The sequence below is a fragment of the Mus musculus genome, chromosome 10 (assembly GCF_000001635.26).
Source record: "Mus musculus strain C57BL/6J chromosome 10, GRCm38.p6 C57BL/6J".
NCBI lineage: Eukaryota > Metazoa > Chordata > Mammalia > Rodentia > Muridae > Mus > Mus musculus.
The window spans coordinates 115,809,622-115,881,710 of record NC_000076.6 but is presented as its reverse complement, the minus strand read 5'-3'; the positions used below and the strand labels follow the sequence as shown (position 1 = coordinate 115,881,710).

The following is a 72,089-nucleotide window of genomic DNA, read 5'->3' as shown; positions in this document are numbered from 1 at the left end:
TAGTGATTGCCATATGCAGGGATCCATCCCATAATCAGCTTCCAAACGCTGACACCATTGCATACACTAGCAAGATTTTGCTGAAAGGACCCAGATATAGCTGTCTCTTGTGAGACTATGCCAGGGCATAGCAAACACAGAAGTGGATGATCACAGTCAGCTATTGGATGGATCACACGGCCCCCAATGGAGGAGCTAGAGAAATTACCCAAGGAGCTAAAGGGAACTGCAACCCTATAGGTGGAACAACAATATGAACTAAGCAGTACCCCGGAGCTCTTGTCTCTAGCTGCATATGTATCAAAAGATGGCCTAGTCAGCCATCAATGCAAAGAGAGGCCCATTGGACTTGCAAACTTTATATGCCCCAGTACAGGGGAACCCCAGGGCCAAAAAGGGAGAGTGGGTGGGTAGGGGATTGGGGGGATGGGTATGGGGGACTTTTGGGATAGCATTGAAAATGTAAACGAGGAAAATACCTAATAAAAAATAAATTAAAAAAATGCTAATGAAAAGTTACTACACTGAACCTCCAGGGACAGTAATAAAAACCACACAAACCACTGCTGGTTTATCTGGATTCCTAACTCCACTGTAACCACACCTGCTCAGGAAGACCAGGTCAGGTGAAAACGATCTCTCCTCAAGGTTACGGTTGTACACAAAGAATTACCGGGAACAAGATGGAATGTCCACCTGATCCCAGACCTAGGCAGGCTATAAAAGCTGCTGTTTCTGTATTTTGTCTTCAAATGCACATGCAAGTATATTTTTGATGGGACAGGTCTTGAAGATGGAATGGTGCAGGTTCTGCTGAAGCAGACTGACTCCTTTGTCACTTTTACTAAGTAAATTAGTCATTAGTAATTAACTGAAATCAGTTTCCAATCATTTTATTTCCCTCATAAAGAATCGCTTCTGAGTGTCTTCTTTAATAAATTATTAAACTTTATCTATTAATATACTATATTTGAAGTAATTGTCGTATGTTGAAGTTTCTAAAATGGACTTATATGGATGGAGACAAGGGCTAAGATTATCCACACAGAGATAGATAGATAGATAGTTAGATAGATAGATAGATAGACAGACAGACAGACATGGGTTGATATTCATCCATCACTGTGATATATATATACACACATACACATATATATATATGCATAATATTTTGTTACACATATACTCTCATATTGTGTTACTTATACACTATATAAACATATACACATACAATATATATCTGTATATATGTATACATACACACACACATATATATATATATGCATTTCCACTATATGTGTATATATATCCTCCCAAGGCTCAGAGATAATTGATCATTGTGGAAGAGAGGTAGGGAGAATGTAAGAACTAGAAGCTGTGGATGCCCACAAGGAAACAATATTCTCTGGCTAGCATAGAGCATTCAAACATATGAACTCACAGAGGTTCCAACAGCATGCACAAAACTGCAAATTCAAGCAGACTCGATCCCAGCATGAGTGAGCGAGAGTCATGAAGTCCCACACCTAGCCAAGGAGCTACTGATAATTATTGGCGCGCGCGCGCGCGCGCGCGCGAGAGAGAGAGAGAGAGAGAGAGAGAGAGAGAGAGAAACAGTTAATGTTATAACGAGTGTCTGGCCCTTGGTAGGTCTGTCATGTGACAGTGCATAGACACACACTTCAGAGTCTACAGGCAACATTAATGGGGTATGGTAGAATTTTTAAAAAAATATAAGGGCCCAAAGATTAATGGAAGTGAATGGGGGACAGATATGGAAAGGGTTGAGGGAAGGAGGTTGAAGATACAACGTGTGAAGTTCTCAATAAATTAATTTAAAGCACTTTAAAGAATACATGATTTGCCTTCTAAGCAAAGGATGGAAAATGGGAAATCAACTGAAATTCCCAACTTGCCACTCACTCTACGTAAAGAGTTCTCTCCAGTAAATCTGGAAGATGTTAACTATATTTTCCTGAAGCTAAAATGAGAAAATGGACAGACATAGTGGTGCCTGGCAGTTCTAAATAGAGTTGTTATGCAAAGTCTAACTATAAAGAGAAAAGTGAAGACAGGGCGAATCAGGGATTTACACCTATATCAGAGTCAACAGAAGACTTAACGGATGTTCGCAAGACTCCTACAGGATTCATTTTATGTCCTTAGCCAATTTCCAGTGCCAGTGTGTTGAAATGCATCAGAAAAAAATATCTTTATTCAGTCACACGTTGCTACTAAAAACCCTTCCTTTAAGACCAGAATCTGAGTTAACAAACAAACAAACAAACAAAGACAAAGAGAAAAACAAGACAATCTCCAAAATATCTAAAGCAAAGGTGTAATTTCACACATTTTTCTCAGGTGAGATTCTTTTAGAGCCTCCTCCATGGATTTACCTAAAACTAACAACTACCTTCAGTTTACTGACCCACAATAAATTTGGGAAAGAGAAATGCCCTGTTAGTTACAGAGGACTAACAGGAGAGTATTATTGTTGGTTAGAGGCAGTCTGTTGCATTTAATTTTGATAAAATCCACACTATCATGCTCTCAGCTCAGCTCTGAGAACAGGGCTGCTGGTCTCACTCCTGACATAGCTCTGCCAATGGCCAGCTGATTCCCTAACCGGGAACTGCGATCGCTACCTCAACCTCTCCCGCGTAGCTCAGCCAAGCCACCAATGACAACCCTGGCTGCCTGCTTTGCCTCCTGCCCACCTTAGGGCCTCAGATGGAAAACACTAGACACTGAAGGCCATAGGTGAGAGTTACACTTATCTGTGGGTATAAGGACACATATTTAAAATGTAGTTAAGGAATATACTAGTTTAGTTTAAAAAAAAAAAAGTTGTGGTTGTAGATTTACTCAAGATCCATGACTTGACTGGCCCTGGAGAGTTGGCTAGGTTTCCAGTACGAGGCTTTCTTGCTAGCAGGTCTTAAGGATGTTAAAAGCTCTTGGTTACGGCCAAGGTCTGAGTGCCATGCTGCACCGTTAGGGTTATTACACCATGCTGGTTGTTGTGGCTCACAGACATCATGCCCAGATAGAACAGCCGCTTGTTTCTGTACCATGCAAGTTAGACCCCAGGCAGGAGCTTTTAGGTCATTTCCAGTTCAGGGGCCTCTGGGCCCAGGAGGGGTGGTAAGTTTTGAATAATAGCTAACTAAGCTCACAGTTCCAGATATTGAGAATTCACAAGGCTGGTATCTGGTGAGGGGCTTTTTGCCACACTGTAGCAAATCAGAGGGCATCACAAACCGTCTTTCATCTTCATTTATTTAAAAAATATTTTATTATTTCTTCAAGAATTTCCTATTTTTTGTCATATTCATACCTTCCTCCAGCTCTTCTCAGATCTGTTTGCCCTTCTCACCCACCCAAACTTGCATCCTGTGTGCTTATCCTCTGATCCTTCCGAGAGTCACTAATGCTTATGTTAGATCCCCTCCTCATTACTTCATTTAATTCTTAGTACCTGCCTAAACACTATTAACATATGGATTTGAGGATTATGTTTTGAGCATGTGGATTTTGGAAGATCATATTTTGAAAACAATATTGTCCTATTCTAGTCTTGACAAAGTAACAGGTATGACTAAATTGACATACATTTTTACAGAATGATCTTCCAAAGTGTCAATGCCATCAAAAGCAGGAAAGGACTAAGGGAATTATCTCAGGTAAGAGGAAATTGACACATAAACACTGTGATGGGGAATCCTCACTGGATCCTGAACAACACAGATTACATTGCTGTCGTGGGAAGACTGATGAAATTCAAAACCTGTGAAGTTTAGTTAATAACTTCACTTGCACCACGTATTATCCTGTATAGTGTTGATAAATATATCATGATTGGAGTTGATAACATTGGATAAAGTTGGTAAAATATTCATGTGAACTTTCTTTGTTAACTATAGCTTTTAAATAAATATATTACTTCAATATATTCCATTTATATATTGTATGTATGTATGTATGTACGTACATATGTACGTACGTACGCATGTATGTATGTATGTATGTATATTTGAATGGATGTATGCATGTATACTTCAGTTCTCCATGCATGTGTTCAACCAACTATGACAATGTCAGTAGGAGAGCCATAAATACTGTCTCCTGGACACAGCATGAACTCATTCCTGCATATGGCTGGACCAGCAGCCCACCTTTGAGTTATAGATGAGGAAAGAGCTCACAGGTCTGGTTCCTTGTTATTGGCAGTTGATGGTTTCTGGAGGAGAAACATGTATTGCCTTTAGTGGATCACTGAGGAGTTACTCATGATCCAGTGCATAGCTTCATCACCAAGACCACATGTACAGTCCTGGTTCAACTCAGGGAGTCTCAAGAGAGAAATAAACAGGAAAAACATGATAGTTGAAGGGGTCTTGTTGGAGTAGGGGAGATAGTAGAAGGGATATAAGGCGGGACTGAGTGTGTCCAGAATATGCTGAAGATATATATGACATTGTTAAAAGGATAAACTAAAAGACAGAAGAACATGTTAGAGGAAAAATATTCCCCCGTAGAAATATGCAAAGATGTTCTCTTTCCCTAGCGTTATCATTTAAACACTATCGCATAATGCCTATTTATACAGTGCTAGGTTTATGAATAATCTAGAGACGAGTTAAAGTGTTTAGGAAAGTTATACATGAGTTGTGTGGAAATATTTCTCATTATATGTTCAAGACAGGATCATGTGAAGATTTTGGAATCCGGACAAAGAGAAAGAAATCCTCAACGAATCCCCATGGATACGGAGGGATCGCTGTGTGTTTAAAATGCATTTTAAAAAATGTATACAAGTACAAAAATGTATAAAAGTTTATAATATTTATATAAAATTTTGATATTACATATACATATATGATTAAATAAATTAAAAGTAAATGCCAGGATAAAAATACTTCACATAGGAGAAAAATCATATTTGCCTTCCCAAAGAATTCAAAATTGAAATGGGAGATCGCAAAGGGCAGACATGGTCCAAGTACACAGATATGCTTGAATTATAATACCTTTATGAAATGCATAGCCATATATGATGGATATCTACATTGAAATAAAATGATGGGGAAACATAGAGAGCGTGTGGCTGAGAAATGGGACAACTGATTTTTAAGCCCTGGCTCTCAGCTGTTGCTTCGTCAGTTAGCCTTACAGAACCACCTTCTCTTATGTAGCAAAAATGCCTAACAGCACCTCACTTACTGGCCTCTAAAAATTTGAAGGAGTTTGTTAAACATCCTTCAAATCAAAGCTTTGACAAGAGACACTGAACACTGTCCTACAAGGATGTCTTTCTATAGAAAAAAAGATAAAAGTATAAACTGCAATCTTTGAAAAACTGAAGTGTTCTAGAGCCTGGTGTGGTTATAGAAGTTTTCCGCACTTGGGAGGCAGAGGCAGGCAGATTTCTGAATTTGAGGCCAGCCTGGTCTACAGAGTGAGTTCCAGGACAGCCAGGGCTATACAGAGAAACCCTGTCTTGTACACCCCCCCCCAAAAAAAACCACAAGTTTTCAGGTAACAGGAATAGTTACTGAATGTCAAAGGCTTTTTCCTCCATTACTCCTTTAAAGATGAACTTTATTTCGTTCAAGTAGACTGGAGGAATTTATAGTTAACAGCACATTTCTTTTCCGGGGACATTATCCTCCTTGTACATAATGGATGGTAACAAGCACTCTCGACTTTCTCTCCTGTAGGATGAAAGTGCTGGTAAGTATCCCTGGAAAGTCTTTCTAACTCTGAAGTATTTAAGATAAACTAAACTCAACACCACAGACTCTAGAAAACAATTCAAGTGATTAGTTAGCTTGGAGCTGTAAAATCTTCAGACTCCTTCATCTAAGACTGGAAGTCAGGTTTTCAAGTTCATAGACTGTTCACACTGAATAAAAGAGAAATGCTCCTCCACAAAAAAAAAAAAAAAAAAAAAAAAGATAAACTAAACTCGGGTAAGAACTGGTAATTCAAGACAATGCTTTGCAAGGCTACCCAAAGAAACCATGTCTGTGTTGCTTGTAAGATCACTGCAGTTTTAACGCATGCCACATGACAACTAAAACCCCGCACAGCCTTTATAGAGCGTCCTTAGTATCACAGAAACATTCCATCTCCTGTGAAGAACCTTGGGAAATTTTAACCACAGTGATCAACGCCAAGAATGCAAAGAAGCAATAAGCCACAGTTAGAAAATATCCAAGATGCTTCTTGTCTCAGAGATGATAGCTGAAATCAACACAATCAAATCCTCCACTCAGCTTCTAACGACTGTGACCAACGCAACAATAGACACAGATGTGCAAGTGTCTCTTCTTCATGTGTATAACCCGGAGTGCCACAGCTGGATCAGATGTTTTGGGGAGCATCCACCTTGATTTCCACTGTGGTTGCGCCCATTTGTACTCCCGCAAGCAGTGGATACAGCTCCTCCTTTCCTCCCCTACATCGTCAGCTACATCTGTGTTTGCTTCCTTTTCTGCAGCCATTCTGAATGCTATGAGGTTGGAGCTCAAAACACGTTCCCATTTACATGTCCCTGAAAGTTAAAACTGTCAAGCACACTTCAAGTACTTCCTGGTCATTTTTGCTTCTTCTTGTGCAAACTGTGTGATTCACTTTGTGATGGGGATGGGTTGGTTGCACATAGATCTTGAAATCAGAGAGGAGACCTTGAGAGGGGAAGATGTGACCTTAAGGAGACCTGTAGGGAAAGAGGGCAATAGATTGCTTGCTCAGAAAGGCAGATGGAAGCCCTTGTGGGGAAGAAAGGAGAGGACAGGAGTCAGAGAAGGGCGCTGAGGCAGGAGGATGAGTTAGAACAAAAGCTGTACCAAAATGTCATCATGATGTCCATGACTTGGTATGCTAAATTAAAAAAAAAATAATAATTTGAAAAACAAATACCCTCTGCTTGTGGAATTGTGTGTTTGTGTGGCTTTAGTTTTTGTTTTTCCTCACAGGCCTGCATGGTGCTGAAAATAACCCTCACTGTTTTCAGGTATATAAAATTTCCTAACTATCATCAAATGGGCAAAATCGAAGTAATCAACTTCTCTTTTCTTCAACTTGACCACTTCAGAGGGAAAGAACTTAAAAATCTACTTCAGATAAATCTGGTACGTATCAGTCCAGAATAATTACCCAATTCCAGCTCAAACCCCATCCAACTGACCCCGATTGGCCAATCCTTTTTATCTCTGTGATGTTTACATAAATCTTATCTTAATCATCCCTCAGAGTTTGGCTTGGGGGTGCAAAAAGAACAACAACAATTTTAAAAGAACAAAATTATGTTAGACTCACTTTTACTAGTAGTTTTTAAAAAAGACCCCTTGACCACAGCAACACGGTGATATTTTCTGTTTGTGAGTTAGGGGTCAAATCATATGGGAAAGCCTTCCTACTTTCCTTCGTCAGAGTTAGTTTCCTGAAGACAGTCAGAGCTACTACCATACCTTGGATCTAATTGAAAGAGTTGCTATTGCACCTCCAAGCAGCCACCATCTGTTTGGGAGGGTTTAAACGTGTTTATTATTTGTACATGTCTGTATATAGTATGCATATATACACATGTGTGTTTACTTGTGTATGCATGCACATATGGATACGCATGTAGAGTCTCAAAGTTAATGTCAGATTACAGTTCCAGGGAAATACGAATGTTCACATGTAGAGGATACACATAAATCTTATTAATACCTTCAATTAACCCAGGACGAGTTTTCCCTTCCAATAAATCATAGGCAAAAACAAACAAACAAAACCTCTAAAAGCCTCTGGGTCTTTGGAGTCGCGGTTGAGACGTGGCAGTCCTGAAGAGGACCAGCTCTTGGATCTGAGATGCCAAATCTTTTAAACTCAGACTCCATTTTAGAGAACCTGAGCTAAGTTTGAACTCAGGTAAACTTACAGCCTGGTACCAAGAAATTGTTTCTAAGTTGCCCCCCAACAAAACCTGAGCCTAGCTCCAGTCTCTAGGATAATCCCTAATAAGACCAGAGTTTCCAGGTTACACCCTCCACAAGACCACTGTCTCCAGGTTATTACCCCAACAAACCTACACCCCAGGTTACAAGCCCACCCCTCGCCTAATGACCACCAATGCTGAGGGGAGCAGAAATGAAGTTTAAGATATGACTCCCACTCCCACTTCTTGACCCTGGTGTTCCCCTGTACTGGGGCATATATAGTTTGCAGGGCCAAGAAGTGGGAGTGGGTGGGTAGGGGAGCAGGGTGTGGGGGAGGGTATAGCGGACTTTCAGGATAGCATTTGAAATGTAAATGAAGAAAATATCTAATAAAAAATTGAAAAAACAACAACAAACAAACAAAACAAAACAAAACAAAACAAAACAAAAGATAGGACTCCCAGCATCAGCCAATTATGTTAAAGGCCACAGTAGCTTTCCAATTAGATGCTTGCTGCTTACTGTAAAGCTTTGACCAGATAGACATTCTGGACTCCTCCACCACCAAAACTGTGTGTGATGGCAGTGTGTTGGGGGCGGGGTGGGGTGGGATAGGGTAGTACGGTGGGGGAGAGGCTTTCTTGAATAGAATAAAGACCCTGCTGTGAGTTGCATCAGATTGGCTCCTGAGTGGGTTTTGGGGGATCACTAACATTTCCCTGGCACAACGAATCTATAAGGGCAGGAGAGAGGTCCCCTTCGTTGAACACTCCCCCCATAGAAGAGAAGCTGTTTCCCCATTTCCAAGAGTTAAAAGACTCCTCTGAGCCTTGATCTCCCTAACTGAGACAATAGCATCCCACCTTCAAAAGGACTCCCATACGTCTGCCAGCACATGGGTGTGCTTCCACTGTAGGCTGTGTGGTAATTTAACCATCCTCCTTTTAATGTTCACAGATTTAGATGACAATCCTACTCACCGTGGAAATAACAGCCCACCTGGCTGCATTTAACCACTTCTATGTTAAGGACAATGTGACCCCCAAAACCTTCATCTTCCAGCCTTAAACATCTCACACAGGCCCGCTAGAAAATTTATTGTCATCTTAAAAAAGACTTGTCATTTTCATTTAGTGTACCCCACTATAAAAACCAGCTCTGTACCTGGTGGCCATCTGGTCTCTGCATACACATAGCAGGCCAACATTTCCAGATTTTCTTCTCCGGTATTTCCTCTGTAAGAATGAATCCGATTAGGTGAAAAATAGCTCTGGAAGATTTACAAGTTATTATTCTGAACACAAATGACATTTTCTTTAATAAGTGTTCCCAGACTAAATAAGCTTTGAACTCCGGAGCTGCCTGGGTGCCCGGCTTTGTTTGCAGTGGTCACACAGCCAGGATGTTGCTACCTTTGACTGTTTCCTGGGTCTTTTTAATCAGCAAAGCACGGTCAACACAACAGACTCAAAAGGCCCTTCCGCACCATGATTGAAATGTCCAGGAATCGCCGTGGTGTTTATCAACGCAAAGGGAACAAAATTCAACCAGGCTTTCATGTTGTCCTAACTGCCAGTACCAGTCACGATCTTACATCACGGGGCTGGAGAGATGGCTCAGCGGTTAAGAGAACTGACTGCTCTTCCAAAGGTCCTGAGTTCAATTCCCAGCAACCACGTGGTGGCTCACAATCATCAGTAATGAGATCTGATGCCCTCTTCTGGTGCATCTAAAGACAGCTACAGGTGAAACAACAATATGAACTAACCAGTAACCCCAGAGCTCCTGTCTCTAGCTGCATATGTAGCAGATCACTGGGAAGAGGCCCCTTGGTCTTGCAAACTTTATATGCCCCAGTACAGGGGAACGCCAGGGCCAAGAACTGGGAGTAGGGCAGGGGCGGGGGGGGGGGGTATAGGGAACTTTCGGGATAGCATTTGAAGTGTAAATAAAGAAAATATAATAAAATATAATGAAATAAATGATTTTGAATTTAAAAAAAGGATCGTATATCACTAACGGGAGAGTGACTTCTTGAGAAGCCATCTGTGGTATGCTGGTGACAGCCCATGATGCTGAGGACCTAGAAGGGTGGACCTTGCCTCTTCCATAGCTTGTTAACAATTGTTTTTTCCTCCAAGTCAATCCGCATATTAGATGCAACTGAAAGCGGGATGAGAACAATGTCACTGTAGCAGAAGCTAAATCAGCAACTCCACAGAGGTGCCTCTGATGCTTACACCCTGGTGCCTCCATCGCCTCATGATTCAGATGCGCAAGCAAGTTTGATAGCAGCTGTTCCAAGCCATTCACTCAATCATTTAACACACAGAGTGCAAACTACATCCTGGGATGTTTCTACCAGGGATCCAGGAAAAAAACAAAAAACAAAACAAAGCAAAAAACAGAGCAGCTGGAAAATAGTCATTAAGGTCATACTGACAATGTTGTATAGAGTGAAGGTGTCACATCACACATGCAGAAATGTAACGAGTTCAAATTATTTATTTACTTACTTTTTGGTCTACGAGGATCAAACACAGGGCCTCACATATATGAAGAAAGCAGGTACTGTACTGTTGAGGAGTCTCTTCAGCCCCACCTTAAATTTTATTATAAATAAAATGGAAAGTCATGGCGTACGGGGTCAAGTAAGAATATTATGTAATGAGACATACTCTCATTTTACAAGGATTTTTTTTCTCCTGCTCTTTGGGGTATTAGATCAATGCAATGGCTATCATCACAAACCAAGTTTGGGATGAGACAGTGGGGGCTACTGAGAACTTGCTCTCTCATTACCTTCGTCTGGGATCAGAGGGATGGTGTACTTGCCGATTTACAAAGTCAGGATTTCTTAAGGCCTTGTAGCAGACAATTGACTGACCCCTAATGTTTGGAGATGTGTGTAACTTCCTCCATTTAATCAAGCATGAACTGACTGCTTCCTACCTTTGACATTCCTTTAAAAATAGAATAAAAAGAATCTAATTTGTCTTCCCAGATGAAATATATGTGTATTGTTTAGTAATGCTTCCTCTACTATGGGCTGACAAAAGGGTGGTAACAACCATAACTTGCAGAAAAAATCCTTGGTCTCTGATGTAAGTCCTATTCAAGTGATAATTAAAAAAAGCATCCCTGCTTCCATCGTAAGTTGCAAAGCAAGCATTTCTCCTCGAGTCTAGATTTATGTATGAGTCATAAAGCCACATAGGATGATCTATGAAAAATGAACTGAAGACCTCAGTTGATGTTATATTGGTAGCCGGACCACAACTGAGAGTCAGCAGTAGCAGACATACAGCTGGTTAGAAGCAAAAACTACAAAATATAACAGCACACACCCTGCTTTGATAGGTCCCTCTATTCTCTATTGCTCCATTTCTATTGTTTTTCCTGCCATACATGCTATTCGGAAATGTGGTACAAGAAAACATGGTGCAATCATAGTCAGAAGTGTAAGAGAAGAATCTCCAGGCAGAAGTATGTGCAATGCATTATTTACATTGAGCATGCCTCTCAAGGATCAACTGATTCATTAATTTTAACCAATACATGTTAAAAACTTTTTTAAAGTGATGCCACTGAAATACATGCAGAAAAATAATATGATTGTTATGATAAGAAGGGTACTGTAGATTTTTCTAAAGGGGGGGGGGGTTTGAAAACCTCCTAAAATTTTGTTGACTGGGAAAGGAAACCAGTCAACTGTTGTCTACAAAAAAGACACTTTGTCATCAACGTTGCTATTTAAGCAAACACCACTTGTTCCTCTCAACAGAGTTAACGGTCAGCGTTTTTAATGAGGTCTATACTACCTGAATCCTATACTACCTATACTACCTGGTTTATGGGAAAGATCCCGACTCCAACTCGTTTGTGGGAGAAAAGTGGCTCATTTCGCTAAGAAGTCAGAGTTTTAACTTCTTAGAAGGCACGAAGTGGTCTGCGCAGCTGTAAAATGGCTTGTCTTTGCCCTCCTGGTTCCATCAGGAAACCTGGCTTTCCATTTCAACGCTAGCTTAAGAACGAAGCCCTCCCTGCGCTCAGCCAATCACAGAAGTGGACACGGAGTCCACCCCTAACCAAGAAGCTATATACAATTGATACCTGATGCACACGGTGATTTAAATGTTCAGGGGGATGAATCCTCTTTGAGAAATCAGCGCAAGACAGGAAAAGCAGTGGAAAGAACGGTCGGGAACTTAGAATCCGAAGAGCGAGTAGGAAGTTTCAAATCATTCTTCAACGGCAAACATTAGGAAAGCAAACTATTTGACAGGCACCGTGTGTAGAAGGACGCAGAAACTCATACAGAACTTTTGAAATGACGAGGGCAACGATCTCTAGACTTAAAGCTAGGAGGTGGTGTGTGACCATGAGTTAGAGAATTCTAAACCCAAGAGAAAGACAGATTTGAGAGCAGGAAAATTTATATAGATATATTTTTGAAATACATTAGGAGAAAGTTTCTATCAAAATATTGCTCGTGAGTCTGCTTTTCCCACCTGACTATCCACAACTCAAGGGTAACACCAGCTAATTCCTTTCCGTTGCCTGTTCCTTGGGCTCCTAGGTCGTTAATGAAGCAATGAACAGAACGTGGGAGCCATTTCTGAAATGAATAGAAGATTATATTAAGTTAGGTCTGAAGGGAGAAGATAGCACTGTGAATCCTGTTTCTGAAAACTGTCCCGAAACCTTTCGTGTTGATTCAGGTTGAGAAGCCTGAGAGTTGAAATCGATTGCTCTAGATCCAGCTTGAGACGCTGAAAGTTGAAATCGATTGCTCTGGAGCCAATTTGAGACGCCGAGAGCTGAAAAAGATTGCTCTCCATCCAGTATGAGCTGTTGAGAGCTGAAATAGATTGCTCTGGAGCCCCATGGAAACCAGCTTTGCCAGATTGAGGCACATCTTCAGAAAGAATCCTTCAAATTTGGTAGGTTTTACTCTAGTTTATTTTATCAAACTCTTGACCCATACTTAGCTTTTCTGTCGAGGACCAAGAAGTGATTGCTTCCTTCATTTTAGGACAAATTGTCTTTGTGGCCAATCAGCTCTGCCACTGTAGCACGAAAGCAGCTGTAGAGAACTCATAAGCACTGGGGTACGGGTGTTCCAATAAGACTTTCCGTTTGGGCATTGAAATGTGAATTCCATACACTGTCATGTGTAGCAAATAATTGTTTTTCTTTGTTCTTCTGCCAGCCATTTAAAACATACAAAGAATTTTCAGCTCACAGGACACACTAAGACAGATCAACAACGGGCCCAATCCAATCAACAGACCCCTATTCCCTCTCGACAATTACTGAGAAACCAATTGTGCTACATCCGTACCAAAAACAAGCAAGTTGTGTTCCAATTACACATTCGTGGCCTAGTGTCTTTCCTTTGCCAACTTTTATTAAGATTACAGGCTTTTTAAAAATCACAATACAATCATGTTTTTTACATTTGGAGACAAATATTCACTCCATTATAACTTTTAAAGTAATTTAAATGTAATGTATTTTTTAAAAAAATTATTAATTCGACTGTGATTATAAAAACCAAATTTCAGCCACTCTTTTAATCTTCACTCTTTTAATCATAATCTAATTCATTATTTTATTATAACGATCAAGATGTTCCTGAAATCTAATTATAGTTGCCTGTGCAGTGACTATGCATACATTTTATATTTACTTGTTGTATCAACAAGTTATGGTTTCTCTTCTGTGTAACTAGGTAGGAAGATAATGTGATTTAGCAATGTGGAAAAGACTCCTTGCCATCAAATACATTCCTCTACCCTACCATGGGACAAAACCAGAAATCTGTTTGTTTGAATCTTGTCTATTGTCATGACAACATGCCGTGACCAAGGCAACTTATAAAAGAAAGTGTTTAATTTGGGGCTTGATTCAGTCCCAGAGTGTGCGAGAGTCCGGGGAACCATCATGATGGGGAGCATGGCAGCAGGCGGGCATGGCGCTAGAGCAATAGCTGAGAGCAAGAGAGTGAGCAAGAGAGAACTAGGCGAGTGGGGGAGAGGGCAAGAGAGAGAGAGAGAGAGAGCAAGAGGGAGAAAAAGTAAGAGAGAGAGAACAAGAGAGAGAGTGTGGGCGTGAGAGAGTGAGAGCAGGAAAGAGAGAGAGAGGAGGGGGGAGGGAGGGAGGGGGAGAGAGAGAGAGTGAGAGAGAGAGAAAAAGAGAGAGCCAGAGAGAGAGTGAAAGAGATTGAGAGAGAGAGTGAGAGAGAGAGAGAGCAAGGGAGAGAGTGCACGCGTGCGAGAGAGAGAGAGAGAGAGAGAGAGAGAGAGAGAGAGAGAGAGAGAGAGCAAACAAACTGGGAATGGCATGGGCTTTTGAAACCTCAATGCCCACCCCCAGTGTCGCACCTTTTCCAACAGTGCTACACCTCCTCATCCTTCCTAAATAGGATCTACCAATTAGGGAGCAAGCATGCACATATATGAGCCCATCCTCATTCTAACCACAACTAATTGTAATTAATCAAGTATTCATTTCTCTTTGTAAGGCCTTCTGTTTCATTTCTTGATTCTAGATTTAAAAAAAAAAAAAAAGTAATCAACTAAAGGCAAAAAGAGTCACAAGATGGAAACAGTTTTTAGGCCCAGCTGTGTGTCTACAGGGTAGGAAGAAGGTGGGAGGGTGATCACCTGTGAGGTGGAGGGCATGGGGAAAACTGTTTGCAAGAGAAGGTAAAACACACAGAGAGAAGATATTTCTGAGTTCCCAATTATGTCCGAGATGATTTCCTTGTGTGAGTCAGAGCATAATGTTTCAATTCTTAAAAATATTAGCCTTCCTTTCATCTGACGCCACCCATTGATAAGATTACGAAGGGAATAAATGGAGTTATTCTTATTTCCTGGGCCTTTTATCCCCTTTCAAAGAGTCAGCGTTCTGCACCATGCTAACAAATGAACCGTGGTGGGGTTGGTTTGTGGAAGGTTTTATTTGACCTGTAACCTAGCTTTATAAATAATTCTGAGCAGTCAGAAAGTCACTATGCTTGAAAGATAATTGCTCATTGAGGTGGTAAGTAAACCCTGTTTAGGAAACAGAGCAAGAGTATGAAACCTACAAGGAAGGCCATCTTCTAAGGTTGTCCCTTCTGGCTACAACTTACATGCACAAGTTTCCGATTCATTTATTTATTTACTGGTTCATTTGCAAAGCAAAGGTAACATCTTCATTCATACATGCCATTGCATTGTGTTCTCAGTCACCCCTATCCCTCCTTTCCTTCCTGCTGTCCCCCTCCTCTTTCTCCCCTTCCCCTCCCCCCTCCCCCCTCTGCCAAATAGCATCTCCTTCTGCCTTCCGGATGTGTGTGTCTCTTACCCTCTCTTGTTCCCACCCCCTCTCTCCCTTTAGGCTTCTCCTTTCCCACTCACAGTCATCTTTCTGCTTTCATGCTCCATATCTATCTGTACATATATAGATAAATTAGGTGGATAATTTTATTATGGGAATCTTTCATGTATTGGGATAATTATGTAACTGTTAGGAAGCACTTAATTTATGTGCTTAAAAGAAAAGGATGAATCCCTTAGTATTTATTACAGGACTTTGGGATGTTTTGTTGTTGTTGTGACAATGGCGAGAAGGCATGGGGAAGAAACAAGGTTGGGAATAACACAATGGATGCAAATCAAGAAGACAAAGTGCAAGGCAGAAAAGGATGAGTGTTACACTCCTGGGGGGGGGGGGCGGGGGGGGGGGCTGAGGAATACTTAGATGGATGTTAACCAAAGGAAGGAGTAAAAGCCACGGGACACTGTAGCAAATCAAGGTTTTCTGCCCACCTCTGCCCTTGGTTATCACCAAGATGGCCTTTCTGGTGGCTGTTTTCCATTCACATTCTTAAAAACCCATTATTAACAACTCCCACACACAAGGCCAGGGGAACTTGAGGAAGCTGGGATGGAAAGAGTATAGAGCCAGGGTATTAGTGGATGTGTTTTGAGAATGTGTTATGGATCATCAATAGTAGCATACCAGAACGTCCTAATTTTAACTAGAACTTGGTAGCCATTGATCCGTATTTCCCCATGGCTCCCTTTCTCCCATTAGGTTATCAACAGTTATCTTCTCAACTTATATAAGATCAACTTCCTTATTCACCAGTTGTCTACGTCTGGTTAGTGTCATGTATGTTAGATTCTTACATAATATTCACTTCTGTTCGTACTCATATATGCTGGCCTGCTTCCTAATGGTGTCTTTTTCTAATGCTCTAAGGCTCTAAGGATGTCATCAGTATTTTGTGAGGGATGTACTTGTCAGTAGTGAATGTCTTATGTCTTTGAACTTCTTTTTTTGTTTGTTTGTTTTTAATTTACACTCCCTCCATATTTTATCCCCTCCATCCAACCTCCTGCTGTTACACATACCACACCTCCCCACCTCCCTGTCTCCACATGGATGTGCTCCACCCTCCACACTACTTGATTTCTAAACTCCCTGGGGCCTCCAGTCTCTTGAGGGTTAGGTGCATCATCTCTGAATAAACACAGACCCGGCAATCCTCTACTGTGTGTGTGTTGGGGGCCTTATATCAGCTGATGTATGCAGCCTGGTTGGTAGTCCAGTGTTTGAGAGATCTGAGAGGGTCCAGAGTAATTGAGACTACTGGTGAACTTCTTAAGTGTTTTCATTTTTCATTCCCCCCCATGACTGTTCTCATGTTCTGGGGCTACTGTGTCTGGAGATTGTAGCTCGACCATTGACTTCTGAGTTCACGTTTAGCAAGGGCATGGGATTTTTTAGAATTCCTGTGAATTTTTTCAGTCCTGGATGTTCTCCATGGGTAGTATTGGCCAGGATCAAACTCTGATATTAACTTTGAGACTTGTATACTTTCAGGTGATTCAGATGATGGAAGATCCACATGACAGCATTCAGTTATGCTTAAGATTCTTAAGGGAAAGTTTTATGCACTTGCCTTTACATATTTATTTGTGAGTGTTTCTGTGTTAGTATATGTGCATGTGTGTGCACACATGTACCAGTATACCACTACAGTCGTGTTAAAACCGTAAGAAAATTTACAGGTACCAGTTCTTCTTTCTATTGTGTGAGTCCTGGGGATTGAACTCAGGTCACCACGCTTAATAGCAAGTGCCTTTACCTGCTGAGCCATCTCACTGCCCCTCAAGGGAGGTTTCCCTCCCCAAATCCTAAATGCAAATGCCAAGTTTCTCTGCTATATATCGAGATGGATGTATTTTGCACACTAAAACTCAAAAAACTGCCACACTTGCCTAGGAGAACAGATAATTGATACCAAGAAACACTTCAGACATCCTAACTCCAGATGTCTAGATCCCAGAACAAAACCACAAACACGGGCAGCCAAAGCAATATGCCTCCCCTGGCAGCCAGAAACCCTCTTGCAATAGACCCCACGAAAAGCAGCCCAGCCAAAGCACAAGACAAGACCTCCAAAACAGTGATTATGAACAGGTCAAAGGCACTTAAAGTGAATGGTTCAGTGAAGCACTCTTAAAAAACTGTGGAAAAACCTTCAAGACATAATCACTAAGGAAACTGACATAATAGTTCTTTGTGTATGTATTTGTGTATTTTAATATACCTTCTAGTGATGTCTATAGCTAACAGTGTTGCTGGTAATGTTTCCCTTGGGAATTTAATTTTCAGTTTTATACTGCTTTCACTTTATTCACGGAATGTGTGCATATGCATGTACCTATACATCACTAAACATGTATTTGCATATGTACGCATATGCATATGTAGTACAGAGGTCAATACCAAGTGCCTTCTTAAAGCTCACAGATTTGGTTAGACAGGCTGAGGAGATGCCCAAAGGACCATCCTAGCTCTGCTTCCCCACTGCTGGATTAGCAGCAATGCTGTCCTGTGGGCTTTTAGCCTACCCTGGGGTTGAAATAGGATTCTCATTCTTGCACAGCAATTTCTCAACTGAGCCGTTCCCCCCCTGGCCTCAGCTTTTACTTTTGAAGTATGTTTTTCTGGACTTTGTATAAAGTTGAATTTCAGTGTCAACATATTTGAAATCAATGGCATGTTCAACCTATTTTCTTGAAATAACTTATATTTAGTTAAAATACATATTTAAATATAGTATATATTATATATACTATGTACAGTGTATACAATATATAATTATATATTATATATCATATATAGTGTGTTATATTTATAAATTAAAAATATTATATATGTGTTATATAATAAATGATATAAATGCATAAATACTATTATATAATATATAAATAATAAATATATTATATAATATACTATATATAAAATATAGTACACATTATGTAATACATTATATATTATAAATTATAATGATATCATATGTGCTATATTAAACATAGATATTTTATATAATGCATGTATACATATTCTATATCATTGCTATATTATATATTACATATCATATATCACATATTATGTAATATTATATGTTATATAATGTTATATGTCATATATTAATATAATGAGATATTATTTCCATGTAAAAACATTCATATCTAAATTTATCTGCAATTTTCATCCACTCTTTTTTTGTGTGTTTTGTTTTGTTTTTTGTTTTTTGAGACAGGGTTTCTCTGTGTAGCCCTAGCTGTCCTAAAACTCACTCTGTAGACAAGGTTGGCCTTGAACTCAGAAATTCACCTGCCTCTGCCTCCCAAGTGCTGGATTTAAAGGCATGTGCCACCACACCTGGCTCACCCACTCTTAATACTACAAAATCACTAAAAATTTGAATCTGTCCTGGAGCAAATATAATTTTCCCAAATAAAAATTGGAATCCTATAAAAAGCATCTTCGCTCCAGGTTGGAAGTTTCTAAATGTGTTGTAGAATTCCAAAATTATACATTCTATGCCTGTGCCAAGCTTGTCACCACTGAACATCGTTGATTCTGATTACATAGAGACAAACTTCAGTATTATTTAGTATGCACTACTTGTTGACAACAGGATTTACTAGTGGCTTTAAAACCAAAAGCTCTCCTGTACTCTACTGGTCTAATAATTTTATTAAATCCTTCAAAAATAAATAAATAAAATTTAGGTTGCAAAAAAATCTCAGTTCAGTGCCCATTTCAGGAGATTTAGTTTGATTCAAATAATCCAAGGTTAAAAAAGAATCAATCTATGATGAGCTACAATGAGCAAAAGTGAAACTAAGGTAGTCTCTGTTCGGTATTAGCTTGCTAACACGGATTTTAACGTTTGGTTACTTCTAAGTGTGAAACTCAGCTTTACTGATGGTCAAAGACCACTGTTTTCATATCACTCATCCATAGCTTTCTCAGAGGATGCCAGCAGAGACTCCAGCCCTGCCTCACTCTGTATGACCTCCCAGAGTTTCCTCTCAAATCCCTTGGGGAAGCTTCTATAGCTTTACAACCCTTATACATTAGATGCCTACAAAATCATAATCATAAGGAAAATGGCAAGGGAGGGTCCCACCAGCTTGAGCAATTAACAGGTGGACCCTCTGGTACCACAGACGCAGAGTCTGTGTCCCTCGGTGATCGAACATGGGAAAATGGACTTGAAGAAAGATTTCTGGATAGCGTTGTTTGCACAGTGCAACCTGAGACTCTGTTCTGAAGAGATCTTTGAGGCCATGATGGGCGGGGCTTGCTGATTTATGCAGTGACCTCCAGACCTCTCTTATTTCCCCAGAACAAATACTTGATCCCTTATTTGTTTGGTTGGTTTTTCTACAAGGTCTGGTCATATAAGCTTGGAAAATCTGGGCTTGTACCATCATACAGGGCTTATCCATTTACAAATAACATCACTCTAAGTATTCCTATAAAAAGCACTAATTTCTATTAGTTATGTAGTGGAGAATGAAAGCTGTGCTGTGGGGTATGCTAGCATTCAGCTTTTTTTCTTAGCATATCAGTTGTCCACAGTGACTGTTTCAGTTGACACTCTCCATAAGTGTAAGGGCTTTGGTCATTCCAGAGGTTAACCAGCCCTTACCTTATCAGTCAGTGAAGTCAACCCAGTGGTAAGTCAACCTACCTCACTGTGACTTGTAGCTAGCTGTACAGTGGTTAACAATGTGCGGGTCTTTATGCTTTTTGATAGTTTTCTTGTCAACTCTATTTTTAAGAATTTTCCATTTTTTAGATTATACTCCACTCTTCTCAATGATTTGAAGGTCTTCTTTATCTATACCAAACTTTATCTGTAAGTCCTTTGACTTGAGTTCTAACTTAATCAAAGACTGACAGTATCCATGTCATAAATCGCCTATAGATCAGCGACGTTTTAAAACTCTCTCCTTTTGTCATGTTTACAATTCAATTCCTTTCCTTCCATCACTTATATGTTTTAAAAATATTTCTCCTGGTCCACCACTTGTCTTTTCGCACTTTTAGTAGTTAACCAATTACTTCTTACCAAATGAATACTCTTCTATCTGTATAAGAAAATCTTTAGCCCAAAGTGATAAAGATATCCTATTGTCTTTTAGACGTTTAATTTCTTACGTCTATGGTCCATCTTGAATTAATTTTTATACGTGATTTGAAGTAGCGGTTAAAGTCCATTTTTTTAAGAACTTGAAAAATGTTCTGCCACTTATTGGAAAGATTACATATGCCCATACTAAGTTATTGATTTTTGAGCTCTGACCACCCCCCCCCCTCCAGCTTTCTGCTGCTACGTTGGGGACTTTCTATTTTTTCCTACAGTCTTGGCTGACTTACTCTTAGAGTCCACAAATAAGGGTAGCTAAGGCAGAGATTTAAATGATGAAGGCAGAGGCCTTGCTTCTCCCCTGATTACTTGTTTGATTCTCGCCTCTGCCCCTGCCCCTGCCCCTGCCCCTGCCCCTGCCCCTGCCCCTGCCCCTGCCCCTGCCCCTGCCCCTGCCCCTGCTCCTACCTCTGCCCCCAACTCCGACTCCATCCCTGACCCCGACCCTAGCCGACCCACCCTTGCTCCTGACCCCGACTCCACTCCTGCCCCCTGTCCTTGCCCCTGCCTAGGCAGGGTCTTCTGAATGGATTTTTGTGAGTGCCACTTGAGCAGTCTTCTCCCTGGAGACCTAGGACTCTGTACTGCAGGCCTCCTCCTCTTCCAAGACCATAACTGCAGCCCCAGCTCAACCTTGGCCCCTGAAGCCTTTTTTCTCACTTTCTCTGCTTTTCTCTTTGATCCCGCAGCCAGATGCTTTCTGCACTTGCTACACCCTAAGGTTCTCTGTTTCCTCTTTTAGTGCCTAGTAACGTTTTACTCTGTTCACAGAGGTTTATATTGAATTCCCTGTTCACTTTACAGTGTGGTTCCCACCTCCAGACACCATCTGTTCGCTGAGCTGCGGTTGGAATAGCCCTGTGACCAAGGTGACCTCCTATAAATGGGTACGCTTCTGGCCTCTATTCTGCGTCATGGGGCTGCTTGTCTCGTCCCATTCCGGTACACTCTGTCTTAATTATGCTATTTCGGCGCTACGTTACAGCTTCTTTTACCATAAACCATTGCTTTGGCTCTTGTAGACATGGAAATTTCAGCAGAGCTTTAGAATTAGTGCACTGGTTTTTATTACAAAATATGCAGAGGCTTTCAGGGTTTCCTATGAATCTACAAAACAATTTAAAATGAATGGAAACCACAATGTTTTTTAAATATAAAATCAAGGGAGGTGTCCATGGGTGTAGCATGTGTCTCTACCTCTCTACTTCTCATAATTCATCTCAGTAATATATCATAATCTCATTGTAATCTTTCACATGTTTCATTAATTTAATTGCAGATGTGTGATTATTTTGATCTTGCTATGAAATGTTTTATCCATTTCCCACTTATGTACTGTTGGCACATAAAATCATTTTTATTGATATTATATCCATTAAACAAAATTTTATTAATTTCAATAGTTATAGTTCTATTTCCTTTTTTGTAAATATGAGAAGCTATTATTTGAAAGGAATTTGTTCTCTTACAGTGGGTTGTCAAATGTTTCCCTGCAAAGTTCAATAATATCTTCTTATTTGTTCTTTTAGTTGCTGAGGGATCAGTAGTGCTGTCCTTCTCAGTCCTTCAATTAGAACATTACAAATGGTTTTTCTCTCTTTTGTCCTGATTGCAAGTTTATAAATTTGTTATTATTATTATTATTATTATTATTTTTATTTTATTTATTTATTTTTTTTACAAAAACAAAATCAACTTGGGACTGTAGCTATGGCTCAGCAGTTAAGAGCAGGTACTGCTCTTTCAAAAGACCTGATTTTGAAACGCAACTCACATGTCAGGTGGCACAGCCATCTCCAACACCATCTCTAGTGGAATCTGATGCCTCTGCCCTCCACAAGCACCCACATTCACATGCACAAACCACACAGACACACATATACACAAAATAAAAAAATTAAAATTAGCCGGGCAGTGGTTTTACTCCCAGCACTTGGGAGGCAGAGGCAGGTGGACTTCTGAGTTCAATGCCAGCCTGGTCTACAGAGTGAGTTGCAGGACAGCCAGGGCTACACAGAGAAACCCTGTCTCGAAAAAACCAAACACACACACACACACACACACACACACACACACACACACACACGTTTAAAATGTTAACTTCTTGATTTTTGTTTCTTATAATTTTTTAAAATGTATTGTCTTATCTTGTTTTTTTACCCCCCTTTCTATTCTTTTAGAAATGGTTTCTGCTGGGTGGTGGTGGCACATGTCTTTTGTCCCAGTGTGAGCCAGGTTGAAGTAGGTGGATCTCTGAGTTTGAGGCTAGCCCGATCTAGAGAGTGAGGACAGCCAGGGCTGCACAGGGGAACCTTATCTTGAAAACAACAAAACAAGCAAACAAGCAAACAAACAAACAATCATGGAATTATTCCTTAAGCAATTCCTTCCACTGAAAAGTTAAACCCTTTTTAAAAAGAATAGCTGAATATTCCTTCAATGCATTGATTTAACTGTGCCTAATTTCCATATGCCATGTTTTTCTTTCTATGCAGTTTAAAGTTGTTTCAGCCAGTATAGCTTTCTTGGCAAGTCCTGGGACAATAGGAGATCCTGTTTCAAAAGCCATGTTTCAAATTCATTGTTTTCTTAATATATATTTTACTTCCATTAGAAATGAAAATTCTAGTTATTTATAAATATTGCTTCTTGGGTTTTTTGTTTTGTTTTGTTGTTGTTGTTATTTTGATTTTTCGAGACAGGGTTTCTCTGTATAGCCCTGGCAACTCACTTTGTAGACCAGGCTGACCTCGAACTCAGAAATCTGCCTGCCTCTGCCTCCTGAGTGCTGAGATTAAAGGCGAGTGCCACCATGCCCGGCTTCTGATAAGCACTATTAAAACAGTGTTTCCTTCCCTAACCGGGAATGCCTTAGCCCAGGGACTTTTATTTTAGCTCTTTAAGGCTCTCAGCACTGAGCCCCCTTTAGCCCTGCCCTACCCACTGCCACCCCACCCCCACAGATGGCAACGTCTACACGATGGTCAGAGCTAATGAATCACCCATGTTTGCTGGGTTTAGCTCCTCATCCTTTTCCCACACGGAGGCCATCATACCTCTTGGATTATTTGCCTCATGTCAAGATCTGGCAGATACTTGAAAATTGGGAAGTAAACAGAATTTGTCAGCCAAAGGCACAGCTCTCAGATTCTATTCATTTTATGTGGTCTTCAGTGTGTAGGCATGGCTCCTTTGTTGGTTGCTAAAATTTTATATTATGTCAAGAATATTTCTACCCATTACCCCAAATCCTACATTTGACTTTGACAAACTGAATGCTGTTTGTTGCTGTTTTTATCCACAAGAACCTGTTTTGTGATCACCTATAGTGACAGCAGCAAGTTAGCCTTCTGGTACTGTAACAAAACTGATTACTGTTTTCAATATTGAAAAATAATTTGAGAAATATTGAGACAATTGAGCCTGATTCCTTCATGGTGGAGAGTGAGAGAGAAAGAAAGACATTGGCACTTACAGTCCCCTCTGACTATATATCCCTAATGATCAGAAGATCTCCCATGAGGCCCTACTTCTTAAAGGTCCCACTACCTCCCACAGGCTGGTGACTAGGTCTTTAGCATATGGGCCATTGGGGGGAACAGTTACCCAAGCCAGAGAAGGTGGCTTCATACAAATTGTCTTTGTATTGTGCAGGCTTCAAACAGTATGAAGGAAGAAGGATGGGGGTGCCAGAAATGGCCGGTGAAGGGATGGAATTCAAACCTTGGGAACAATAAGTACCACTTTACCATCCTAAGAGAAACGTTGAAAACTTAACACTGTAGGCTGCCATGATTTCTTCCACAGGCACATCTGAGGCAAAGATTCAAGTTGAAGACAGCAGAAGATGATCAGTATCAGCCAGAGCAATGCAAGGCAGATCAGGGCAAGACTATCATACGATGCTGGGAAATCATAGCTTGATATTGTTAGAGTCTGTGTTTCAAAGAATCACTCAATTAGTAATCACTCAACCCAGATTCCACTCTGGAGTTAGGACAAGGAGGAAGCCCTGGAATCTGTGAGATTTAAACAGGTCCAAGGGTAAGAAAATAGGGAAGAATTGGTGGGTGTGTTTCAAGTTAATTGTGTTCTTGTAGGTGGAGTACAGGTCCTTCACAAATAGAACCCTGAAAGGACGTATGGAATGAAGCAGCAGAAGGAAGGAAATATCAGAAGAGCAGAAAACCTTTTCCAGTTTCCATGAGGCCCCTGAAATGAGCAGTTCTCAGATTCCACTGCACACTGTTGGATGAAAAAAAAAAAAAAAAGAAAGAAAGAAATGGAAAGGGAAGGGAAGGGAAGGGAAGGGAAGGGAAGGGAAGGGAAGGGAAGGGAAGGGAAGGGAAGGGAAGGGAAGGGAAGGGAAGGGAAGGGAAGGGAAGGGAAGAAGGGAGACTGTTTCTAGGTAGGGTGAAGGAGAAAGTTTTTTTATAGATATATGGGAGAGCTTAGCCAGAAGCAGACACATCTGGGTTAGTCTAAAGTGGTCCCAACCCTGAACCATGTGGGAAGAGGAAGAGAAGGAGAGACGGGAACCAACAGCACCCAGGAGGCCAAAGGTTACAAAAGCATCAAAAAGACACAGGTAACCAACCAAAATGTCTGGATGAGTCTCTGGGGGAAAGGCAGCCCAGTCCCTAGGCTGGAGAGTTCAGGGTAAAGGGTAGGAGATGCAGGCCATGCCCTGTATCAGGTAGAAACTGAGGGATGCTGGGAGAACCTGGAGCCCATGTCTGCTTTGAAGCATTAAGTAGACACCGCAGCTGCTTGTCCTGGGTTGGAAACTTCACAACTATCACTGTTAGTTACTTCAGAAGCTCAAGGGACAGACTCAGACATTGAGACACTTCCTGTGGAGTGAGTGCCTAGGATTGAGGCTGACAATGAGCTGATATCTACTATAGATATGTCCCCTCTTGTCCCTACCTCCTGACCCTTCCATTTTCATAGGATGAATAAATGCATTGCATAAAGAAATTATAATTACCTTATCAATATTTTACACAAAATCAAGCAACCCAACATTGAAATGCAGTCCACGAACCTGAGGGGAGAGGAATTCGAATAGCTATTTTCCTGTGCTGATCTTGGGGGTCTCATTATCATGCATAACTTTCTTTTGTTTGCTTCTATTCCCCCCTAACTGGATCTGACATTCATCTTTCTTTAACCAACTACATCACTATCATTTGACTATAAAGATCCTTACTTGTGAGAGTAAGCAGGTGGTAAAGAAAATAAAAGTTCTGCTTTATATTTCTCCAACATACGGTATTTCCAAGTTATTTTTAGATTTATTTTTATGGCTGGATGTGTCCCAGAAAAGAAAGTTGGCTTTTCTCTCAGAAATTCTTCTATCGAAGGATTTGTAAGGTCTGTGGATCTTTTGAAAATACTTTCCAATGTGGAGTTTTTTTTTTTTTTTTTTTTTTTTTTTTTGAGCCACTGAGGGATAGTTACCTAAGATGTAGTAAAAGAAACAGGGGCATATTGGAGACTTAGCTAGCATCACACAGAGCTAGCCCAGGCCCAATGTATGGACCACAATGCCAGCTTTTAGGTCCATGAGAACCGCATCCTTAATTCAGCAAGCACTGGTCACATGCTAATGCTTATTATCCATCATTATACACATCTGATACTTTATTTGATTTCAGAGTCTTTGTTTGGCTTACTGTGTGTTACTTTCCCAGTTCTGCACTAAAGCGTTTTCTTTTTTAACTAAAAAGTTCAGTTGTCAATTATTATGCCTTTTGTTTATGAACTAATTAATACTTTCCCCGTTGTTTACAATATCCCCAATAGTTTTCATCTTCACTTTTGCCAAGAACACTAACCTGCGTTCCAAAAATCACAATTTCTTCGGAGAACAGCATGTTCTATTGGAATCACTTGAAATAGTGTCACAAATTACTCTTGGAGATCCTGCGAGCCAGGTGTGGCCCTGCACTCCACTCAGCTCCTTATTGCTCTTGGCGTTGCTGCAAATGATGCTCAGACTGTATTAAGCAGACGTGACTTATTTAGGTTTTCATCTGCCAGCAGAGCGGACCGTGCCTTCTTTCTGCGCATCCCAATACACGCTGTTAAACATCAAGATGATGGCCAGCTCCAATCCCTTTCATTTGCTGTCTTTCCCTCACTGAGGTTCAGTTCCTGGCCCCCTGTCTCTGCTCTGTTAGGTTCCACTACTTAACACACGATCTGGAGGGCAGCCTTGGAATGAGATTCTGAGCAAAAGGATTTATCCTTTTCTAGAGGAGTTATTGTCAAAATCCATTTCAAATTTGAAGACGGCCCTACCCTTGCTTTGAAGTCTAAAGGAGCTTCGTAGTCAAAAACAAAATTTGATGAACATGTTTTTTAAAATAATTTAATTGTAATAACTTGTATAATCATGCTATTATAGATAACAATTTGTGTGTGTTATCTTAGTTAATATTACGGCTCTGTAGAGACCTCTCTTCATTCTCAGTTCTTGGATGAGTCACAGGAACATGAACATGGCCAGCACCACTCAACTGCTGGATGATGGGAACCTTAAGGAATCTGTAGTTTGTAGTCACCATCCCTTGTAACAGGAGAAGGAGATGGAAGAGGTGACTAAAAACAAGCTCCTCTCCTGGGAAGGGACACTGCATTCTCATCTTCTTTTTGGAGGCAAATGAATTGGTTGTAAGTGACATGGGTGTGGTCATTTTAATGTCTTTTAAAATATAAAATTTATTTCTTCTTATTTATTCAAAAGATACTGCTTGGGCAAACATCTACTACTTGCCAAGCTATAATTGGGTAAAACATACGGGTAAGAATGAGTGCATTTCTTTTTTCCAAGTGGTGTCCTCAGGTAAAAGATATGGCCTCAGAATCAAGTGTGTATAGCAAGTGTGATGGGACACAGGCAGTAGAAGGTTAGGGAGAATGGAAGACACGCCATTGGATTATGGCACTTTGTCAGCATAACCAGACGTTCACATAATATCCCTGGCAACTTGGCTTCTCCAGAAAGATTCTTACACTCAAATTTTAATCAACTCAGCTCTTTTTCTAGGTTAGAAGGAAGTAAAATAAGTATGAAAACCCCCATTGGAAGATTAGTACACCTAAGCTGGAGAGATGTCTCAGTAGTTCTGAGTGCTCGCTGCTCTTGCAGAGGACCAGAGATCAGTTCCCACCACTCATATTAGGCAGCCACATGAGTCCAGCTCCAGGGAACCCAGGGCCAGTGTTCATCCTCCGTAGCTGCTGACACACACCTGAATGGACACACACATAGATGCACACACATACACATAAGTGAATAATAATCACACATATAGACACACACATAAATGAATAATAAAGTGTTTTATGAGGGGATTGCTACAATAATATCACTTCAGGAGAGACCGTGGAAAGAAAATAGGGCAGTAATGAAGAGAGACACAGAGAAGTGAGCAGATTTGAGAAACATAGCTAAGTGTTAGTTTGAATTTCATGTATCCAAATCAGCGCCATGTATAATCTTAAACATAAATTTTGAAAAAGAATGCCTCTACATCTCTAAATTGGAGAAACATTTCTGTTTTAGTTGAATGAACAGTTTAATGGGGATTCTTTTTTTTCATTTTTGTTCTTGCTATGATTCTTCGGTGATTAATGAAATTTCATGTATTTTAAAATATTCTGGTTTGATCTTGAAGCCATGAAGTAAAGGATGGATGTATTTTTAAATCAGAATTCAACATAATTCAGGAAAGAAAAAGCTTCCTTTATAATCACATTCAGAACCAAACCAAATTTTAAAAGCAAGCAAATTATCCTAAGAAAATAAACATTTTAAAACATTCAGAGCAGAAGTCTGGACACATTTCAGCAGCTGATGCACACAGAGGAATGTCTGGAAATGTTAATATCTTCCTGATAAAAGTTGTCTCTTGGAGAAGAGGAAATTCAAATGGCTTGTGAAGGTCACAAAGTTGCCAAACTCTAGTTTCCCTGAAGAGCAGCCTGGGGAGACCGTCTCCAGGTAAGGCTCTATGGTTGCTGCTGCTGTTATTGTTCACAGATGACTCTCCAGTCGGCCCTCTCCACCCTGCACAGCCCAATCAATGTACTGTGTGATAATCTTCCTAGCCTCGCCCACCCGATGCCAGTATCACCCTCCTCCACTGATAACCAAAAACCATCCCCAGACATTGACAAATATTCCCCTCAGGGGGAAAATGACCCCAATTAAGAACAAGTGCGCTCAAGTCCTCTCTGTCCTTGAAATACCATAAATTTTAGCCAAGAGGGAGGGAAAAAGGGTGAGAAGCTGCACAGTTTCTCATACAGATTCTAACATTTCCTCGTTATTATTTTCATCATGTTTATGCCCTTTCTCAAAAGGTTTAGCATCGTGTCCTTTTCTCAAAGTCTGCCATTGTGATGAGGATCTTTTCCGTTTCTGCCTTCAGTTGGGTTTTTTCCCGGTTCCCAGCAATGCTTTTCATAAATGGATGCTAGACTCCCAGGCTCTCTTCTAGTCTTGCTCATAAGCAGATTCAGCCAGTGGAAGGATGGCAAAAGAATGGAGTTGATGGAATGGAAGAAGTCATGTCAAGCTGCCGTGTGACTTCCGTGGCTCTTAATCCCGCTAGTCAGATCCTTCCCCAGCCTGCCGTCCCTCTCTCGATTCCGTCTTCTACCACACATCCCTGGATCTCAGCAATGTCTCCATCCTTTGCCTCTACATAGGTTAGCAGTGTCTTCCTGCTGCTTATCTCTGGTTTACCTCTCATTTCCATGGCACAAGATAACTTTCCCACCCACCTATGTAGCACATATAATTGCCACAGAATGAATTATGTCCCCCTACATTCTGTGTCTTTTAATTAATTGATTGATTAATTAATTAACAGCACAAGCACTATCCCTCCTCCTGGTCCCCCCTTACTGAGACCTTCACCTCATCCTCCCCTTCCGCTTTGAGAGGGTGGGACCCTCCCTGGGTATCCTCCCTCCCTGACGCATCAAAATCTCCAGATACGCCTAATTTGTCAGAGACTTGAGACATTCAGTATTCTAACGCCCTAATTCCCATTATGGAGGTATTTGAATAGGAAATAATTCATGTTAAACATGATCCTAGAGTAGAACTTTGATCTGATAGCACCATTGTCCTCTAGGAAAAACATACCAGATCACAGGCTCTCCACTTTTTTTCTTTTTAATCCCCCTTCCCAACATGAGAACATAGCAAGAAGTTGTCTACAGTGCAAAAAAAGAGTCCTCACCAAGAAATGGACTTACCAGCACCTTGGTCTTATATTGTTTGGCTTCCAAAACTCTGAGGAATTCTGCCTTTTAAGCCACTCTAGCAGTTGTATTTTGTTATGGCAGCACACAGTGCCTGGTGTATTCATCTGTTTCTTGTACTATGCCTTCATTATCTGAAGGGGTTGGAAGGCTTCTGTTTTCCTACCAAGTCTGACTAACAAAGGTCTTGACATCACCAAGACAATATACTAATTACTAAGTTCCTAGCATGGGCCACAAATTATGCAAAAGAAACTTTGATACTTGTTTTCTTAACTGTTTCCTTCAATAACATTGTAAGTTGTTTTGTTGTTGTTGTTGTTGTTGTGGAGGTGTTTGTTTGTTTGTCTTTTAGGTGATTGTCTTACTTGGTTTCTCTCAAGATCAGAAGAAGGGAATGAGTCAACCATATTTATCTTGTATGAGAATAAATAATCACAACCACTTTAGATACTGTGACATAAAGCATAAAGGTTCTGGGTCATTTGGAACCAGTCATAATTAATCCCCTTACCTACTTCCTGTGTGGCCCTAAATTAGTCCAGACCATGCTTTCTGTGATTGAAAGCCAGACTCGTGATAGTTAACCAGGTTGTTCTGTGTTAAGCATTTAGAATATGTTAAGATTTAGAAAACACTCAGTAAATCTAGCACTCTTAGCTATTACCTACTGTGTGCCAATTCTGTACTAACCACTATGTAGTAAGGATATAGAGGCAAATAAGAAGCGATGCTCTCAAAGAGTTTCAGTATACAACAGTCACGAACAAAACAGTAATTATAAAAGGATGGCAAATTAATAGGGTGGTATATTATCAGGAAGCCAACTTGATGAACTTTGGGCTTTGCTCAAGGTCTGAGTCTCACTTCTGGCAATCACTAACCATTTGAGTCATGGGCAAGTTGCCTTCTCTAAGCCTTCATGGTCTTTCCTGAAAAATAGGCATAATTGTGGTTTCTATTTCACAGGGATGTGTGGGAAGAAGTGAGAAAATAAATGCAGAGTCTATTACAGAGCTCTTGGCAGATGACACATTCCCACCAAAGAACTATTACTTTTATCATTAATGAGGGAGCATAGATTAGGGGTGTCCAACCTAGCAAGGATGCCCCCAATTTTCTACTCATTGCCTGACACTTTGAGCAACTTCACAATGACTGTCTTCTGTGGTTTCCCCCATGCTCAGAAGACGGGAATGAGTCTATGAGACTTTTCTAGTATGAGAATAAATAGTCATGGCTACTTTAGAAAATGTCTTGACAAAGTCTATTAACCTTTAATCCATGCACACAAATCAGTTTCACACCTGTATGTAAACACACACACACACACACACACACACACACACACACACACACACACACGAACATTTATATCAGTGTTATTGGAATAATACAACCAAATGCCCATTGGAAAAAGAATGGGTCAGTGCATTGCAGTGCATCCATACACAATGAGAATAAGCTACACACATGTGCCACAATATGGATCCCATAGACAAAGAGCTGAGAAAGAAGCCAGAATGGGCAGCTTCTTATTCTACTTAGAGGAAGTTGAAGAACAGGAGTATTGATCTATGGTCACGGGAGTCAGACCAGTTGTTACTATTTTAAAAATACTGAGTGGACCAAAGAACTGATACATGTGTCTCTAACCATGCAAAATAGAAACACGGAAGTGGTTTGCAATGTCCAAGGTGCAAATACTCCCAGCATCGTGGACTGCAGGGTCCAACAGTCCTCAATGAGTAGATTTGTAAAGAGATACAAATGTGAATACCCTGCTTTGACTAACAGAATTGGGAGGTGGCATTAGAGAGCAATGTGGGGAGCTAAGACTATCATCCTTGGACAGGGCTTGCACAGGCGCATGCGCAGCCCCAGAGTTCCACGCTCACAGGTCATTCATTTTGCTGTACATTATATTTCAGTAGAATGCAAAGTTAAAAAACATACTTCTACAAACTAGAAAGAAAATTGAGTTCTAACTGTTGTGTCCCACAGGAAGATCCAGAGAGGTACCAGGAGGTCTAAGGCTAAGATACAGGCACTTTTTCAGTGCTTGGAGTCCATCTGAAGCAAAACACAGACGTCATAAAGGTAAACAAATATTTTATAATATGGTGATTTACACATCGTTAAGTATTTCACCTTTAAACAATCTCATCATCAGCTGTTGACATACCTGATGAAACAGAGCTGTGTTTTTGAAAAAGAAAAAGAAAAAAAAAAAAATCCCAGATCCCAGATTCACTGCCCTAGAGTCTGTGATCTTGTCACTTAGAAACGTGCTTATTCCACTGGGACGCTCCAGATGATCATCTCTAGAGACACAGAGCCACTTGGACACAATGGCCAGACAGCAAAAAAGCATCAACACCAACACTTTTTATTGTGAGAGAAAAAAAAAAATACACAACCATTTGTATTATGTCCTTCACAGTTAAATACAGTGAATACCTGTGAAGATATCTGTAGACTGCCTCAGTGAGATACTTCAATAACATTTATTTACAGTATTCGAGTATTTAAAGTCATGAAGCCAAAGCAAAAACTCAAATGGTGTTTATGATGACTAGGTAAATCCTCAGGTTCACTTGCTTCCAATCTGGCAGTATAGCACCATAGAAAACACCAAACCGAGAATCTAGAAATAAAACACAGGGTTAACGTGGACCCTAAAGTATACCATGGAAAACGAAAACTGTCTACTGAATGGGAAATTAATATCGAGGACCGAGTACAGATGTCTCTTCCCCCTTCTCTCTCCCTGTCTGTCTGCCTGTCTCAGTCTCTCTCTCTCTCTCTCTCTCTGTGTTTGTGTGTGTGTGTGTGTGTGTGTAAGTGCGTCAGGTTTTTCCAGCTTGCCAGCCAATCTTCAATGGCCCTACTTAATTGTGCAGTACCAGCTATTACTCTGGGATGGTCTGGGATGCTTAGAAGTGAGAAAAAAAAATCAAGTGAATTTTTGAAGAAAGAAAAAATAATGGAGTTTTAAACTATGAGTAACAGTTTAACTCTGGAATTTTCTTTTGAAGTCACAAAACACAACTGAAAATCTTGGGCGTGAATCCCATCTTCCAAGGGTAAGGACTGTCAGAATCGCCTTTAATGGCTCTATAGTTGGTGACTTAAATGCTTTGGTTTTGATGTAGAAATGATAGAAATGATCTGTGTGTAGTTAGATGAAAATTGTAGCCCTTCCCTGTCTCCTTTGAAAGGAGGCTGGGGGGGGGGGGAGAGAGAGAGAGAGAGATGACATTTGCTGAGTCATCTTAAACACTCTTAGAGTGCTGACTTTCTCACTGACATCCTCCTGGAAGCATAATTCAAATGAAAACTGCTGTCAACTCTTTTCTGCCTTAAAAGAAAAAAGGAGCAAAAGATAGCCATTCTCTAGTGCATTCTCTTTCATTCAGGATGATCTGAGATGCAGGGCTCAAAAGTCATTTAATCATTTTGCCTTTATCCCAAACCTTATTACTGGGAAACAAGAAATAAAGAAAACGACCAAAATACCAAGATCCCCAGCATCTACAGTCTTTATTGCCTTTGAGATGGATAGCTGCCACTCCTTGAGATAGGGCAGGCCTTAGATTGAAGAGCGGAGTGAAACACTCTCACGCGGTTGTCTATATCAGCCTTTTATCACTAATAGCACACTTCTTTCATTTCTTTATATCAGGTAAGAACATTTATGTTCGGAAAAACAGAAGAGAAATTAAGCATTTTATGGTGTGTATATTAAAACTTACACCAGACTTGCTGCTCCTTGTGTTTATGCATAGACTCCCACATGCTGAAGCTGTTTTTCCAAAAAATGGTAAAATGGCCATTTCTCTGAATGGCTCTGTTCCTGTGAGGTAGCCCTTCTTCCTTTTAAGTGGTGGATAGTCCACGTCATTTGATCATTATTATTTAGTGAATGTAAAACTGAAAAATGCTGATCACTTTTTAATAAGAATAGTAATCTGCTTATTTAACTTTAGGTAAGGATTCCAAACATCCATAGATTTTTTTTTCTTTTTCAGAACGAGTGTGAGCATCTTATCTGAGTTTCTAGTATGCACTCTGAGAGGAACCCATTGGGTACAGCCTTAACAAAGCTTCCACCTAAGGTCTAAATATGAAACATGATTTTTTTTCTGATAAGATGTCTGCATAGATTTTCTGCATTAGGTCTGTGGGAAATTGATTCTATTTTCTGAAAAAAAATATTTATGAGAAGATATTTTCTCTCTATGCATCTTTGTGTTTCCTTGAAATTGGAAGCAGAGAATATAAGTGCTAAGAGGCTCGCCTAATGATTCTAAGACTAAAGTCTAATAGGGTCCAGCTTTCTACTGTTTCGATACCGGAGGACCATTTGCAAAGGTCTCTTTTGAATCAGGCACTAAATATTTTTTCTTTTACATCAAACTCTAGAGGGAAGACAGATTTTAAGATTGGGAAACCAAACAAGAAAATTATTCAACAATTCTTTCAATCAGCTCTTCTCCACAGCTACAGACAGTCCAGGCATCAGACTCTAACTCTCTCACTCAAGGCTAAACATCACAACAGCAGCACACAAGCTCCAGAGTGGTAAATTACTTCGTATAGCATTTTTATGTAGCTATTTTACTGGAAAGATGAATACGAGAATTAAAAACGCCCTTAAGTGTGTAACAAATACAAAGAGTATATCAAACCCATAAAATATTGATATGTGCTGCTCTTTTTGCAACCGTGTGTCCCACTTGCTCTGTTAAGATCCCTGGCAATAACTTTGGCTACGATACGCAAGCCACGAGTCTTTCCAATCAATCATGTCCTCGTTACTTTTGGCTCAGCTCCAACAAACCTCTTAGAAGCGTACGTGAGCTGTATGCTGCCGTCGTCATCTCTCTAAATTGGACTCTAGCATGAAATGTAATCCTTAACCTCACTGAAGGCCTGCTCGCCCCATCTTAGTTCTTGGTGATTAAGCCCAGGTCTGTGAGCTTTATTAACCTCGCGCTCGCCGCCAAGCTGTGTTCTCGGGCGCGATTTAAGTTCAACTCTGTCAAAGTACAAGTGCGTGTGTGCCATATGTTCATATGACGGTGAGTATCTTCCTCACCTTTTAGCCTTTGTGTCTAAATTATCATGAAGCCAGAATGCAAAGGAACAAAGGACAGGGGACAAATGTCAGAGTCTAGAGAAACAGACTTAATGCAGGGTAACTTTTGACTTTGACTCTCAATCAGATTCAAAGAAAGCCCTGCTTTACCAACATAGGCTTTTTAATCTAGGCTATGAGAAAATTTGTTTTTTTTTGTTGTTGTTGTTGGTGGTGGTGGTGGTGTTGTTTTGTTTTTTTGTTTTTTGGGATGTTTTTTGATTTTGTTTTTCTGTTTTGTTTTGCTTTGTTTTTTGTTTGTTTGTTTGTTTGGGTTTGTTTTGATGCTAGCAGTACCTAGTTGGGAGTTTTTTTGTTTGGTTGTTTTTTGTTGTTGTTTTTTTTTTCTGACACTTGGCTGAGAAATGCCACAAGGAACCACTTAAAATATTATCTCGCTTTCCTCTCAAGAGAAATTCCTACCAAGTAGTGATGTGACAGGAATTTGCAATCTGCTAAAGCACCCAAAGTGACCAGTGCTCAGCATTCCAGGAGAAGGAAGAAAACATCACTCAGCAGAGAGATTCCCCACGGTGTTCAAATTCTTGCTACCGGACTTGCGACTCTGATTCATTTGATATCTCCATTTCTCAAGATTGGAGATAATTCCATATATGCTCTTTTGAAAGTGTCTTTATTTCATCTTCTTGGCAAATATCTAGAGGCCATATAAAAGCTCTCGTTCGGGTCACATAAAGAAATGCCAAGGAGTCCATCAAGATAAGAATCCAATGGAGAATATATTTGTCAGCATCAATAATTGAATTGGAGTGATACACCAGCCTCACCCAGAGCTTTCCTGGAGACCTCTCCGAGTCTGCTTAAGAGTGCCTATGCTGGGAAAATTCAAGGAAGTGACTTAAGATGTTTAGAAATTCTAAGATTTCTCTAGAATGAATCGGAGGAAACACTTTTCTTCATGCCTTTGAGTTTAGCCTGTTTTTCCTGTTTCAAGATCAGGGCTAGAAATGGACAATCATGGGAGCTCCTTTACTTGGATTCCTGCTTTCTCCTGAGCTCACTTCAGGAACATTTAACACGTGTACTGGTTTTGATGCAAAGGGGATACCTACAACTAAGAATTGTATAGGTGATTTTTCTCAAAACAAGAAGAATTTTAGAAATAGCAGCCTCCGCTCTTCTTGGTTTGTAGGAATATAATCCTACTTATTCCAGTCTCAAGAATAATTCAAAGAGATGCCTGTGCCCTGGGCAGTGTCTACTTGGTGCTTTTAATACACTCTCAGTGAGGTTCATCATGAGCACATATTACTGCTGAGGAGAAGCCTCAGCTAGGTCCAGGTTCCTGAGAGAGAGAGGGGTCTTTGGGAGCAGCAAAAACCAATGGCTCAAAATCAAATCATGGGTCCAAGCTGGTAGCTTAGGTTCTTCTGGGCTAGCTTTCCAGACTGGTGTGTGTGTGTGTGTGTGTGTGTGTGTGTGTGTGTGTGTGTGCGCGCGCGCATGTGTTCTGCTCTGCTCTAGACAGCCTTTTCTTACTAGTTTAACAACTCTCTGGTCGAGACAGATAGCTTTCTGTTCTCTTTGCTAGTAAAAATTCTAAAAGCTCTCTGGATAGCTCATGGGTTTTCTGACCAAAGTCAGAAAAACTGCTATAAAAAATGTCTTGGATCTTCCGACCAAGTCAGAAATCCTGTTAGAAAATTTTAAAAAATAATTCTTGGGTTCTCTAATCAAAACCAGAAAGCCAGAAGAAAAATAAAATTCTAAAAGAGCTGTGTTCCCTCTTCAGATGGGCTTCTCTGGATAGCTGATGGAGAACGTTCTAAAAGAGCAGTGCCAGCTCTCTAAGTAATTCTTGGGATTTCTGACTAAGAAATCCTGTTAGAAAAAATTCCAAAAGCGATGTGTTCGCTCTCCATAGATTTTTCTGGCCAAAATCAGAAATCCTGTCAGAAAAAAATTCTGAAAAACTGCTATCACTTTCTGCTGGCTCATCTCATGCAGACCAAAGGCCCAGTTTTTAAAAATTTACATATCAATTCTGTTATTTATTCCAGGTTCCCTTTTGATCATCCTATAAATCAGCCTCCTGTTTCCCCAGCCTCTTAATTCTTAGGAGACAGCAAACACATATTTTCTTTTAACACTGCAAAGGAATTCAGAGATCTGCCGGTCTATCTGTTAAGCCAATACAGTAAACTAGCTGGGTGGGATCCTATCCTGAAATTACCATTTCTACCACACCTGGACCTAAATTAGCTCTGTCTCAGGCTGACCTTGAACCCAGGACTCTGCCTGCATTTGTATCTGTCTGGTTTTGTATCTTTCTGACAAGTTGGCTCACAGAGCAGCTGCTTTGTCTCTTTAGATTCGTGAGTGCCTTCATAATTCATATTGCACCCTTAGATTTTGCCTAGTTGAGAAATCATATATTTTCGAACCCATGTTTTTAGAAGTCTTTTCCACAGCCGTAAGGGCCGTCCTGAAGGTCCCAGCGTTTACCATCTTGCTGAGACATTAGCCACGCCTTTGCTGTCTCAGATTATCAGGGAGGACAGTGGAACGTGAAGGTATGTACAGTATTATGCAAACAAGTCTTATTGCCCACAGCAGCCATGGACACTGCTGCTGGCCCTGTCCCAGGGGCAGGAACCATGTTATTCTGTCCCCACCCAGGCCATGCTGGACCCACATGTTCTAATGTTACAATTATTACAATATGCAGAGGTGATCACACTGTTGTACTGTACCTCAATAACGGCCAGTCCAAAAGCAATTCCAATGACAATAATAATGTTCTTTTCAAACAGATCTTTGATCAAAGAAAGACAGGTCTGTTGGAAAAAGAAAAAAAAAAAGAAAAAGAAAGCATTGCTTTTAGTGAAATTTTGATCTCCTAGTAGGTTGACGTTTTCATATTGGTACCAAGGTTAACAAAGAAGAATTGAACTATTTCTTCTGCCCTAGCCTTAGCTTTGACTCTTACTCAATAGCTAAAGAGCATTTGAGCCGTCTTTCCTTTTTTTCTTTAGCTACATAGCTCCTGACTGTTGGGACCGACACGCAACAGAGTGACATGGGTAGATCAAGTAGTCCAGCACAAACCTCAGGTTCAGGAGTAGCTGGCCAATGCATAGTGGACACCTCTTAGTTTTTGTGTGCTTTTATTTGGTTACAGTTTGGTAGAGGGGATGGTTGGGGTTACATTCTTTTCCTGGGGGTTTTGCTGTTGTACTGGATTTTTGTTTGTTTGTTTGTTGATAAATAACTTAAAATTGGGAGGGTAGAATAGGAAAAATGATCTGGAAGGACTTGGGAGAGGGGGAAAATATGATCAAAATAGATTTAAATTAAAAATATTTTAAATATTAAAGATATAATAAAAATGATTTGGCAAAATTTTAAGAGAAATTAATAAGTCAATTTGTAACACAAACTATAATTTTCATAAACAAAATAATCACAGATTATGTGGGTAAGTGACCTGTGGCAGGGAAGTCTAGTGTTAGGATTCCAGCTATGTATAGTGCGGATATTCCCTCTGAAAGACAAGGGAATGTCAAGTCCTCTAATGATAAATATGACTTCTATTTTTACCTTTAAAGGGTCCACTATGTGTGCTTTTATGATATTGCTTTAAGAACAAGTTTAGAAAGCCGCTTCTCTGATACGTTATTTTGAAATGTATTCAAATCAGCCCGGAAATCTAACTTTATAAATTTTCAGACAAATTATAAATGTTTCAATAACTAAAAATTACAAGGATAACTTTTTTTAAATAGAAAAATACTGCACAATATAATCTGTGTTCTCATAAACTATGTCTTCCCTGTGACACCCACATGTTCATGAAGACTAACCAAGGTCATACTACTTGCTAGAAACAGTAAAATAAATAAGAAGATAGATAGATAGATAGATAGATAGATAGATAGATAGATAGATAGATAATTTTTTAAAAATCTCCAAAGTTGGGAAGGTCTTTCCCAAACTTCATCCCTTGATGTAATGAACTTCTTCATTCTCTTCCAATGCAAAGCAGCAAACATCTGAGATGATCATGTCAGTTAGGACCAAGACAGAGATGAGTGTCTACATCTATTGATTCATATTTATGATATCTGTCTCCTCTTGCTTCCAAGAAAACAGAGAGCAAAAGAGATCAAAGAAAAGAAAAGGAACCATGGGACTGATAAGATGGGCTCAGCAGATAAGAGCACTGACTACTCTTCCGAAGGTCCTGAGTTCAAATACCAGCAACCATATGGTGGCTCAAAAACACCCACAATGAGATCTGACGCCCTCTTCTGGTGTGTATAGTGTACTTATTTATAGTAATAAATAAATCTTTGGGCTGGAGCGAGCAGGGACTGAGCAAACGGGGCTGACTGGAAGGAGCAGAGGTCCTAAAATTCAATTCCCAAAAACCAGATAAAGGCTTACAACTATCTGCACAGCTACAGTGCATACTCATATACATTAAATAAATAAATAAATAAATAAATAAATAAATAAATCTGAAGAGAAAAGAAAAGAAAAGAAAAGAAAAGAAAAGAAAAGAAAAGAAAAGAAAAGAAAAGAAAGGGAACTGTGAGTGGTACCCATTGGCAGGCTTCCTATTTTTCTGGACTTTCAAATGACACACTGCAGATAGGACTACTCCATGAAATGATGGCCTTCCTTACAGGGTAGTAGGGCAGCCATTGGCTTACACTCAGATGAACTCTGTTTGAACTTTCAGGAGATATCATCTCATAAAGCGCTTTTCAGAATGTATCTTGAAGAAAGCCATCTTTCAGCTGAGTCCTCCATCGGAAGTGGAGATGCAAGTCAGCAGAGCCTATGCATCCCCTGGTCATCCTAAAGAGAAGCTATATTCATCTACACCAGAGAATGATTTCCATTCTACCTTGGAAATGCTGTGTTAATACATTTAGGTAGGCAGGAGGGAGTCAGAGAGGATTATAAAAGGTAAGAATGAAATAATTTAATTGCTATTATTTTGACAATGAAATGACACAGTAATATTGCCCCTTGTAATTCTCTCCCATGAATTACTGTTAATATATGAGTGATGCCTGTACAACCTCAGAGCAGAGCTTCTCTAGCCCTGGTGAGTAGTCTGGAAGAGAGAATCATTTCCTCTGTGATTTGGTATTTTTCTTTCATTTATTAATGACAATTGGTAAACAAAAACAACACTAGATTGGAAATAATTTTTGGGTAGCATAGAAACTAATGTATTGTGAATTGGAGTAGCTTTGGGGTATCTCTCATGACTAGATCATACTCATTTGCTGAAGCCATTTTGACACCACAAAGGTATAATTGATATAGAGTCGTCTCTGAAGAACATTTCAACATTGATGCCAGTTGTTTTTCTACTAAGCCTTTCCAGGTAGAAGGGACATCTATCGATCTATCTATCTGTCTATCTATCTATCTTTATTTCATGTGGATTTGGTGTTTTGCCTGCATGTATGTCTGCATGAGTGTGTTGGGTCCCCTGGGACTGGAGTTACAGACAGTTGTGAGCTTGCCATGCTAGGAGTTGAAATCGAGTCGTCTGGAAGAGCAGTCTTAACTGCTGAGCCATCTCTCCAGCCATAGTGTGAAAAACCGTGTAATGGGGAATACGTGGCTTACAAGGGGTAGTCAATAAACATGATGAGTAGTCACACATCTTTCATTAAAAAACACATGGAAAAAAAAATAGAAGTTTGGTACCCACAACTCAGACACTTTGGATGCGTATACCATACAGACGATGGAAACTCACCATTTAAATTGATTTCAAATACTCTAAGCAATTTTTCAACTGCAACAGTAAGTAGATAAATTAGCAAGTATATTTAACATTTGGAAGCTGAAGTCCTAAATATCAAATCCTTTATTTCTACATAAATGGATTCTTGGGAAAAGGTATTATAACTAGGAGAAAAAAAAAAGACTGACGTTGAAAACTAAAGTAAAAATATTAACTTCCCATGGAAGGAGTTACAGAGACAAAGTTTGGAGCTGAGATGAAAGGATGGACCATGTAGAGACTGCCATATCCAGGGATCCACCCCATAATCAGCATCCAAACGCTGACACCATTGCATACACTAGCAAGATTTTATTGAAAGGACCCAGATGTAGCTGTCTCTTGTGAGACTATGCCGGGGCCTAGCAAACACAGAAGTGGTTGCTCACAGTCAGCTAATGGATGGATCACAGGGCTCCCAATGGAGGAGCTAGAGAAAGTACCCAAGGAGCTAAAGGGATCTGCAACCCTATAGGTGGAACAACATTATGAACTAACCAGTACCCCGGAGCTCTTGACTCTAGCTGCATATATATCAAAAGATGGCCTAGTCGGCCATCACTGCAAAGAGAGGCCCATTGGACACGCAAACTTTATATGCCCCAGTACAGGGTAACGCCAGGGCCAAAAAGGGGGAGTGGGTGGGTAGGGGAGTGGGGGTGGGTGGGTATGGGGGACTTTTGGTATAGCATTGGAAATGTAAATGAGCTAAATACCTAATAAAAAATGGAAAAAAATATTAACTTCCAGAACTTTAATTAAGATGAAAAGGAATAGAGGACAGTAATTGTAGTGACCAAAGACAGAATAAAATAAACTTTTACGTTAACGTGTACTTGACCTAACTTTGACCCATGAAAGTTTGATTTAAATGATGCTAAGCTTATAGACAAAAAAAAAGACTTTCATTTAAAAATATCTTTCACAGTTAATAAAGATTAGCTTTATATTTGAGCAACTGAATATTTTCATATTAAAGCTCCCCTGGTGCTTACTGTATTTAAGTTTTTACAGAGACAGTCATTGTGAAAAGAGCATATCAGAGCTATTGATTATGTCAAATTGAACCTTATTCTCACCTTTGGGTAAACGGAACTCCCCTGATAAGTTGCACAGTCAGTTCCTGTACATTGACATGACTCTTTTGCCTCCACAAAATTATTTCCCCAGTCGGCAGCTCCATTCTCCAAGCCACAGCACTTGAACTGTGAAGAGAAAAACAAAAGGAAACTCGATCATTAACATAACCGGAAACACCATCAAACATTGAGTTGTTCTTCTAAATGTCGTTACGGAGATGTGTCTTAGGCTAAAATATAAATTGTATTTTATTTCTGTTATGTATATGTGCCTAAATATACATATATGAGTGTCTAGGTGTGTATATGTACATGTGTGTGCAAGCATGAGCATGTGCTGGAGTATGGTAGGTGTGTCCTGTGTGCACAGTAGCCAAAAAACAGTATGGGATCCATTGGAATTGAGTTTAAGGGAGAAACAGCCAGCTAACATGGATGCTGAGACTTGACCTCCAGTCCTCTGAGAGCAGCAAGTACCCTTAACCACTGAGCCTCCTCTGCAGTACTCTCTATGCTAACATATGATAGACCACCTTACCCATACAGAACACACATACGCATAACTAAAATAAAAATAAATAAATAAAGTCCATTTTTAGAAAGGAAGGAGTGTTTAATTTTGGTCTGAACATTGATAAAGCAAAAATGACTAAGACAGTAAAAGTTAGAAGAAATTGGAAATAAAGCTTAAAAAAACAAAATTCTTTTTATGTATTTATTATTATTATTATTATTTTGAGAGAGGTTTCTCTGTATAGCCCTGGATGTCCTGGAACTCACTCTGTAGACCAGGCTGGCCTCCAACTCAGAAATCTGCCTGCCTCTGCCTCCCAAGTGCTGGGGTTAAAGGCGTGCACCACCACCTCCAGGCAAAAACAAAATTCTTAACATTTAGTTTTAATGACAAGAGTCTGATCTATGTATCCTAGGATCACACACACACACACACACACACACACACACACACACACACACACACAAAGTCAAGTTCTCAACTTAGAGAAATACACATGCTGCTCAAATTTTTTTGAGAAAGTTTAGAAATAATTGTTTTTCATGGTCTCTGCACCAGAGACATTTCAAAGAGCAGGGAGTTCCAGGACCTCCCTGAGACTGAGTTTCCATAGAGACCTTTGAAACAGGAAAGCAAGCACAAGCAAAAGATCAATGTTTCAGAAAAGTGTCACTGAGATGGAAGCAGAGACTAAAGTCGCTGAAGGGGAGGAGGATGAGGCCGTGGTCCAGGAAGGAGGCAAGGAAGTGGCAGTGACACAGAACACTGTTGGATGAGGAAGAGAATGGAAGTACTGCATCCACTGGAGAGAACGCTTCATGAGAAAACTTAGGAAAAGGTATTAAACCACCACCACCACCACCAACAACAACAACAAAATACTGGCTGCATTTTCAGGTATGAATTTAATTCCAGCACATCAGGAAACAGAGTTGGCAGAAAGTTATGAGTTAGAGGCCAATCTGATTTACACAGTGAGTTCCAGGACAGTCAGAACTAAAAGAAAGAAAGAAAGAAAGAAAGAAAGAAAGAAAGAAAGAAAGAAAGAAAGAAAGAAAGAAAGAAAGAAAGCAATGAAGAAACATAGAGGAGGGGAGGAGAGGAAGAAAGCAAAAGAGGGGAGGGAGAGAGAGAAAGAGGGAAAGAGGAGAAGAGAGAGAATGAAGGAAAAAGGCTAGGAACCCCAACTGAAAAAAAAAATGAAATGCCCTCATGCACAGTACATACTCACTTATAAGTGGATATTAGCCATAAGTCCAGGATACCCATACTACACTCCACAGACCCAAAGAAGCTAAACAAGAAGGAAGGCCCAATCAAGGATGCTTGAATCTCACTTAGAAAAGGGAATAAAATAGCCACAGGGGGCAGATGGAGGGAGAGAACTGGATGGGGAGGGGAATGGCAGGTTCAGAATCAGGAGTGAATAAAGATAGGAGAGAGGGCCAGAGGACTGACTGGGAACATGGATAGAAACCAGCAGCTGGCAGGGGTTGAGGGTGTGGGGGCGGGGGTGGGAGCATCTCTAGCATGTGCCAGAGACCTGGGATGGGGGAGGCTCCCAATAGTCTACAGGGCTGACTATAGCTGAGACTCCTGGCAATGATAAGGATCCTGAAGTGGCCACATCTTGTAGCTAGGCATGGCCCAATGGAGCAATAAGGACACCAACTCACCACAAAACTTTCAACCCAAAAATGTGTTCTCTCTACAAGACACGCAGGGACAAAGATGGAGCAGAGACTGCGTGAATGGTCAATCAATAACCAGCCCAACTTGAGACCCATCCTATGGGCAAGAATCAACGCCTGACACTATTAATGATAGTTGTTAATGCTTGCAGAGAGGAGCCTAGCATAGCTGTCCTCAGAAAGGCTCCACCCAGCAGCCAATGGAAACAGATGCAGAGACCCACAGCCAAGCATTAGATGGAGCTCAGGGAGTCTTGTGGAAGAGTTGGGGGAAGGATTGAGGGACCCTAACAGGGCAAGAACTCTACTGGAAGGCCAACAGAGTCAACTGACCTGGATCCATGGGAGCTCTCAGAAACTGAACCACCAATCAAAGAGCAAGAACATACATGGACTGGACCTAGACCCCCTGTACATATGTAGTAGATGTGCAACTTTGTCTTCGTGGGAGGTCTCCCAACAACTGGAGCTAGAGTTATCCCTAAATCTGTGGCCTGCCTGTGGATCCTATTCTCCTAACTGGGCTGCCTTGTCTGACCTCGGTGAGAAAGGATACACCTAGCCCTGCAGAGACTTGTTGTGCCTGAATGGGGTGGTACCCAAAGAGGGGCCCCCACAATGTCAGAGCAGAAAGGAGGAGGGGGAGAGGAATAAGAGAGGATGTCCTGGGAGGAGCGGGCAGCGATCTGGAGGTAAAGTGGAAGGAAGGAAGGAAGGAAGGAAGGAAGGAAGGAAGGAAGGAAGGAAGGAAAGTCCTGTGGATGTGAACTCAAATTCCAACCCTTTCATTTGCTATCTGCCAGCCCCCTCTCAACAGGGTGTGTGTCAACATGATGCAACCGTCTGCTTTGGTTTCGTATTCTGAAACCTTTATGAAGTGGGAAACGCGCCAGAGGGAATCACGCAGGTGACACCCTTCTGAACCGGTTACTTCTGGCTGTGAAGAATAGGTGGTTTTGCAGGGCTGCATTTGTTCCTGAGAAAGTGGGTTACCAAGAGAGGGGAGCACGGAGATGAAGAAAGGCGAGGGAAGATGGTAGGATGCGTGTGACATGAAACTAGATCGAGGCCGGAGGGGGCCGGTGGTAGGAGTGGCGAGAGGATCGGGAGAAGAGCAAAGGACAGGAGGGCAACCACAACACGGTATGTGCCAGCACTACACACCGGAAGCTATCCTTAATACTTTGTAGCTTTGTATGATTTTTTTTTTTTTTTTTTTGGACAAGATTTCTCTGTATAGCCCTGGCTGTCCTGGAACTCACTTTGTAGACCAGACTGGCCTCGAACTAAGAAATCCACCTGCCTCTGCCTCCCGAGTGCTGGGATTAAAGGCGTGCGCCCACCATGCCCAGCTGTACGCAATTTTTAAAAATTAAAAATCTGAACACTCAAAGCGATGTTTAAGTAAAAGCTAACAACTAAAGAGCAGGATCTCTCTACCCCCTAGAATCTTGTTTCTTGTCTCCGGAGATCTCTTTCTATATTTACTTCCGCAGCTGTGGTGCCTGCCTCTGTGAAGACCTCAGAGAATGGAGGCAATAATGACTCCATGCTATTCAACCTCCCGACGAGCAAAACCAGCCTCTTTTCTGCTAGTGGTGGCGCACGCCTTTAATCTCAGCACCAGGGAGGCAGAGACAGGCAGATGTCTGCGAGGTTAAGGCCAAGCCTGATCTAGTGAAGGAGTTGTAGGATCGCCAGGAGCTACACAGTGAGACCCTGTCTAAATGAAACCAACTAGACAAGCAAACAAGAACCCAATTAACGACTAATAAATGTCTCATGTATAAAATACTCAGTCTCAGGCATTTTGTCAAAGCAATACAAAATAAACCGAAACACTATTTCATAGGGTTGTAAGAGGCACACTGTTAGTTTTAATTTGGGGGAAGGTAGACTCCACAACACTGCTCTTTTAGATGGTAAATATTAAAGTAATTATTGGTTTGACCCATAAATGCTAAATTTGTTGTACACATACCTTCTTAATTTATGCCCTTAAATTGCTTTAAATCCTAAGGGACTAGAAACTGTTCCAAATACTTTTTTTCTTATTACTTTTTTTGAAATGGCAATTAGTCAAAATCTGCAAAATGGACACTTTCTTTTCATAGAATACAACCATTTAAAAAATTTAAATGTTGGACTGAAGAGATGGCTCAGTGGTTCAGAGTACTGGCTACAGCTCTAAAGGACCTGGGTTTGATTCGCAGCACTCAACAAGGCAGCTTACTACCACCTGTAACTCCAGTTCCAGGGATCCAACGCCCTCTTTGGATTTGCATGTGGTGCACAGACATCCAAGCAGCAAAAACGCCACACATATAAAATTAATAATAATAATTTAAAATTTACAATTAAACATTGAATAATTATATTCAAATTTTCAAGTGGCCAAAGCATTCTATTTACCTCCGACTGAAACACAATCATGGCCTTCTGGAAGTCTTTTGCCTCATCAGTGTTGTCCGACAGAAGCTTAGCATTTTCATATAGCGTTTCATTCAGAATTCGGTTATACTGAAAATTGGGAAGGAAAAAAAATATTGTTAAATGAGTCATGTTGTAGTGTAGGGTTTCAATGTGTGGGGCTTCTGTGAGAGTTGTCGAACATCATCTATGAACGTACCTCAGGTTTGAAAGCGGCTCCTAGGATGCCTGCTGCCACTTGCAGAATCAGAATCAGCAGCAAGCCGATAAAAAACTGAAAGACAAGACAGGGATGCGTTATGCTCAGAGCAGCAGGTAACGTCCATCCAGTGTCATGTGACCCCTGGCAGCCAGAATAGCCTCAGATGTGGAATACAAGACTTCATCTCCTTTATTACACCATGGTGTTGAAGCAACAGATTTGCAATCTATTACTACCCAGAAACATCTGCTTCAGAAATGGATCCAGGAAAGTAGTCGCAATTAAATCTCAGCAGAAAGACCCCTGTCTATTCTAGCCTATTAAAGGGAAGTAGGTTTGAAAGCCTAGAAGATCTAAGGGTCATTTCTCCATTCCTGTTTAAATCAAGGTGAAAACTTGCACAAAACAGTCTCTAAGCGGTATCATCACCGTGGAAATCACTGGAAACCATGCACACCCTGAACTCTGCCTGGAGGATGCAGCCCACATACCAGACTGTTCGGAAAACAAGTACCTCAAGTAATTACATCCCCAAATGGGGGAAAAAAAAGGCTGCCTTGCTCAAGCAGCTCCAGCAGGAGATGTTACTGGAGTCTCATTAAACTTGTCTCTGCTTTCCCTCACAGCAAACCACTAAGCACCATCCCTCTCAGACAGGCACAATCCTTATTTTATTACAGAAGTAAGTTTAGGTCATTCAAATTCATCACCGACAAATACTATTTTCTAATAGTTTCACAAGATCCGCCCATTTCTTGTTAACATATACGTTTAAAAGCGAATGCCTCCGAGCTATTCCTGCTTAACCCGCCCTTCTGGAAAATTCTCACTGACAAATCTGATTATCTCCCCTGCAATGTTGTTACACAGCTTGTGCTTTATGACTTTATCACAAATACATCTCCTACCATTACTGAAAACAGCCTCCGCCTCTCCGGCCACACCCAAGACACTCCCATTTCTCAAACACAGCAGCCTTGGACCCCAGGCTCTCTTCCTGGAATTCAACAACACACCCTCCCTCACACAGATAGATTATTAGTTCCACCTCTGGCTTGCAAGCTCCCTCCCCCAGCCTCATCCTTCTCTTCAGTTTCCCTCACTACAGTATGGTTTTACTGATTCCTCCCACAATGGGGTCTGTCTTAGGGTTTTCTCTATCACTGAACGCAGTGTCTGACAAACAGAAACACGATCACGTTGCATGACTGACTGAAGGAGTGAAGGCGTGACTCATTAAAATGTGTCTTCTTTTAGACTCTGAAGTTTAGAGCAAACTCAGATTTAAGCCGATAGGTTGGCATACACTGTGTGAAGCTGTCTCTCTGTCCTTCCTCACCTACCTAAGGCATTCTCTGATTGGCTTTAATGAATATCTGATGGCCAATTAGCTAGGCAGGAAGTGGAAGGCGGGACTTGCTGGAAGGGAAAAAGGAACTCTGGGAAGGAGAAGGAGGAGAGGCCTTTTGTCCGGAGACTTGGGAAGAGATGTTCTGGTAACAGGCTTGCAAAGTATAGCTACCCGTGTGGCTGGATGAGGCTAGTAGGTTGGGTTAACTTCGATGAGTTAGTTCAGGGTCTGACCAGCTAAGGCTTTGAAATATTAACAGGTTTCTGTGTGATTGTTTGGGAAAAGGCAGCCATATTAACTTCCAACATTAGTTAATATAAGCAGGACATAATGATACTTTAATGTATACTGATGTAGTCCAAAACCTATGCCATAGTATCTTCCATAAACAAATTCTCTAAAGTTAGTCAGGGTTTCATTAAGCTTGGCAAGGACAAGTCTTGTGACATCACAGATAACCCTTGGGGGTCTGAAGGGTGGGGTTGCCTACCAAGAGAAGCATGCACCGGCTTTCTTTCACAGCTCCACAGCATCCCAGGAAACCTAGAACCATGATGATAGACCCAACTGCAATCAAGATATTCACAGCAATGAAGGGGTTCGTGCTAGAGTCTCCTGACGTGATGATCTAGAAAAAAGAAAAGAAAATAACTGATGTATAGATTCCTTCCCTTGATGTTTATTTTACTCATTTTCCAAATACCCCTTGAGTCCCCACTGGGTGTCAGGCCCTGGTCTGAGACCCTGAGAAACTTTTGTGACCTAAACCAGTAAAAAAAAAAAAAAAAAAAAAAAAAAAAATAGTCTCTGCCCCGGCGCAGCTCACATTTTATTGAAATGTTGGCACCTCCTGAGTCCTGTTTCCAGCCTTGAATTGTCCTAGAGTGAAATGGTAGATGTTAGATGGAGGAACAATAATGGCCCTTTAAAGTTGTTTCTAACAGTTTAGAAGAAAAGATGCTTTTAGTCCCTTTTTTTTTAGATTTATTTATTTATTATATGTAAGTACACTGTAGCTGTCTTCAGACACTCCAGAAGAGATTCAGTTATCATTACAGATGGTTGTGAGCCACCATGTGGTTGCTGGGATTTGAACTCAGGGCCTTCGGAAGAGCAGTCGGTGCTAACCACTGAGCCATCTCTCCAGCCCGCCCCTTTTTTAAATGGGCTCTTTGGTTCACACATTGTATATTTTATACCTAGAGTAGTGTTATAAAGTCTTTGTTTTATGATATCCTAATTATTTTGACTTGAAAACATCTTAAGCTCTTCAAGTCCATGCTGGTTACAGCATGAATAAAGTTCAGAATCGTGTGGGGGCTGAAGAAGCTGTATGCCTTTAAAAGAGCCAATTTGTCTTTAAAGGTGCAAATGTTGTAAGGTCCATTCACATGGAGCTGAAGACCAGGCAAAGCTGTGGGGATCAAAACCAAAGTGATTTGCCTTTGAGCAGAATAGGACAGAAGACAGGAAGTGGCTGAAAGGCACACTGGGAAGGGGCTCAGGTTAATAAAGATGCTCTTACACCTTGGTAAGGATGCAATAAGCCCACTTCCTGCAAGTGCCCATCAAATCCTGTCTTCTCCTTTTCAGAAGGACCGAACGCAGAAACTTTAGTTTTATCTGACTGTCAAACTATGGGATGTTTAAGGGAGTATCTTAGGACTATTAACAGTTAGTGGGCAGTAGAATTGCATCTGGTGTAATTCAGGTCTTCCACATGCAACTCAAGTATACTCTTATACATAAACCTCAGAGAGCCCCAGACCATAGACCACTCATTTTCCTTCATGCACTCCTTCATGTGATTGACAGTAGTCAATCACAGTTAAATATGGAGATTCTGTGCCAGTGTTACCCGTGTATGCTGTCTGCTGTCTGCTGTGTACAGTCCTTAGGCTACCTGCAACATCCAAGTACTGGGCTAAGGAAACTCAAAACTCTGTTTTCCATTCTCTACCAGAGCACTCATGGGTCTCCTCCTTTAACAGTCAATGCAAAAGCAAGCAGCGCCACTAGTGGTCCTTCTGTTTTGAAGGCTTTTCGTATCCATTCATAACCCCCTAGGAGACATTTACTCAAAGGTCACTAAGAAGGACTATACTTGAGTTATGGAGGCTTAAACGGAATGACCCATTGGGACTCGGGGTCCCAATATGTAACAAGTTTGTGAACACAAGAAAAGTAAGCTATCCGAGCCTTTGAGCCCATATTTAGTTTATAAGGGGGAAACAGGCCATCTCTGTGACTTCTAAAGCCTCCTCTGCTTTAAAAGTATTTGCGTACACATAACGCTTTAGATTAACAAATTTAAAGCTTGCTTGTGTTCTATTTTGTCTTTCATTTGGAGGGAGAGATTTTTGTTTGGTTCATCATTAAGATTGGAGCCAGACTTCTCAGGAAGGAGGATTGGGGTAGATAGACCGCTGGGCTCTTGTGGATGGCCCCTCATCCATGGGTACATGGGCAACACGCATTGGGCTTGGTGGGTTATTACAACAGCAAAAGTAAAAAGAAGTTTTGAGAGGGGTGAGAAGATGGCCAGGAAGAGTGAGGGATGAATATAATCAAAAATACCTTGTATGAATGTATGAGATTCACAAAGGATTGATTATATATATAATCAAAGACAAAATAGATATGCCAGGAAACCTCTTCTGTATGATCTCCGGATCATGCTATGACATCTAAACAGGTAGAAGACTCTAGTAAGGTTATTAGAACTCAGGAGAGAAAGCCCAGACACAGTGGTAATTGATGGACTGTTTTCATAAGCAACTGAATTAGTACAGCTGGTACCCATGTAGGCAGTAGTAAGGGCTGGGGTGAGGCTAACCCAACTAGGTCACCCACTGCCAGGAACCAGACAGGAAAAAAAAAAAAGCTGCATGCTGACCCAGTAGCAGTCACCATTGCAAGTGCTGCCCAACAAACGCCTATTGTTGTTGAAGAGTGAACTAGAAATCTGAGCCCGGTGTTTGTTACAGCTGGAACCCAGCAACGCTGCCTCATAGAAACAGAGTCTGTGTGTTTCTTAAGAAAAGGGGAGAAATCCTAAAGGAGGCCCAGTGAGTCTGAAAGATGAGGATGCTAACTAGGATCTTCTTTGGATTCAAAGAGATATCCTAAGATGAGGGTAATGCCCATGTCTTTTGGCCTTGGGAGCTATTGAATTTATCGTCCTCCCAAGGCATGTTAGCAGAAAGAGATGTCACTTTCCTGTCATTCTTGTATGTGTTTGTGTTCATGTTAGCCCTTGTAAAAAGACTCGTCCTATTTTCCCTGTAATAAAATTCAACTCTTAGCTCGCTCAGTGTTGACTCTTGCCGGCTCACTGCAGATAAACACGAATCAAGCCCACTTCCTGTGAGCCAGGCTGGTTGGTGTTGTCCTAGGACTGACTTTTGTTCTGGGTAAGAAGCTGATAGCACAAATGTAACTAAATGTAACTAAATGTATGGTGGTGGCGCTGCCTCGCCTGCCTGCTCTGTCCACTTCACTCCCAGATGTGGACTCACATTCTCTCAAGGGCAACAGCTCTTTTAATCCATTCAATGTGTGTTGTCTCTTAACAGACTAAACACTATGTTTGCTTAACAGAAACACTGGGGAGAAAGAAAATGTTGACCACAAGTCAAATAATGATATAAAATTCAGGCTGTGGATGTATCTTCAAAAGTCTAAAGTACTCTCAAAATAGTGGTTGGTTGTTAGTCTTTGTTTTTAATTATGAGCCTCAAAGTCAGGCAGATTGTGTGCTCCTTCAAAACCCTCTTCCTCCTCTCAGACACCAGATCCTGTAGCCATCAAGCATTTAGTGCCATATTTATCAGTATAAATAATAAATGGAATTCTGATGAACTGGGAGGCAAGACAACCTGCTCCACCCAGCCTCTCCTAGTTTACTCACTGGGTAAAGTACAGAATGAGGAAATGCCTCACTGCCTTGGAGTGGCTCTGGACGCTCTTGGGATAGAGAGAAAGAGAGGGAAAGAGGGAAGAAAAGGAGGAGGAAGAGACAGAGGAAAGGAAAAAGGGGGTACATTTATGAAAAATCTACCCATATTTTCAAAAGGATACAAACCAGCTTAGTTTGCTTTTAATCCTCTTTCCACTAAGCTGTGTCCAAAGGCATCTAGTCTCACTATGATACAACTTGTTTAAATCTTTTTAAAGCGTTGTCTGCACTTCTGGCTTAGTAGTATCATTGTAACATTCGACAGGAATCAGAATTCTTCTTAAGGGAGGAAAACTTTTGGAGCCAAACCTCTGAAAAGGCTCTAACAATAGAGACCTGATGGACAAGAGTCTGCCTTCACAACCCTGAGCAAACTTCTCTGCAGGAACTGAGAACAGTAAAGCACGCAGCATGGGGCTCTCTGAACTGAGAGGGGAGAAGAGAGCAAAAATAAGAGCATCAAGAAATGAAGCCAGCGTAGTGTTATTTTGGATAAATCTGGATCAACAACCCGCCCACACCCTGTGCTTTCTTCCTCCTCCTGCGTTTGGAACATGGAATAGAAATAGTATGCGATTGAATCCAAAGGCTGGGGCTAGAATTGTGCCTACAAAACCAAACTTTCAAACCTGGGGACATGTCGATAAAAGCTTTGTCCCTGGGGTGAAAAGGTATGTAATGGGAGCAGATGGGTCTTGTTAACTGTTTGCATGTTCAAGAAGCTGAACAGTATCCGGGTCATACTAATGTGAGTGAGTCACTCTAGTGTGAGTGAGTCACCCAAGTGTGAGTGGCAGTCTCGGGTTGAAATGGTTGTCTCAAGTTCCAGTTGCAAGAGGTAAATGCCACCTGTCCCTGAACTGTGCTGTCCTTGAAATCTGGAGTCACATTCGTCTCCCAGAAAACATCTCGTCTCCTTCTATTTTGGACCAACCACTCTGGAATTAGCTGTATGATAGTCAGAATGTGCTAGAGAAGTTGGTCTTGGTGGAGAGGAAAGGTGTTCCGTGTCTCCAAACTGTTCGTTAGGCTGGCCTTTAGTAGTGAAGGAGGCAAGATTCTACGTAAACCTTGTCCCACATCTCCCTGTGTTGAAGTCTTTCTAGTTTGAGAATAATGATACGAGAATTGGGGAGAGAGCCTCACCTGGGATGGATGACGCATGTTGCCAGGGACATTGGGGTCATTGCTCAGGGTTCTTAGTCTCAGTGGTAAGACAGTTTAAGAATGGGCTCAGAAGAAACCTCAAGGATAAGTTTACTTGAGCTTACAGGCAAAACTGAGCTATAAATATTGGCAGCTTCCTGGAGGAGAAAGATGGCCAAGTGGAAGAGAGAAAGCCATGCTATTTGATTTGAGCCAACATGTTCAGCCATTCAGATCAGACAAGCAGCTATATTGGGGGGGGCAGGCTGGGGGGGCATTAGAATAGACATCATGTCAGGACTGCACTGGATGGTACAGATAAAGGACTCAGAAGAGCAGGCAGGCTTAACCCATCTGTGCTCCCATAATCCATTATTGACTACACAGAGAACTGGAATTCTGCAAAGGCAAAATACATTATCTCATTGAGGATAATAATTCCTCCCATATTTTTAAAATGGATTAGGGTAAATCAGCCTTCCAGAGGACTGGCCCCTTGGCCAAGTGATTTGCCTGGCCCAATTGGGTTGACTAACTCGTTCTTGGGTAGCTTATAATGGTAGATCTCTACCCAGGCCAGAGAAATGGTTTTCCCTTAATATGCATAGATACTTCAGTAGCACACCCCTCTCAACTCTCCAGAAGGACGGTGCCATGCAAGGCACAGAATAAGTAATTTTTGACTTTCTAAAGTAGAAGCCCATGTAACATCACACATAAGAGAGGCATTTAAGAAAAATGTTATAGGACATTTACTTTCTGTCATTATTGTTGCCTTTGCTTCTCATGATGGAGATAAGAGCTGCTTTGTGTATCTATATTTACCTCTTTTCCATCTTTGCTTACTCTCACCCATATGGCCAGTCCCAAGATCAGTGTACCACATACCTGTAGAAAAGGGAGGGGGGAAAAGAAAGAACATTAGAATACAAAGACACAATAAAATGCTAATTCCACAAACCCCAGTTTCATGGCTGCCGGAATAGTTCATCAGTGCCCAAACTGTTACATTCTGGAGCGCTGCACAGCAGGATACGACTGGTAAGAATCACAGTCCATTCATAGCGGTACAACACAAAGAGACCTCTGCTAGGTGGTAAAAAGACATTTCCCAGGATTTAATTCCAATCACGTGGAATATTTCCTATGGTTTAAAGATAAGACACACTTAATATACTCCTGCATTTGATGCTTGCACTTTATCTTGGACCAAGAAAGAAAGGCATAACTCTCCAACCATCCAATATGCACTCAGGACTTCTGAGGAAGAGAGGTGTTTGTAAAGACAGACAATAGTAGAACATTTGACCAAATGTGAAATTAAACAATGATAGTATATACTAATTAATATTTTAAAACTCAAGTAAACTATAAAAAAATTATTTTAGCTAGTAAGGCTTACCCAGAAAAAAGAAACAGCAGGAAACAGTATTTAAATTCTTAAATTCCTTTTAATGGCTTTTTCAGATTATTTAATTTGGACCATGGCCAACACATAAAATGTGAAACACATTTTACTTTAGTGTAAGGAAAACTCTTGTCTCTCAAGGTAAAATATATATATATATATATATATACATATATATATATATATATATATATACCTCAAAAAAAATCAAAGATGTATTATTAGATAGATAATATATATAGAGCAGTCCCAGTTACATACCAGACATAGTGGGCCTTGGAGGGCTTTCTAGATGTTTCTGACTCTCCATATTCTAACAAAGAACTGTCTGAGTTCTCCAAAACCCAGTGGCCTTGGACTGTCATTGCTTTCATATATGCATGGTTGAACCATATGCCTGGGACCCTCAAGCAACCATATGCAAGGACCTCCAGTGAGTGCTTTCTCATCAAGTTTTCGGTAGAAACAAGGTCAAAGGGCTTGTTAAAAGAATAGGGAGTACATGGAGCCTCTGAGGAGACATGGAGTCTCTCCTGCCTCAAAGACCTCAAAAGTCTTCTAAGTCCAAACCTTTGTTAAGGTAAAGTAACTGGTAGCTGATAGATTATAGATTATAGGTAGCTGATAGATTAAAGATTATAGGTAGCTGATAGATTATAATGACACGGTTGAAACTCCAGACCAACTCCTAACCAATCAACCCGTCCTACATGCTTTAACTCCTACAAAATTTGTCCCAATTATTCTAATGCAATTAAAAAAGAAACTTTGTCCATTAGCCAATAACCTATGCAACTGACTGTCTTACGGGCCAGCATACATAGATGCTATACAAATAAATTAATAAAAGTTTAGCGTTGCGAACCTAGTTTCCCCTTCTTCCCACTAGAGCTAATATTGACAAATAAAGATAAGGGCCCAGGTTCGCAGGTGGTAGTTAGCCAACCAGAGGAAGAGAAGTCCTGTCAAATGATAACTCAGCTTTCTGGTAGTGATTTTATAAGGATCACATTCTTCTTGCTAATTAATTGATTTCCTTATTTATATTTTCTGTTTTTTCTTCTCTCTTTATAAGTATGTTTATGCTGATCATCTTTTTTTTTTTTACTTTATTAGATACTTTTTTATTTACATTTCAAATGCTATCCCAAAAGTTCCCTATACCCTCCACCCGCCCTGCTCCCCTACCCACCCACTCCCACTTTTTGGCCCTGGCGTTCCCCTGTACTGAGGCATATAAAGTTTGCAAGAGCAATGGGCCTCTCTTTCCAATGATGGCCGACTAGGCCATCTTCTGCTACATATGTAGTTAGAGACACGTGCTCTGGGGTTACTGATTAGTTCATATTGTTGTTTCACCTATAGGGTCGCAGACCCCTTCAGCTCCTTGGGTACTTTCTCTAGCTCCTCCATTGGGGGCCCTGTATTCCATCCTATAGATGACTGTGAGCATCCACTTCTGTATTTGCCAGGCACTGGCATAGCCTCATATGAGACAGCTATAGCTGATCATCTTTTTAAAGTTTTTATTCTTTAATAATTTGCTACAGTTCACTTTTTATCATATTTGTTTTCATCCCCCAACTCACACACCACCCTCCCTCTCTTCCCACCCAATTTCATATTCTTTCTCTCTCTCTTAAAAAATGAAAACAAAAGAATATTCCACTGAAAATCATGGCGTCTGATTTGTGTTGGCCAACGCCGACGAGCCACCTGGAGTATGTCTGCTATGCCTGATATCACTCCACTGAAGAAAACTGATTTTTCTTCTCTCAGCTGCTCTCGTTTGTGAAGAGCTTCCTGGCTAGGGCTGGGAGTCTCTGCCCACTTCTCCTCCTACGCGCTGGGATTTTGTCTTCCTTGAGCTTGTGCAGATCTCAAACATGCCCTCACTGTCTCTGTGAGTTCCTGTACATATCTACCCTGTCAGGTTTGTTTCCTTAAAATCACCTGCCACCTCTGGCTCTCACCATACTTCTACTCCCTCATCTGCATAGACCCCTGCTACTTATCCCTCTCCATATCTCCTTCTCTGTCCTCACACCTTCATGCTGATTATCTCGATAGTAACTCTGGCCTTTAACTTTAACTAAAACTAATATTATCTGTGCTAGTAACTATTGAGTATCTGGCACTTAAAAAAGAACACAGAAAGTTATAGAGCAAGGTCTGGAGGTAGGAAATGGAAGAGAAAAATTATGTAATTATATTATGATCTCAAAAATAATAATAATGAACCTTTATACTTTATTATTACATTATTAATATATTTATATTTTACTAATTAATTACATTTTGTAATTATACTTAATTATACTTGTAACTGCATTTAATTACATTGTATTGATTATAATTAATACAACTAAATATTAAATTATTAACACATAATACTGTATTAATTAAACTGCACATCTATATCTTATTTATTTGACCCTCAAACCATATTAGGTTTTCTCCGACACTGGACATTACCTATAACTACAACCTTGAAAATAAAAAGTAGTCACTCATTTTATAAGCAAAGAATGTTTTCTCTAATTTCAGTCCCCACAATTTGATTTAATTGAAATTGGCTAAACTTTCATGTCCGCTCCCATTACTACCTTTTTATATATATATATATTAGTTTTAAAATGAAAATACACTGTTTAAAACATTTTTCTCATCTCATTGGAGAATTTCACATGTGAAGGTCATAAATGTCACATCATTAGAATGTTTGTAAGGGCTACAGCTAATCTTAGAAGTAGATGTGTCTCCTATCAAGGTGGTGAACCTTAAAGAAGGTCCGTTCCCACTGCCTTGAGATGGGCCAACACTGTGAGTCCGTGAGGCCTCCTGCATCTTTCTCGTTTAGCTCTAAGGATGTGTTAAGTTAAGATATGTCTAGCTCTGGATATCTGTGCTTGTAAGTCTGGAAAGTGAAAGGTGTTAATAAGTTGGCTCTAGGCCTGGCATCAGTGCCCATGGAGATCTAACTGGCCCATCGTTACCCTGGTTTTACTTTCAGGAGAACCACTGTGGTTTTCACCCAGTTCTCATTTGACATCTTTGGTTTTTACCATTAGGATGTGGTTGGTTCGGATCAGTATTCTGAGAATGTAGACAATTTTGATATTTGCAGATGGGCAAGCAATGGTCTGATTCATTCTTCCTTAGACTCTCACATAAGATGGTGTTTTAATGACGATATTTAGAAACAGGACTTTTCAGCATTTTCAACAAATGGTGCTGGCACAACTGGTGGTTATCATGTAGAAGAATGCGAATTGATCCATTCCTATCTCCTTGTACTAAGGTCAAATCTAAGTGGATCAAGGAGCTCCACATAAAACCAGAGACACTGAAACTTATAGAGGAGAAAGTGGGGAAAAGCCTCGAAGATATGGGCACAGGGGAAAAATTTCTGAATAGAACAGCAATGGCTTGTGCTGTAAGATTGAGAATTGACAAATGGGACCTCATGAAACTGCAAAGCTTCTGCAAGGCAAAAGACACCGTCAATAAGACAAAAAGGCCACCAACAGATTGGGAAAGGATCTTTACCTATCCTAAATCAGATAGGGGACTAATATCCAATATATATAAAGAACTCAAGAAGGTGGACTCCAAAAAATCAAATAACCCCATTAAAAATGGGGCTCAGAGCTAAACAAAGAATTCTCACCTGAGGAATACCAAATGCCTGAGAAACACCTGAAAAAATGTTCAGTATCCTTAATCATAAGGGAAATGCAAATCAAAACAACCCTGAGATTCCATCTCACACCAGTCAGAATGGCTAAGATCAAAAATTCAGGTGACAGCAGATGCTGGCGAGGATGTGAAGAAAGAGGAACACTCCTCCATTGTTGGTGGGATTGCAAGCTTGTACAACCACTCTGGAAATCAGTCTGGTGGTTCCTCAGAAAATTGGACAAAATAGGATCATCACTTGAGGAGAGAGTTTTTATATTAAAAAGCAATATGGGCCATTGTCGGGATAAAAATAGCATCAATTAAACTACTGCATACCGACCCTTGCTTATATGTTGGCATAAAGTTTCTTAGTTAATCTTTATAGTTAGTCCTTCTAAGTAAAAGTGCCCCCCTCAGCCTAGGCATGCAGGAAGTGGAGCAGAGAAGAGCCAATGAGCATACGTTAGCACACAAAGCAAGAGGCTGGGGAGGTTCAGGATCTGAATCACAAGTGGATAAGCATTTTTATTTCATTTCTCTAACTGTGATAGAAGAAAGTCCTGCCTTATCATGAATTCTTTCTGTATTAATTTCCCCTCTGTTCCAGAATTCAACGTGGAAAAGTATTTCTCATGATATGAAATAGCTTCCTACCTTACTCATTCTAATGCCTAGGAAATGTTGATTGGAATGTCATTTTTCATAAGCACCTACTGTCACTTTGAGTCCCTTGTGCATATCAACTCACAGTGATCTAAGGAGGTAGATTGAGCACGGCCATCATTTGTGTAGATGACAAACTGTAAAGTACTGCGAAGCTAGTCCCTCCAAGGAAGGACAGCTGGTGAAGGGGACCTAAGCTCACTACAACGGGGTCTTTACACCTGTGCTGTTCCCCTAGTTCAACTGATTAGCATTAACTGTACAATGACAAGCAGCTGCTGTATTACCAGTGGCCATAGATTTCAGTCACAGTTAACTGTCTATTGCAGGGCTTTTCAACAGCTGACAGGATAAAATATAATTGTGTCCCATTGTTTATGATGTACCTTTATCCCAGATATGTCTGCTTTGCATCCAAGCTCTTACAGAGAGAGTGTCTTGTGTATGAATGCATCACCTGTCAATTAAAAAGCCTATGGCCTATGGCTTAGGCAGGAAATAGAAGGTGGGACATCTGGGAGCCAGAAAGAATTCTGGGATAGGGCCAGGTGGGGAAAGATCCATCAGGGAAGACTTGAAGACACAGATGTGTGGTACCTAAGCATAGGTAACTAGCCATGTGGCAGAATGTAGAGGAAAATAAATGGGTTATCTTAAATTATGATCTAGTCAGAAAAGAGCCTTACTATACAGCCAAGGTATTTGTAAATATATTTTAAGTCTGAGTCTTATTTCTGGGAGCATGGGGCTGGGAGGAAGAACCGGGGAACTAACTTCTATATCTGGCCACACCCAGTGTAGAAAAGACAATGAAAGTTGAACCACTGGTTCCTGGATTTGCCTCATGTTCACACTACCTTCCATCTCCCTTGTGCATTGATCACTTCTGGTGCTAATGCCTTTGGCTGGCTGGCTGGCTTAAGCCCTTTTCCTCACTGTGCACATATGAAGATTGGTAATGTGCCTCTGTGATTTTCTTCATGAGACCTGATAGTCACATGATGCTCTGTGTCTGGTTTGTGTTATCCACCATCTTCCCATAGAAGGCCCATACTTCTGCTTACCCACATGCCCAGGGAACATTAAGCCTCTTGGATACTCCCTGGTCTGTCCTCTCTAAGAAGGGTGTGAGAATATTGGGCCATTTCCTGTTTGACTTATGACTCAAGGAAATAGGTGTTGTATCTGTAACTTCTCTATTATTGATAATACCTCCAATTCTCCAGTTTGCAGCAATCTCCCTAACATGATTAGGGATGATTTTCAACTCATGTGTTTTTTTCTCTCATTATCAATTCTATTGACTGAAAACCACCACATATTTGTGTGGCACATCAAGTTCTCCCAGAAGAGAAACCAGTATGTTCAGATCAAATGACCATATGCCTATCTCAGAGATATTTCAACATCTGGCCCCACTTTACCAAAGCCAAGTTTCACAAGTTAAAACCAGAAAGAATGCATTTTGAAAACGCAAGGCTGCGGACATCTACGAGAAAACCACATCAAGGGAAAGGCTAAAATTTTTGCTTAAGTAAACATTAAGAATGTGACAAATTGCTAATTTCCTAGGAAGGATCATACGTTTCCAACTGAGAGCCCAGGCTGAGGGGAGAGAGGAGAGGGAAGATAGGAATGTCCCCTCACCTCAGAAAGAGCGCCAGATGCCTACGTTTTTATTTAAAATGCTGATGTGACATGTGGCTAAGAAGTCATCATGGGCCTTCCCAACTATTGTTCTCACCAACAGTCTCTGTCCCTTATGGAGAGATTGCAGGTCCCACCACACAGGGACATGAGACAATTCCATTGCGGAAGTTAGAGTAATCTAACTGAAATCTATGGGGTCAGAAAGATTTTATGTGTGACCTCAGAGAAAGAACAGATTGTAACCATAAACTAATCAGAGTTCCCCCAGAAACCTGTGACAGTGTCGGGGAACATAAAGGTACAGAGCGCGGGAGAGCTGCAGCTGACCTTGAACCTTATCTTAAACCCATGACACAGCCCCTTCCTGGATTATCCTTATGTAACACTCTTGATTCAAAATTTGGATCCATTTCAAACTCCTGTTTGTGAGTGAGACAATGGATTCCAACTCCATCAGCACTTTGTCCTTTTTTGTTCGTGAAATAGAGATCTATTTCAGCTTTTTCCTAATCTGAAGATTGTTTCTGGTTGGTGTGTTTTCAGACACATTTTTTAAACGTCTTAAACCCTATGTGTTTATTAGTATATTAATATTTAGTTATCATAAGTATATGATATCATATATATCATAGAAATAGAAACAATGGCCATAGTTCTGACTTTTTTTTTTTTTAAAGAAATAGGTGGTTCTAACTCTGGCAGGCAAATGACCAAATGAGCCTGAAATATTTTGTCTCACTTAAGAATGAAGGAGTTATGTAGGTGCAACAACATTATGAACTAACCAGTACCCAGGAGCTCTTGACTCTAGCTGCATATGTATCAAAAGATGGCCTTGTCGGCCATCACTGGAAAGAGAGGCCCATTGGACACACAAACTTTATATGCCCCAGTACAGGGGAACGCCAGGGCCAAAAAATGGGAATGAGTGGGTAGGGAAGTGGGGGGGGAGGGTATGGGGGACTTTTGGGATAGCATTGGAAATGTAATTGAGGAAAATACGTAATAAAAAAAAAGAAAGAAAAAAAAAGAATGAAGGAGTTAGAAAGGCTATTATAATCATGTCAAAAAAGCCAACTTGAAATGTGTCTTGGCAAAAATCCAGAATCAATTGTAAATCAATAAGGATAAGGACTGTATTGGGCTATATTTTCATTTTATAAGGAAAGTACCTTATTGTTAAATGGTATGAGAAAGTTAACTCATACTAACCTCAGAAAGAGCGCCAGATGCCTACGTTTTTATTTAAAATGCTGATGTGACATGTGGCTAAGAAGTCATCATGGCCTTCCCAACTATTGTTCTCACCAACAGTCTCTGTTCCTTACGGAGAGGTTGCAGGTCCCACCACACAGGGACATGAGACAATTCCATTGTGGAAGTTAGAGCTATCTAACTGAAATCTATGGGTGTTTGGAAATCTGGTAAAAAGTAAGAAAGAAGTGTTTGTATCACATTTGTGTGTGCCTTCATGATATATAAAATATGTGACATATATATTCTCAACACATTTTATATACATTATGTGCGTGTGTGTGTGTGTAGGTTTGTGTAAACACACACACACTCACATACAAACACACACACCATGTCCTGAAAACGGAAGAATACATTTCTCCTCAACTAACATATGAAGTAACATTGATAGCATTGATTATCAGCCACTTCAGTCACAGAAGAAACCCAAAATGAACTTGAGCATCCTCACAAACATGACACCAATATTGTCAACTGGCCTAATGCCATTGCTAATTTACAGAAATACAGAAGACAGAGAAATATGGTAAGGCACACCCTGGGGTGTGAACAGCAATATTCGAACCATAGAACCGACAATAAGGCCAACCAAAATAATTACTCAGAATTTCAGTAAGAGGGGAAATGACAAGGACGGAGGAAGAGGCTACAGATTAAAATTGTCACAGGAGCTAATGGGCTCATTCTGGATAATAGTTCAAATAACATGTTTAAAGCAATTAGAAACTCAAGCCCTGGTTAAGAAATTCTTATTGAATTTTTAAAGTATGAGAGTGATATTATAAGTACATTAGTAAATGTAATTGTCTTTCGAGATTCATGCTAATGTATTGATAGATGAATGGTAACCCTAATGGTTTGTTCATAATTGTCTAAGCAAGTGACTGAGGCTACGCATGTATAGATTGGTTTCGTGGTTTTAGTGGCCAAGTAATAGAGCTAATTTTCCAAATTTGTCTTCATTTGTGAATGTTGGAAAGTTTGAAAAAAATCCAAAGCACACATTCATTTCTTCCTTTATATTCAGCCCTTGATGACTTTAATAATCCAAGAGAAGCAATATGTTTGATTACTTTTTAAATTTTTGTCATATATTCTTGAGTTTCAAAATATTTTCCTAGTTTCTAGTAATTTCAAAAACAGCCCCTTTTCATAGGAAAAGGAGACAAAGTATAAAAGAACAAAAATGTTTTTATTCTCTTGCTTATTTATACAAATAAATACTTATTTAACGAATTTAATTCACTATATGTCACCTTTATTCATTAGGGCTACTCGCCATTGAGTAGAAAGTCATTTCATACACAAAGTTATATTAGTTTACTTAAATCATTATTATTTTAATGCAATGAATGGATGAGAATAGATGTTTTCCCTCATCCTGACCTGTCTAGATCTCTATTAAGCCTTTTACAGAAAGCTAAGAAAGAAAATGAATGTATTGGACCGATACCAGCCATCTGTTAAAGGCCAAAAGGCTCAGACACAAAAACCAGAGCTCCTTATCCTTAATGCATAAACTACTTTCCAATCCAGAAACAATGGAACTGTTTTCTGTTGCAGCATCCTGAGACATTTCCACTACTTTACTTGTGAGCACCTCTAATTATACCATATGTGTACATGTTCTCTCCCAAATCCCCCCTCACCCCCTCAGATCATGACATTTGCTTTTTCAATGTTAAATAATGTTTTCAATGCCCTTGGGAGCCATCATCAGACTTAAGCAAGGCATAATTTGCAAGAAACAAACCCTGTTGTTTGAAAGGATGGGTTGACGACACACCAAAATACTGACTTCGAAATACTAATACCTAGTCACTGGTTTAGCTGAATCTTATGATTAAATACTCTTAACTGCTTCTCCAGGGACTATTTCTTTCTTCCTGGGGGCTCTGAAAATGATCCTCTCATGCATTTACCACCCTGCCACCCACTAGTCAGTCACCTGTTTCAAACCTAGATGTCAAAGGGAGGGAACCAGAAGCCATGCTGAATCAAACTGTTTTCTTTGGAGTCTTTAAACAGAGTGCTGATTGGCATCATAGAACTGAGAATAATTGTCCTTTAATTAAGGGATATTTCCCCCTGTGTTTAGTCTTGCAACAATATGAAAACATTCGGGAAATGTTTATCCTCAGAGAACTTGAATACACCAGGCGTTTTGTTTTGGTTTGGTTTGGTTTAGTTTGGTTTGGTTTGGTTTTTTGGAGTCATTGGCTTCTTTTCAGTTCCCCAAACAGCCAGCGACAAACCAATGTAAATATTTCAATGGAAAATGTCTTTTCCCCCTTATCCTCTAGCTCTATGTAAGTCTGTTCTCAGTGGTGATATTTATCTCAAGTCTTCTTTCCTGAACAAAACTGAGAATTAAAAGAAAACTACTTACCCAGAACAAGAAGTTGAAGAAAAACATAGAATACTTTAAACAGCTGCTCACACCTGCCATTTCGGAGAAGGGGCAGCCACCAAGTTACAGTGGAATGAAGAAGTCCGTAGAAGGCTGTCCTGCGTAGGCTCTGACGGATTTTGCCTGCAGAGATCCGTGTGCCTGCAGCTTCGGGGGTAGAAATAGAGAGCAAAGAAGTAGACAGAAGGAACAGAAAAAAAAGAAAAAAAAAAAAACCAACAGTTATTGGAGTGGATAAAAAATTAACCCACACCTTTAAATATCTCAAACGTTATCTTCAGGCGAGTACATTCTTTTCCTTCTTATGGCTGCTAAGGCATTAGGTCAGGATATTTATGATGGCTTCTCAAAGCCCGCTCCCTCTAGAGTAAACAGATATCAAGTTATGGGAGTGGCTGGGGCAGAGGTGGAGAATGGCACAGCGAGATAGTAGGTGGATAGGCTGGCTGGCTGGCTGGCTGGCTGGTGTGGCTGCCCTCTCTTCTAACCCTGCGGAAATCGGCTGCCAGGCTCTCAAGTAAATGGGCCTTGTGTCTCACTTCGATTTGCATCCCCCCCCCCTTTTTTTAATTGATAGGAGCACAAAGTTCCTTTCAGCAATAGGTATTTGGAAACCTGCAAAGCATCCGGACTTAAGTTACCATAACTTCTTCTCCTCAACTTCAAATGAACAAGGAAACAAACATTAATTAGCCAAGTGTCTTGTTTGGTTGTTGTGTTGTTGTTGTTGTTGTTGTTCTTTCAAAGAAATCCCAAGGAGCTCCCTTAAATGCCTGCCACTTCCAATCATTAAAGGGGAAGTGGCCTGCCTTTGCGTGATCTCGTAAGAGCATTCATTCGGGGGTTTATTTTTATCTTTGTGTGAAAAGAAAAAAAAAAAAAAAAAAACAGGAAGGAAGGAAACTCTGAGGAGCTGCCCCTTTGTGTTTACTTATGACTCAGTAACCAGGCCTGATAGCTGGGTTTGTTTTTAAGGTAGACTCAGGTTTCTCTCTTCTGAGAAATGACCTACAGCAACAGTTCCACTCTAACTCCGTTTCTGGGTTCTGGGCAGCTGACAAAGAAAATTCCTTTGGGAACGCACTCGTGGACTACTGAAAGCTGCCCATTCAGCTGCTTCTGGTGCTACTGGGATGTTGCCTCCGCCAGGTAAATGCACCATTCTGCCATCTATTCGGGCAGAGGAAACGACCTGGGCCTTGGGTCTTTTCTTTTATACCACTCAGAGGGCCTCCCTCGCCCCCTAAGTAAAACAATTGCATACTTCAAGGGTCTGTTAGGAAAACAATTCCCTAAAAACTTCATTAAATACAATTAAAACAAGTGACTGGGGTCTCTCTCTCTCTCTCTCTCACACACACACACACACACACACACACATCTTTCTAATTTTCACCAATATCTGCCTTTACTTTGTAACTGTTAAAATACATTTCTGATGCATTATTAGCAATAACATTAAATGTAATAGGTGAGAGCTAGGATTAGTTCGCCAAGTAATACTGAACGTGAGAAGCTCATGGATCAGTAGGACAATGAGCTTCAGGAATCTGTTCCTGCCCACTGCAGCCCTGGGCCCACCAACGTATACCGTCGGCCTCTCCTGTCTTTGACTTAGATGCTGGACTCCAGACACTTTCCTGTCTGAGCCCTCATCTCCTCAGCCCATGGCCATTATGATCTGAGTCAACCTCTACCCCTTGATACATTCAGTTCTTAGTGTCTCTCTCCTATTGGACCATTTATGTCTGAAAAGCAGAGATCCTGGCCCGTTGCCCTGACTAGTCATAGCATCTAACATTGGAGATAAAGGCACACAGATCTGCAAAAGAAGAGCCCCAGGACCTTCAATCCAGGCTTCTTCCTTGAGCTTCCTGGCGAACTCTGAGTGTGGTATCCAAACAGCAATCCCATTTCTATATTTTAAACCTTTCTGGACTCTTTTAACTTCCCAATATATCAGGGCGATATCCGGCCATGCACAAACGCACGCAGCCGCAGCCATAGAATATCCTTCCAGAAAGATATCTTGAATCAGTATCACAGATGTGGGTACAGTTTTCAGATCTATAAAAAAAAAAAAAAAGCTCAAATTTACTCCTTCAAGAAAGTGACCGGCAGCCAGGCGGTGGTGGCACACACCTTTAATCCCAGCACTTTCGAGGCAGAGGCAGGCGAATTTCTGATTTCGAGGCCAGCCTGGTCTATAGAGTGAGTTTTAGGACAGCCAGGGCTACACAGAGAAACCCTGTCTCGGGAAGAAAAAAAGAAGAAGAAGAAGAAGAAAGAAAGAAAGAAAGAAAGAAGGAAGGAAGGAAGGAAGGAAGGAAGGAAGGAAGGAAGGAAGAAAGAAAGAAAGAAAGAAAGAAAGAAAGAAAGAAAGAAAGAAAGAAAGAAGGAAAACGAAAGTGACACGCTGTTCACGAAACTGGTTTGCGACAGAGTCCCTTCTAGAAACAAAGCTATTCGATGGTTATCAGATCTGAATTCTGCCCCCCCCCCCCAGCCTCAACTGCTGAAATTTGAAGTTTTCATTATTTATCACCTTGATTGCTACAGAGTTTGCGGTCTAGTTATCCAGTTAATGTAGCAGGAGTAGGGCGGAGTAGGGCGGAGCATGAGGTGCGGTTGGAAGTGTCCCTCATAAATCTTAGGAAAGATCAATCCAGGAAAGAGAGCCAACGGCAAGTGGGCTTTTGCAGAAAGAGAGATGACACCTGGGTAAAGGGCAGAAACTCCCAGTAAATTTCGATAAAGTGCCCTCGTACCGGAGCCCTGCCAAGTCCTGTTACTCATAGTGAACACACAGGGTAAACAAAGAGGGGAGACTCCAAGTTTGACTGATCCTAGAAACCCTCCGTGATGCAGTCACCACTGAGTCAGGTTTGCTGATTGGATGGAAACCCTGGCAAGGGACAGAGAAGATTCTTATGCTCGCTCGGGGTGGTAGAAAGGGCAGGAGAAGGAACATCAGGGCCCTTGTATTTAAAGCAGTATTTCCTCCAGGGTATCCGATTCCCACTTGGAAACTACTGCGACTTGAATGGGTCCCCGAAAGGGTCACATGTTACAGGCTTAATCTCCAATCTCACAGTGTGGAGATGGAGTCTGTAAGAGACGATCGGGTTATGTATGAGGCATTTACAGTATTCTGGTAGGCGTGATACTTAGCTTGAGGGTGGATTGTTTCGTAAAAGCATACTCAGCCTTTCACATGCCCTTTCTGGTATAGCATGCTCTCCCCTACGCCCTTCTCTCTATCTCTGTCACCTCCTGCTGCTCTTATACACTCTTTCTCACGTGTATAAGTGTGCGCGTGCCACACACACACACACACACACACACACACACACTCACACACACACACACACACACACACACACACACACGTATGCCTAAGCTTCCACCGTCTGCTATAGAGTATTGCAGAATGAAGGCACTCATCCGATACAGTAAAAGAACTTGATTTCTCTAAGCTGCCAAACTGTATGAAGGAAACCTCTCTTCTTCAAGACTTATTCACTCTGGTATAGTCTGTTTTAAAAGCATAAGACACACCTTTAAATTAGAACAATTGAAAAAAAATAGTCATAACACATCGCCATAGTAGTGGCTTCTCAATAGGACACACCCTAAATGCTATCCCTGAAACTATATTTTAGGTGTCTTAAAACCATTGTGAGATCAGCAGTATAGAAATCAAGGTTTAAAATATCTGTTAAGAGGCGCCATAGAAACTTGCAAGGTGACCAAGGCAATGATCTTTTGGAGTTTCTTTGAATTCTTAGTATCTGGTTTTGTGGTGTCTCTGTTTCCTGTATCTTTATGCATCTTACTCTACTACCTAAGAATTCCTCCTTGGATTTAATGTAATAGTTTACAGATAGTCAGAAATGATGATCAAAATGCTCAGCAAATGTAGTTGCTGCCATGCCATTTGTTACAAAAACAAACAGCCAAGCTGCCTAATTGAGCATCTACTTTGTATTCACTCTGCAACAAAGAGAGAAAGAAGGAAAGAATAGATCTGTTTTCAAAGAATGTATACTAAGATGATCACTTCCCCTTTATATTTATGTTTTCAAAAACCAGTAATACAAACAATAATTGTCAATGGAGTAGGTATTAAAAAAAAAAACCCTAATGACATATTTTAGAAAAAAAGGTTCTTTTCTCTGATATCTTCTGCGTTCTTGGATATACTTGTATCACACTGTGAGTACTGAGTTCATGTCCTCAAAGGTTACTAACAGTGGCAAGAAAGTGATGTTGCGGTGCTGTGAGGCTTAGACTCAGAAGTGGGCGGGTAATGGAGTCAGCGCCCATCTTAAACTATTCAAATGAAAAGGAAGTTCTCTGGTCTCCATTGGGAGCTTCACCCCTGTCCTTTAGGGAAAGCTAAAGGGTGGGACTTCCAACCACTTCATTGTGCACTGATCTAATCCTTGCCTGCCTAAGCATTCTCCTGCCCAGGCTTCCTTTCTTTTCACTCACACAGCCCGCCCATGAAAACCTTCCCTGTCTGTCGTCCCTGTTGGAGGGGAAAGCATATGCTATGAGGACAGTCCCTCTTGCTCCTTTGTAAAGTGTTATAAACAAGCCGTACTTACATTAATTATAACTCAGAAGTAAATGTGGTTGACAATTACAAATGTCAATATTTAGTATTCTTTGTCTTCTATAAATATTTTTATTTTACAATACTTGTGGTTTGTTCCTGGACAGGAGATAGCCATGTCCATGACATTAGGGGAAATAATAAAAGTGTGTAGGAGGAAAATACAATTCAGATCACTAAAATCTGGTAGCAAATGATTATAAATAAAACTTGGGTAGCTATGGTGCAGTGATTACAGGTCCAACCAGCCATGGTAGTTGAGATGCCTGTAGATTCTTCCCTGGTGTCTCTCTCCACCTCCGCATACTCCTTTTATGCAAATTGAGACAAAAGCCAAATGCTGTCTGGGATTCAAAGGCCTTTGACAGCCCTTAAAGATGAACTTTCCCAATCTTTCCCCAGGGGGAACTAATTCTTAAGGGATTCACCTTAAATGTTCTCCAAGGAGCTGAAGTGCCATTTTCTTTAGTTTATGATGAGAAATGTACCCATTTATAGCAAGAATATAAGCGCAGGACCCTAAGAGTAGATGATGTCTTGGGGTGGATTCAGTAAAGGGATGAGTGTATGTGTTGCCAAGACCCTCCAGATGGGGCCCTCAGTGGGCTCAGCATTCTCAGTGAGTATTGCTGTGACCTACCACCAGTCTTTCTGCCTAAGTATGCCTTTTCCCTCTGGTCTATCTGTTCTGATTGCTAACAATCTACAGACAAGGCACGGGGATATTTATTAGGTTTCAATTTGCTGGATTGTCATTGCAACTCAATGTCCCTTCTATGGTTGCATTTAAAAAAAAAAATCCTTCACTTACATATGATTGATCTATCTGTTTAAGCCTAAAGACTTTACTACCTGATCTCTTGGAAGTTAATCTTGGTTTGTTTGTTTTTTCTTTTCCTTTCTTCAAATTAGCATTCATAACCATGTTCGGACTTCAATGCTCATCAATTGACTAAGGAACACAGAACAGGACTTTGAAATAACCATTTCAGCTTCACTGGACAGTCCACTCTTATAGCCTATATGTGCCTGGTTGCTTGACTCTTAAGTGTAAAGGGCAGCCTGATTTTCTGGGAGCTCTCTGAATAAGTCCTTTGTTTGACACACTCACAGGGTTTACATTAGCTGCTGAGCGTCATTAGGTTCTGAGTTAATGGTGATTAAACCCTAGGAAGTGAGTTAAGGTCACTAGTGAAAATTTATAAGTAGAGTCATAGTAACAGAAGACTTGGGCAGAGGTATTTAAGGCTTATGCCAAACACTAACCTCTAAAAACGGAAAGAGCCGACAGAGCATTCACTGAATCCAACCCAGGCTTGCCCCATGACTGACCAAGAATAAACAGACATTTTATTCATAATCCAAACTAGGGTCTAGCAAGTGAGGAATTCCGAGTCAGAAAGATTTGTTCAAGAGAGTAACAATATGATGCATGGCTAACTTGGTTCCCAAGGGAGAATAAAGTAATAGCAACTCACGGGGAAAGCTCATTTAGGAAGAAATCTATAGCCTTTATGTTCCAGCTTCATAAGAAACAACAAAGCATATCCCAGATCAACGCAGGTGGAAAAAAAAAAAAACAGCAGCAACAAAAACAAACAAACAAACAAACAAAAAGTGCTCTCTCTCGTTTAAGTAGCTTTTAAACCACCAAGAGTTCTCTTTTCAGCTTTTCACTTGAGACTTGATTGTTTTCTTATTATAAAAACGAAGACAGGAAGCGAAGGGGGTAGGGGGAAGGGCATCCTAATTAACCCGTGGCTAAATGCCTAGAGTGTTGTTCCAAGATGAGAAGACAATACCCTACCTGTATTATCCTCACCCATCCCATTCAAATGGGCCAGCCCAGTTCCAACCAACGAAAGTGGATTGCTTGACGCATGCACTATGTTCACACATTTACAGTTTTACAGTAGTTACTTCATAAGGGAACAGTGTTCCTCCCGGAAACCATAGACTGCTTAACATTAACCCAGCACTAGCCCAGGGAAACCTCCCTTTGAGTTGTTGGAAGAGTCCTAAAGTGATATAGACTCTTGTCATCACCCTTGGTTTCGTACCAGAATATAGAGGTAAGATCTATTCCTGAAGACACCACACGCTTTGGTCATAGGACGTTGTAAAAATGGAACTGATACTGATCTGAAATCCTCCTCCCTGAACAGGAACTTTCACAGGTATGCAAGCAGCCATGGGAATGAAAGTTATCAACAGTCCTACCCAGCTATAAAGAATCACCACCAGATAGAAACTGGCAAGATATCCCTAGAGGTGCAATAGTGGTACTTGCATTTGGGGGGAGGGGACAAGCAACATCTGTTGAATTAGACTCAAAGTTTGCTCAACTTTAAAGAACTCACACCTGGCCCTGTAAACCTAGCCAAGAACTCTTGACTGGAGAGGTCATAGGCCCTACAGGAGAGCCTACTTCCACCATATACTAAAATAACATAGTCTCCAAGAGCCTCCTAAAGACTCCCCCTTAAATTCATTGGTAAGTGCCATCCTCACATCTCATCCAAGGTTCTTGTGGAAGGAGATTGAGACTAGTATAGAGATCCACTGGTTAAAATTTAAGAAATCAGTGACCGTTGGGGTGCTCAGGCCCAACCTGGACACCTGTAACATGACCTCTATACCTAAGGTTTAGGGAACATTGTAGAAGAAGGGACCCTGAAGGCAGTGACAGTGTACTCACATACATGAACTAAATAAATGAATCTAAAAAAACAAAAACAAAAACAAAAAACCAAAAAACATGCAGGTAGAAGAAGGGACAGAAAGACTCGGAGAGCCTGAAGACTCGGATGTCGGCTGTGTGCTGGTTCCTTCTGGAAGGGATAGAGTGCTGTTCCTATGAACTAACACTATGGGGCCCTGAGCAGATCCACAAAGGCTGTACCAGTTAACATGCCCACAGAGATAGAGGAAATGTTTACAAGTCCCCATCCCTAAATGAATACCTATAGGCAGTCAATGGCTGCTTTGAGAGGGAGGACCTGATTTCTTTCTTCTTTTTAATTTACAGGGATGAGATTCCCAAGCTGCCAGCCCTGAACAATTGGAGAAATGCTAATAGGACTCAGTAGATTGAGGAGGAGGAGGTGTGTGTGTGTGTGTGTGTGTTTGTGTGTGTATATGTGTGTATGTTTGAATGTGTATGTGTGTTTGTATATGTGTGTATTTTGTGTGTGTTTGTGTGTATATATGTGTGTATATGTTTGTATTTGTGTGTGTGTTTGTATATGTGTGTGTGTGTTTGTATATGTGTGTGTGTGTTTGTGTGTGTGTGTGTGAGATTGTGTGATTGTGTGTGTGTGTGTGTGTGGTCATGAATTTGAGAGGGTGTGGTTAAGCCTACTGGAGGAGTTTGAGCTGAAAGAAGGAGGGCTATGAAATC

General features: G+C 40.7%; 1 protein-coding gene and 1 long non-coding RNA gene across 6 annotated transcripts; one reads left to right on the top strand and one right to left on the bottom strand.

The window, feature by feature from the left end:
* The first annotated feature begins 12,619 nt into the window (after window positions 1–12,619).
* 4930422I22Rik lies at window positions 12,620–31,815 on the top strand. The gene is made up of 3 exons (XR_001779644.2): window positions 12,620–12,871; window positions 21,244–21,326; window positions 31,726–31,815. It is a non-coding gene; the product is annotated as an RIKEN cDNA 4930422I22 gene (long non-coding RNA).
* Window positions 31,816–31,817: 2 nt separating this feature from the next.
* Window positions 31,818–64,894, bottom strand: Tspan8 (tetraspanin 8). 5 transcript variants are annotated; one of them, NM_001168680.1, is made up of 9 exons: window positions 64,325–64,427; window positions 64,051–64,218; window positions 53,828–53,890; window positions 48,389–48,526; window positions 46,545–46,619; window positions 46,328–46,435; window positions 41,711–41,836; window positions 37,576–37,659; window positions 31,818–32,368 (listed from the first exon to the last, which is right to left on the bottom strand). In NM_001168680.1, the coding sequence occupies exons 2-9, from the start codon at window positions 64,108–64,110 to the stop codon at window positions 32,315–32,317; spliced, it is 708 nt and encodes a 235-aa protein (NP_001162151.1). In that variant the 5' UTR covers window positions 64,111–64,218; window positions 64,325–64,427; the 3' UTR covers window positions 31,818–32,314. The 5 variants fall into 5 exon arrangements, with proteins under 5 accessions (NP_001162151.1, NP_001162150.1, NP_666122.1 ...); NM_001168679.1 differs by having other exon boundaries at window positions 64,361–64,427; XM_006513542.2 differs by lacking the exon at window positions 64,325–64,427 and adding an exon at window positions 64,713–64,894 and having other exon boundaries at window positions 32,088–32,368.
* Window positions 64,895–72,089: the final 7,195 nt, after the last annotated feature.

What these genes read in the sequence shown, in the direction of transcription:
- Tspan8 (XM_006513542.2), bottom strand. Translation starts at nt 64,110, where the DNA reads ATGGCAGGTGTGAGCAGCTGTTTAAAGTATTCTATGTTTTTCTTCAAC. An exon ending in TAAGCAAAGATGGAAAAGAG is followed by an intron (nt 48,527 to 53,827) that starts GTAAATATAGAT and finishes TCTTTTTTCTAG; the next exon opens with ATCATCACGTCAGGAGACTC. An exon ending in TTGGACTGGCCGTTATTGAG is followed by an intron (nt 32,369 to 37,575) that starts GTACAGTACAAC and finishes TTTTATTTCTAG; the next exon opens with ATTCTCGGTTTGGTGTTTTC.